Source organism: Vicugna pacos, chromosome 22, assembly GCF_048564905.1.
Source record: "Vicugna pacos chromosome 22, VicPac4, whole genome shotgun sequence".
Lineage (NCBI taxonomy): Eukaryota > Metazoa > Chordata > Mammalia > Artiodactyla > Camelidae > Vicugna > Vicugna pacos.
Genome location: NC_133008.1, coordinates 22,907,943 through 22,977,477, shown reverse-complemented (window position 1 = coordinate 22,977,477; position 69,535 = coordinate 22,907,943). Strand labels below are relative to the sequence as shown.

Sequence of the window (69,535 nt, the reverse complement as noted above, 5' to 3'; positions counted from 1 at the left end):
AAAGTTCACTAGACACCTCAGAACGAAATGTGCTTTCCTTTCTCTCCCAAAGGAACCCATCCCAGGATGCCCTAAAGAAGTAAGCCCACCCCAGGATGCTCTGCCCCCTGCAAACAAAGCAGGGGTCTCCCCAGCTCAGGGATGTGCGGTATAATCACACAGCTCATCTCCCTTCATGGGTCTCTTCACTCTCGATTCCTGGCTCTAAATCTCATGCCCTATGAGTTGGTTGAGGGCAAAGGAGCACTTCATCGGTATCTTTGGAAACAATTTTAACTGATCATGTTCAACTGCTGTTCAGATGGAACTTTTTATTACTTTGACCTTCAAAGTTGTTGGAGTGTTTCCTACTACCACCAAGATCTGCCCCAGCCACGGCATGACAGCATTCAGGGCACACTGAGGACACTGTGCCTCCTTCACAGGTGCAGGCTGACCTCTCCCAAGGGTAGGCAAGCCTAGTGCCAAATACCTGAAACTGGCAAATACCCTTTAGCATCTATGGCAATAAAATTGTTGGGTTTCCTTTGGAGATCTTTTTATCTTGACTGGTTTCAGAGAAGAGAAAGAGGCTGTAACCATCCCAGGAGTTTGTCACATCTCCATTGCATTTATCTTGCAGTAGCTGAATGACTTATGCACTTACCAGTCTCACCACGTTGTCCAGGAACTCTTAGAAACAGAATGTGAGCCCCAGTAATCTTTCTTCTCTAGCAAAAACTAATGATACCATAAATATTTATAGGGTAAAATGTCCATTAAGAATTGGACAGTTAAGTCAAGTTGAAGGGTTTGTCAAATCCTTGGTCAACGTTCTGCTCTCCTCTTTTCTGAGATAAGTAGCTGTCTGATGGTAAATAAAGACGTGAAAACTTATGCTGGATCTGGTCTCTGATGACTGGAAAAAGTCCGAGCTGGCCACACTGGCTGGCTAGTTTGATAAGATGACCAGTCTTGGCACCTAAAGGCTGTGCATGAGACAATTCTTATCTCCAGCTCAGAGGAAGTCCAGCCCCAGCAACTATATGTTCAACAGATGTGTCTGGAACATCTGAGCCCATTGCTAAGCCCCTCGCTGGGAAGATCACACTGACCTGTACATGCACACCTGCTCTCATGGACATTACAGTGGGAGGAGGGGAGAAGGCAGATGATGAATAACTGAATATAATTTGGGAGTGGGGGTAATTAGGTTTTACTTATTTGTTTTATTTTTCAAGATGAATAACTGAATTTAGACGAGAATGTGGTAAGTGTGAGGAAGGGAAGGCAAAGGGTTATTAAGAGCCCAAAAATCTAAGGCATAGAGAAGAGGGCAGACTGAGGGGAATTTTCAGCTGAGATATTTACTCCAGAGGTTGAGGGAGAGGAAAGGGTGCATCGGGCAGGGGATCAGCATGTGGAAAGGACCTGGGGTGGGAAGATGATTGCCCATTCAAGGAACAGAAGAAGACCAATATAACTGGGTACTTGGGCAGCGAGGAGTGAGAGAGTGATTCAAGATGGCCTAAAATGACAGACAGAGGCCCAATGACAAAGGACTTGGCTCCACATTCCCAACAGCCACAAGATGACATTCACCTACAACAGGGATATGATCTATAACACGATGTAGGGTGGGTGAGTTCTGGTGATGATCATCAAACCTGAAAAGTGTATTTCAGATAAACTAGAGAATAGCCACTTACATTTCAGAAGGATTTAGCGGCTCACAGACTTGCCAGAGGATTATAATGAGAGACTCTTTTGTTTGTTTTCTCACCAGGTATTTATTGAGCACATATTACGAGGTGCCAGGCTGTAGGAATACAATGGTAAGCAAGTCCAGAGTGGTCCTACCCTGCCAGGGCTGCAGGTCTAATGGGAGAGACGGGGAGGTGTTGGACAGTAATGTACGTAACACGGCACAGTGAGCATTACGACGGAAGTAGAAGCATCAGCCACTCTTCAGTCTCTGGAGACCCTCACCTCTGTCTGTACCTGGCAGCCTGGAGCACTCACAGCAGCCACATTTGGCACCAGCTGTTTTTCATGCTATGGTTCTGCTGTCCAGGGCGCCATGTTGCATGCTGTAGCATTTGGCTCTGGGAAACTGGTGCATGGGCCAAGAAAAGGCCACCTATTTTTGCATGTGTGTGCTAATCAAACACCCAAGTTTGAGCTTGAGACTAAGCAGGAAAGCTATCTGGGGACCATTTCTCCAGAGCCTGGTGAACCTGTGGCTCTGTCTCCACCTTAGCCCTGAGGTGTGCATCAGACCTCGTCCGCCTGAAGCTCTATGCCTGATCCTTAGGGATTCTTTAATTTGCACAAATATCATGGAGATGGGAATTGTGGGTCAACTTTTAATGAAACCCCAGTTGTCACTGAAAATTCTGTGGCTTGTTCAGCAATGAAACGTGAAATGTGCTTCCAAGGATTGTTCTGCCAACGGAGTCTGGCAGGTTGTACGAGGCATGTGTCCTACATGCCTTTAATATCAGTAAAGAGTCTAAAAGACTGAAGAGCTTGCTATTTAGTTCTTTAAACAAAGAACCTAGCTACCAGTGTGAATTGTCCACTTCTTTCCAGGTTCTTAAACATAGATTAATAGGCAAGGGGAGACATGTAAATAACCTGGATGGCTTTGCACCCTGGGGCACTGACATCAGACTTGGGTTTATATCCTGGCCCAGCAACTTCCTGGTTGTGTGACCTTGATGAAATGAGCTGATCTCCCTGAGTCTCTGAAAACAGGGAGGCTGATAGTAACAGCATCTGCCTAACACCAGTGTGTGTGAACTTACTGGCACTTATTAAATGTTCAGTATACGCTAGATAGTGTTATTTTATCACTCAGTAGAGTTCTGTTGGAGTCTGGATACAGTTGACTGACTCAGCTCACTTACCCCCACCCCTGCCCATGCCTTTAGAACTCATTCATTCATGAAACATTTATTGAACACTTTCGGGTCTCAAGCTGCAGTAACAAGTAGTGACCTCAAAATCTTAGAGGCTAACAGCCCCAAAGCTTCATCTCTTGGTCATGTCAATGTTCATCATGAATCAGCAGAAACTCTGCCCGAAGGGGTCTGCTTCGTTGCAGGACCAAGACTGAAGGAGTGACCTCTCTCTAGGAAATGCTGGTCCTGGGGCAAGAGCAAAACAAAATTGGGAAAACCCCAAGAGACTATTTAAGATTCCCTCTTAGCAGTGGCACAAAGAAATTCCCATCACATTTTGATGGCCCAAGCAAGAGCATGGCCAAATCTGGTTTTATTAAGGGTCATAATTATAATTCTCCTACAGGGATAGGCCTGAGACCACTCCTGGACCGTTTCTTACACTCAGCGGAAACTGGGAGAAGAGATAAAGGGTGAGCAAGCCTTGTACCAAGAAAAGGACCCTGAGCTTTGGCAAAACATTCTTTATTGTTGCCTCTGGGAACATAGAACCAGAGAAAGGCAGGAAAGGGGGACTGAGGATGCATATAGCAAGGGGTCTACATCAGTCCTGGGGAGTGTGGAGGCCTGGGTCAGCAGCTCTGCCACTTCTCACAGATGAAAACAGGGGACTCTGATTCACAAAAGAAGTCGCTCCAGTGCCCGTGGTAGACCATCATCACACAGGCTGGGGCAGTGCCATTTTCGTGCAGATCCTTGGAGACCCAGTTGCTGTAAAGAGACGCCCACCAACCCCCTCTGCAGACAGGCCAGAGCCTGGAGGCCCCAGCCCTGTCCTCTGTGAGTGAGGGTCTGGCCCTGAGGCTCTGGTAGCCCTTCAAGTAGAAGTAATTTATTGAGCCACCTTACAGTAGCCATCTGGTCAACCCCTTCCCATATTTTTTTTTTCTCCCTTCAAGGGGAGAAACTAAGTTCAAATAGAAGTGGTAACAGACAATGGTCTTCAGAGAAGCTGAGGGTCTCCAAGCTTCTTGGCCACCGTCTCTAACTGTCCCATCCCACTAGCCTCTCCCTTTTTCTGAGGTCCATTTACCCTGAAGCCAGATAGACTCTGTCCAAATTCCTGCTCTGCTACTTGCTATCTTTGTGACCAGGGCAACTGTCTTAATGTCTCTGAGCCTCAGTTTTCCTCTTTTGCAAAATGGGAGTATTTCTGAGGGTGTGATGACTGATGCATGTATAGTATACAGCAGGTATTCAGACAACAGATGAGTTTACCAAGGAGATGACTTCTGCTCTGGGCCTGGACTCATACAGAGCCATTTGCCAGACAAGAAAAGGTGAGACAGCAGAGAGAAACATCACAAACAAAGGCAAAGAATGTGAGGATGCAGGAAAATGCCAGGAAGGTAGAGTGGGCTCATTGTTGCCCCCAAGAAAGATATATGCCCACATCCTAACCCTTGGTACCTGTGAATGTGGCCTCATTTGGGAAAAGGATCTTTGCAGTTGTAATTAAATGAAGGACCTTGAGATCAGATCATTTTGGATTAACTGAGCCCTAAATCCAATCTCAAGTGCCATTGTAAGGACAGAAAGGAGACACAGACACACAAGGGAGAAAGCCATGTGAAGATGGAGGCAGAGATTGGAGTGATGTGACCACAAGCAAAGGACGCCTGGAGCCCCCAGAAGCTGGAAGAGGCAAGAAAGGATCCTCCCTAGAGTCTTTGGAGGGAATGTGGCCCTGATCTGGGGCTTCTGGCCACTAGAACTGTGAAAGAATATTTCTGTTGTTTTAAACCACCCAGTTTGTGGTCCTTTGTTACAGCAGTCACAGAAAGCTCCTATAGTTGGAAAGTGCTACATTGTTATACTCCTAAAAAGGCCCAAGTTGCATATGAGAATATTCAAGATTCTGAGAAGCCCTGAAACAAAGAAATCAGTTGGCATTTAACTCATTGTTTCTCAAGCATTTAAGCTGGGAAAATTCTTCTCAAGTAACAGAATAGCAATAGCTGGTATAATAGAAAGGAAGCCATGTGGTTTGGGAGCTGCTGTAGGTAAATAATTATGAATGAATGAAAGAGAATAACGTGCGTAGTGGTAAACTCACTCCTTGAATGCCCTACCAGTCTTGGGGGGAGATTGTTTTGGGTGGCAAGGAGCATCTGCATCCCAGACAGGGAGACTCATGTGTAGGTGGGGGCTGAGCCATCAGTCCACCTGTGGGCACCTCCTTGGCCCTCTTGGAAGAGGCCTATCCAGGATGTCACCTGCCCAGTTGATGTCAGGAAGTCCTGGATGAGATAAGGCACACTTGCGAAGTCGAGTTCCATCAGAGCTGAAAGGATGAAGGTTCAAGGAGCTGGAGGAGGGCTAAGGTGCAGAGGAACCCTCAGGTGGGCAGGCAGACAGATGCAGCCACACAGAGTTCTCATTTTATATCCTGACTATGAATTCCAGATCCACTATGTGCATGTTGTATGGCCTCAGACAAGTCATCCACCCTTTGTTTTCCCCACCCATACAAAGGAAAGAATAGAGTCTCCACCTCCCAGCATATTCCCAAGATCAAAAGAGTCAATTGCGCGAGGCATGTGCACCTAGAAAGAAGCACTGGGCAAATATTGCTTGAGAGTCCCCTTTAAGGATGTCAGTGTATGTCAGGGCAGGGGGTTTGATCTGTAGGCTACAGGAACATTTCTGGCTAAAAACCCAAATCAAAGGACATTCCTGATGCCCTACTTTGGGCCATTCCTTGTTCCTGGCCCAGGAGACCCATAGATTTAGATCCAGCACCAGACTGATGGCCTGGCAACCACAATGCAGCCTGAAGGGCTGTGATGAATGCCATGAGAGGATATGAAGGAAGGGGTATTTGTACTGGGGTTTTAACAGGTGCCTAAGAGTTCCCCATAGAGACAGCAAAGGGAAGGGAACTCCAAGCAGAGGAATCCATGTGAATCAGAGCTTGGAGGCAAGAGCACGGTACACAGAGTCCATTCCCTGCATGTCAGAGCAGTGAGGTTGGGTTGAGGCAGGTCTTAAAGACCACACTAGGAGTATTGTGCTGGATTCCAAAGAGGACATGGGTATGAACCCCCAAATTATTGTAGAATTCCTCTTCCACCCTGCTAAGGTCCTGTCTCTCTCTTTCCCACCTGTTCTGCTTGGCTGTTGATGATAACCAGGTGAGCTCGCTTCTGGGCACAGGAAGCATTAGCCTGGGTCCAGGTGAGGTTGCCCGAGGAGAAGTAGCAGGAGCCCTGAAAGGCGATCCAGTCCAGGGCGCAGAAGTGGCAGGAGGACTCTGTGAGCAAAAATCATCCGCAGAGTCAGCATCCCCGGCTTTCTATCCAGTGAAGGGACACGTCACCCACCACCCCCATTCATACCCCTGATCGCCACCACTTAAATACACCCAACAACTGGAGACTCACTACCTAGTAAATGGGTGCTTCCCATTACTGGACCATATTAGAGAGGAAAGAGTAAAATACTATTGACATGCTATTGTGGAGGGGGGCAAAGTGACTCAAAAAATAGTGTGAACAATATACACTAAATGTGAACACTTTATATATTTTATATTAAATAGAGGGACATACACTTGATGTTCTCTACTTGTCGAGAGTAAGTGGGTCTCCACCAGGGACAATTGGCAGCATCTGGAGACATTTTTTGTTTGTCACAACTAGTGGAGGGTTGTCACAACGGGTGGGTCAAGGCCAAGGATGCTGCCAAGCACCCTACAAGGCGCAGGACAATCCCCCACTACACAGAATGATCCAGTCTCAAATGTCAATAATACAGAGGTTGACAAACTCTCCCCTTAAATAATAACAAAAAATTACTAATTACAGTGGTTCTTGAGGGTTAGGTGGGAATTTGGCAATGAGGGCTCAGCAGATGGAGGGAGAATTCTCACTAAATTCATCTGTATTCATTTGGTGAATCCACACACACAGAGTTAATCCTCATTGTCTGCAGACTCCATATCTGTGAATTCACCTACTGGCTGAAATGTATTGGTAATCCAAAATCAATTCTTGTGAAGTTTTCACAGTCATTTGAAGACATGTGTGGGATGGCAAAAAGTTTTGAGTCTGAGATAAGATAAGGCAAAGCTCTGCCTTCTTTTTCCTACTCTCATGTTGTAAACAAACGTGTTTTTCTCATTTTTCTGCTTTTTCTTGGTGCCTTCGCTGCTTTAAAAGGCCCTCAGCATAGTGCTGAAGCTCTATCTAATGTTCCTAAGCACAAAAAGGCTGCCATGTGCCTTGCAAAGAAAATGCATGTGTGTTCGCTAAGTTTCAATCAGTTATAGTGCTATTGGCCGTGAGTTTAATGTTAATGAAATGATATATATTAAACATATTTAAACAGAAACACACAGAAATAAGGTTATGTATTGATCAGTTGACAAAGTGTTATGACCAAAGGCTCAAAGGAACCTAACCCTGGATTTCCCCCAGGAGCAGTGATTCAATATTCGCTAATTCAGTATTTGTGGCAACTTTGTAAAAGGTCGCTACAGTGAATAATGAGAATCAACTTTATACGTAGTGCATCTCCTTCACTCATGCAAAAGTTCTGTTTTAAAAATATACAACACTAAGGGTACCCCCTCCAATAGAATCCAATAGAGTTATTTGGAACTCAAGAATCTGCATTTTAGCATACTCTCCAGGTACTTCTAAAATGCAGATAAAGAGCAACATTTTGCAGCGCACTGCTGTGGTGATTGAAAGTGGAGGCTTTGGATCCCGACAGCCAGTCTGGAAGAAGATACTATTAATTTCTCCCATTTTACAGTTGATTAAACTGAGGCTCAGAGAGGCTCACAAGGCTGCAGGTGACCATGAACCCAGACCTCATCTGGCTGTCTCAAAAGTCTTGCTTTTCTGGGAGCCCTCCACTACAGACATGTTCTAACCATGTCACTCTAACCTTCTAAAAAGATCTGAGAAACCTTTATCCCCGGGTGCCCCTTGAGACCCACTCCTGCACAGCCCCTCCCCCTCCCCACCACTCCTGCCCCACCCTTTACCATTGCCAGCCAGCACAGCCTGCATTTGACGGAACATTTCACCCTGAATGAAGTCCCGGTCATGTCTGGCGTCTGCCAGTCCCTGTATCACAAGGGAGACCCGAAGTGTAAGGGCTGGTGAAGGTCTTGGCAGAGGGAGGGGATGTGGCTGGGGGGAGGGGGCCAACCCATATGACCTGCACTCACCTTTTTCATTCAGTTGTGTGACTCCCTCCTGCAACTGCTGTGTCATCTTCACAACTGGGGAGAGGCATAAGCAGAAGGCTGTGGACCCCCCAGAACCTCCCTGAGATTTCTCTCTGTTCTTCAGACCCAAGGGACCAAGGTTTTCTCCCAGCCCTGGGGCAAGGCACACTGGGGTTCTAAAATGCCCCCACCCATTTTTTTAAGATGAGGAAAACCCTGGACCCAGAAAGGTAAAGGCCCTTGTCTAAGGCAACCAGCTAGTGAACAGTAAGGCAAGACTTGCAATTCATGTGTATCTGACTGCAGAGTCAATTCTCTGTCCTGTTTCGCAGGGAACCTAGGGTTCTAGCCCCAGCTCAGAGACGAGCTTTGGGAAGACACTCACCCATGACTCAGACCAACTTGTGCTCCTCCTTCGGCCCATGCAGATTCCCCAATGCCTCTGAGGCTGGTGGGGAGGTCAACTCCTTTCTGTCACTATTGTCGTCCCCCCAGGGACACAGAGCAGCCACTGCGGTGCCAGCTCTGCAGACCCACTTCTGCAAGTTGGAAGCTGTGTGTCTGCTTCCCAGTGGCCACCCGGTCCCCGCTGGCCCAGCTGCCTTGCCTTTGGGCAGAACCACACTGAGGATAATGACCATGAGAAGCAGGATCAGGGACACGACGAGGCAGAGATACTTCCAGGTCTTGTTCTGGGACTTCTGTCCCCATTGCCCTGGGGGAAACCAGGTCAGCCTCCTTCTCCCCAGGGACGTACACTCTCTCCCGCTCAGATGGCTAAGTGTACTCTCAGACCAGCTGGGGGAACCTGCCATATCCCCCATGGTATTCCAGGTTCCCTACTGGAAACACCTGATGCTGAAGACTCAGAAAAGGCTGGAAAAAGAAGCCCATCCTTCAAGGATGAGGGGGTCACAAGGGTGAAGACTGAGGGGATGAAGTAGGGCCTCGAGTTTGAACTCTGAGCTTTCTCTTCCTCTGATCTTCGGTTAGGGTGTTGGCGCAACCCAGCACCCAGCCCTTGTCAGCAAGGAAAAGGGCCCCTGGTCCCCGCTCCTGACTCACCAGTGTCCCCTGGCTTCGGGGAAAGTTTGGCCCTCAGTGTTGTGCACCCCCTGGCTTTGTAGTCCCTGGCTTCAACCATGGCCGCAGAGCACTCAGCTCCGTGATGGCACCCTGCAGAGTTACTCCAGGCGACTCCACTCAGCCCTTGGAAGGAAACAGCTCCCACCGCGCTTCCTCGGCCTTCTAACATTTCTCTTCCTTTCTGGAGATCGTGTGGGGCCCCAGATCTCTAGATGATCGATTAATAAGTTGGGAGAAGGAACCTGGGCACAAAGACAGTGGACATCGAGCGTCCTCTGCAGACTTGGTTTTAGCCCAATGGGGTGAAATCCTGAAAAGACCCAGAAGCAACCCAATGGGAACTTTTCCAAGGTGATGGAAACGTTCTGTATCTTGATTGTGGTGGAAGTTCCACGCCAAACTCATCAAAATATATAATTAAAATGAGGGCCAATGTAGAGATTTGTCCTGTTTTAGCAATTTGGACTTTGGATGTTATCAGGAAATTTCTAATAGTGTCTGCAATTTGCTTTAAAGTTATTAATTAATTAAGAGCATTTTATGTATATTATACTTCAATAGAGTTTTTAACAGCAAAAATAAGCTACGTTGTTTACGGACGTATACAGGGTCGAAAACAGTAAAGAAAATCAGTGAATGATTATCAGAATTTGAAAGTAATAGGTAACTCTGAAGAATTAACCCATGGGATGGGAGAGGCGCATGTGGGGCTTCTGGGTCTGACAAGCATGCTCTGCTGTGCCTGGGTTACAGATAAGTGAACGTTCATTATGTAACTATCCACTGAGTGTACGTATATATTAATCTATTTTTATTTGCACTATATTTCACAATAAATGGTAAAATAATGTTGTGATAAGGGGTACAAAAATACTTTGCAAAGTTAAACTGCTATATAATTGCTAAGCATCAGAGAGATAGATAGACAGAGAGAGAGATAATAGATATACTTTGGTATATATACTAATAAGCTAAGGGGCTCCTATAAACCTCTCTTGCTTTTTGTGGTCAAATTTTTTTAAATGTTGAATGATGAATTTTTCGATTTGGATGATCTGCTTAAGATTCATCCATCAAATGGCGTTTTCTGAGCACCTATTTTTGAGGCCAGGATAATAATAATGTCACCTGTGTTTAACAACACAGTTGGCTTCTGTGTAACTACCAATTCGGAATCTTTTTCTGTCTGATGTTGTCTCAGTAATTCCCATAAATCTTATTCCCATTTTCCCGATGAGAAATGATTCAAGGAAGGTGGAAGGTAAGGACACAGCCTCTATGTAACCAGATTCACTGCCTGGCAGCTTGGAAGTCTTGGGGAAGCAAAAATCAAGATCCAAATTCACAAGTCACATATTATTCTTGCCAAGTTCTTTATTTTTGATAGTCTAAGTTTCCTTAAAAATCATTTGTTTGTTTACTCATTTTCAAATCTGCTATTTTCTTTTCTCTGGGCTGGGGAAGCAGGTAATGATAACCATCATGATAATGCTATTATTTATTGTCTTTTATGTGTGCTGTGCAGTGTTGGGGACTGTTACATCTTATCTCTAACTTCGGAGCTTTTATACAAATATATTTATTTTACAAACTTGGAGACTGAAGCTCCGGGAACAGCAATAGATCGTTTAAGAGAACTATGATCGTTAGAATCATAATTAAAATAAGAATTGATGCCCTGAGGAATCTTGGGAATCCTGGCTGTAAAAATTTGCATGATTTTCATTGCAAAGACCTTGCAGCATCTACCTCAATGACTTATGGCACTTTTATACTTTTTCACTCTTGTTCTGTGGGATTGGTACCCTTTGATGAGAGTACTCAGACGAGGTACTCTTGGTCTAGATTTATCTCTGTGAATACACGTGTGCAGCATGCACGTATATACAGCGTGCATTTTTCTTTGTGTTCAGAGAACTCCCTTTAGACATTCTTTTAGAATAGGGCGTGACTTTGGAAATTAAAACAAAAACAAAAACAACCCTGGTATCAGAATCTATTGAGTCTCTGTGTCTTGGATAAGAAGAATAATGTCCCCCACCCAAGATGTCCACATTATAATCCCCAGAGCCTGTGAATACGTTCAGTTACATGACAAAGAGGAATTAAGGTTGCAGATGGAATTAAGTTTGATAACCAGCTGATGTTAAAATAAGGAAATTATCCTGAATTATCCAGATGGACCCAAGTGTAATCAAAATATTGAGATCTGTTGAATTTGGGTGATGATAGGCATATTAAGGCTCATTGTAAAACTCTCTTAATGTTTATATCCACTAGCAGGTTTTATAATAATAAATTAAACATATTTTTTAAATGTTCAATGTCATGAAAGACCAAGAAAAGCTGAGAAATTGGTTCAGATGAAAGGAGACAAAAGAAACATAACAACTCTATGCCCCTGGTCCTGGACTAGATCTTGGATCAGAGAAAAGAATATTGCTGTAAATTATAGACATTTAGGGGTCAATTGAGAGACAATGGAATCTGAATATCTATTAGACAATAAAATTGTGTCAGTGGTTAATTGTTTGGACTTGATCGATTTACCACTGTTTTAAAGAGAACCTTGTTCTTAGGAAATACACAGTAAAAGTAGGTAGGGGTGAAGGGGCATCATGTCTGAAACTTACCCTCATGTGGTTCAGGGAGAAAAAATATATATATACATATATATATATGTATGTATGTGTGTGTATATATATATACCTAAAAAGAGATGGAGCAATTTTAAAATGTGGGGGAAGAAAGGTTAACAATTGGTGAAACTGGGAAAAGGATGCAGAGGAGTTCTGTGTAACATTCTTGCAACTCTTCTGTAAATTTGCAATTACTTCAATTTTATATTTTATATACTTAAAATTATTCTTTTAAGTAATTATTATTTAAAAAGTGATCATTTCATGGATGTATATGTATGTCAAAACTTATCTCTAACTCCCAATTTATCCCTTCCCACCCTCTTCCCCTCCTGGTAATCATAAGTTTGTTTTCTATGTCTGAGAGTCTGTTTCTGTTTTGTAAATAAGTTCATTTGTTTTTGGTTTTATTTCTTTAGATTACACATGTAAGTGATAACACGATATTTTTCTTTCTCTTTCTGGCTTACTTCACTTAGAATAACAATCTCAAATTGACACAATATTGTAAACTGACTATAGTTCAATAAAAATATTTTTAAAGTTATCTATCTGTAGATTCTAAATTTGTGTTGTGTATTGTATACTGATGATACTTCAATCAAACTAATTTAGAAATAAAATTTTTAAATGAATAAAAGATTGGAAAGGAAACTTCAGGTGCAAGAGCAGAGGCGCATGAAAGGAATGCTGTGTCAGAGGAGAAAGACACTTCCTCCCAGTTAGAGTCTGGGTTTCGTGAAGATGGGACAACTCTGAGAGAAGAGTCAGGGGAGTTGGGCGGCTGTGGGTTAATTTTTCTGCATCCCCACGTGAGATGATCTACACCCTCGCAGGGTGTGTTTCCCAGCCAGGACACTGGGGGGCGCCAGTACATACATTGTCACGCCTGTAGATTTTCCAGAAGTCTCGGAGAATGTTCCAAGGCCTGGAAGAAAAAATTTTAAACCGCACAGTTTGATGATTAAACTAACAGGATGTCAACTTCACTCATTGTTGTCTCTCACATTCCCGCAAAACGTCATTACGTTGGAAAGTGATTTGTGCGTTAGGAGTTTGTTTGCAAGAATTCCTGCGGATGCAAGATACGTAAACGGTGCAGTAATTTTCATGGCACCTAAATAATTTCAAAAACAAAAATGTAAGGATTCTTTCTACTTTTTTTTTTAAAGGAAGAAATACACTGAATGTGAGCGCCTTTGACTGTGTTTACTGTGAGGCAGGGCAGGACCCCCACCAAGAGTACAGTGCCCAGGGATGCCTTTCCCAGCCTCCTGCCTTCACATGTGCTGTTCCTTTGGCCTGAGTCACTGTTCCTTCTTCACTTTGGCCAGCTCACCTCTCATTCATCCTTCATAGCTCAAGTCACTGTCACCCCCTAAGTGAAGCTTTCTCTGACCCCAAATCAGACACACATTATTGTCTCTCTTAGCATCAAGTTCTTATTGCTCGTGTCACAAATGATCATAAATTTATTATTTATGCAATTGTTGGATTTCTGTCTTCTCCGCTCAACTGTGAGCTGGAGCAGGGGCAAGATGCTGTCTTTCTTCAGCTGGTCCAGGGCCTGGCACATAGTAGGTGCTCAGTAACAATGGAAGACATAGAAAGCAAAACTTTGTGGTTACCGGGGTGGGGGTGTGGAGGGATAAATTGGGAATTCCAGATTTGCAGATACAAACTACTATACATAAAATAGATAAACAACAGGGTACTGTATAGCACAGAGAACTATATTCAATACCTTGTAATAGCCTGTAATGGAAAAGAATATGAAAAGGAATATATATTTATGTATAACAGAATCATTACGCTGTACACCAGAAATTAACACAACATTGTAAACTGATTATATTTCAATTAAAAAAAAGAAAATATTAAGAACATGAAAAGATACTCATCCTGATTATTCATTAGGGAAATGCAAGTCAAAACCACAATGAGATAACACTTCACACCCATTAGGGTGGCTGTAATAAAAAAAAGACAGACAACAAGCATTAGTGAGGATATGGAGAAATTAGAACCCTTGTGCACTGTCAGTGGGAATGGAAATTGGTACAACCACTGCGGAAAACAGAATTAAAAATAAAATTACCATACGACCCAGCAATTCCACTTCTGGGTATGTGCCCAAAAGAAATGAAAGCAGTGTCTGAAAGAGATATTTTTATGCCCATGTTCATAGCAGCATTATTTACAATAGCTAAAATGTGGAGGCAACCCAAGAGCTTATGAATAGATAAGCAAAATGTGTTATATACATGCAATGGAATATTATTCAGCCTTAAAAAGGGGATAAATTCTGACCCGTACTACACATGTATGAACCTTGAAGATATTCTACCAAGTGAAATATACCAGTCACAAAAAGACAAATAATGTGTATTTCCACGTATACGAAGTACTTAGAGTTGTCAAAATTATAGAGACATAAAGTAGAATGGTGAGTGTCAGGGACTGGGGGAGTGGGGACTCGGGAGTTGGTGTTTAAGAAGTGTACACTTTCACCACAACAATGTGCAAAACTCTTTCTGGTGGGGTGGAGCCAAGGTGGCAGAATGGAGAGACTCACAGCTCACCTTCTCCCACAAATACACCAAGAATTACATCTACAAACCCATCGAATAGCACAGAACACCTACTGAAATCTGGCAGAGTGTCTCCCATTTTGAAATATAGGAGGATTCTCACAAAACCCAATAAACAACAAGTTTATATTGTATAACACAGGGAACCATATCCAGTATCTTGTAGTAACCTATGGTGAAGAAGAATATGAGAACGAACGTATGTTCCCATGTGACTGAAGTACTGTGCTGCACACCAGAAATTGACACAACATTGTAAAGTGACCGTACTTCAATAAAATATGTAAAAAACTCTTTTTGATAATAAAAAATTGTTATTTCCCTCTATGCAAAAACAAATGAGGTATAGACTTTCTGTTTTACAAGATGAATGAAATATGCAGGTAGATGGTGTTGATGGCTGAACAGCAATGTGAATGTATTTAACTCCACTGATCTGTACACTTAGAAATGGTTTAGATGGTAAATTTTATGTATATTTATGTGTATTTTATGTATTTTTATGTATAAAATATTATGTATGTTTTAACAAAATAAAGATATTTTTAAAAACACAATGGGATACCACTTCACCCCCATTAAGGAGGCAATAATTTAAAAAAAGATAAACAACAGGTATCTGTGAGGGTGAGTAGAAATTGAAACACTTGTGCATTGCTAGTGGGAATGTGAAATGGTGCAGCCACTGTAGAAAACAGTTTGGCAGTTTCTCAAAAAGTTTAGCATAGAACTGCTACATGACCCAGCAATTCTGATCCTAGGGTTGTACCCAAAAGAACTGAAAACAGGGACTCGAACAAATACCTGTAAGCCAATGTTCAGAGCAGCACAATTCATGGTAGCCCAAAGGTGGAAACAACCCAAATGTCCATCAATGGGTGAGTGGATAAGCAAAGTGCGGTCCATTCATACAATGGAATATTACTCGGCCATAAAAAAGGGTTGGAGCATTGGCATGTGCTGCAAAACCTCAAAAATTTTACGTTGAGTGAAAGAAGTCAGTCGCGAAAGGTCACACACTGCATGATTCCATTTACACGAAGTGTCCAGGATAGGTAGGTCCACAGAGAGGGATTAGAGGCTGGTGGAAAGGAAATGGGGAGTGACCCCTAAGGGCTAGGAAGTGTGCTTTCGGGAAGATGAAAATGTTTTGGAGCAAGAGAGAGGTGGGGGGTGCACACACTGTGAATGTGCTAAATGCCACTGGATTGCTCACTTTTAACCCGTTAATTTTGTGTCATGTGAATCTCACCTCAATGAAGACGTTATGTTCACAGGCCATTGCTCCAGCAGTGGGGAGCCCCAGACATGCCCCTCTGTGGTCAGCCAGGTCCCCTAGAGCTGGGGGAATTCCCCTGGGATCAGGCCCCCAAGGAAGTTCCCCCAAAGAGGCCCTGAGTCCCCACGACTCCGAGCTCAGAAAAGCCCAGAACGAGCTGTGGTAGCCTTCCTCCCCAAAGAGACAGGCCAGCAGGGGCGGAGTGTGGTGTGGACAATTAGCAGGTGCCCTAACAAGACACGAGGGACTGAGCCCAAGTTTTGAGGATGGAGGGGTAAATTGGGCTCTGCCGGGTCCTCGTGCTCCCTTCTGTGGGGCCAGAGACCTGCCTCCACGTTGCATGCAGCCCAGGAATCTCTCCCAGCAAAAGCTGTCTCACCTCCTGCCAGACACCGCCAAAGCCAGAGGGGACCCCTTCCATAGGTGAGTGGGGAGAGAGGGAAGCAGACAGAGAGAGAAAACAACAAGCAGGGCAGGGCAGGGGCAGTGGCCTGAGAGTCACCAGCCAGGCCTGCTGTGAGACCTTGGGGAAGTGCTTTTGTTTCCTGAGCCTCAGTTCATTAGTCTGTATACTGAGTACAACTAAAATGGGCAGCGTCCTGTGTGTGTAAACCCTGCTAAGAGGTTCCAGCTTCTGGGTCCTGCATCGCAGAGTTCTGAGAGCTTTGGAACAAGAAAGACTGTGAGATACGGGGGAGTGTTTCTCTCCAATCTCCCTCATCCTACAAATGGAGGTAAGAGTGCCTGTCTCAGGGGACTGAGTAGGAGGGAGCCTGTATAACTCCTCATCATGGTGTCACAGGAAGCATTAAGAAATGTTGGCTATTAGTAGCAGGGCAATAAGGAGCTACTGCAGGATTTTAAGCAAGGGAAAGGTAGGTCGTTTCACCATGGTGGTGGCCATTGTGGAGACTGGACCAAACGAGTAAGACTGGAGCCAGAAAGACCAGAGAAGGGACAGGTTTGAAATCTAAGAGACAAGATTAAGATCTAGTAGGGTGCTGGGAAGGAGAAGAGCGGTAAAGAAGAAGTGAAGGGGTCATGTAAAACTGTCAGGATGCAGCGAGCGGGGCTGAAGGAGACTGCATTGCTGCCCAAATCTCTGGCCAGAGTGACCGAGCAATCATCAGGGTCCCTGCTAAGCTCAGGTACCGAGGAAGAACAAGACTGGGGGTAGATGATTGTTTTTCCGAACCTCCTTGAATGTGCCTCATAGGGCACCTTCAAGATAATTCCCCTGTGGTGAAATGACTGGGGACCCTGTCTTTGTTATCATCTCAGAATTTCTGTCCACACCTTGAGGGATGCCTCGGTGAAGATGTTCAAGAAGTGGTCAACGAATCAACAAGGAAATGAAACAGGGTGGGTGGACTTCCTGGGCAGGGGTAGGAGAGAAACAGAGCACCAGGCAGAGGGATCTGGGGAGAAGGTTGCTCTCCAGGTCCAGAGAACACAAGTCATTAGAGAACAGAGGACTGAGTCGCCACTAGAAGCTGAGCTATAGGAGAGGGTAGGATTTGAGATGGGTCTCGACAGCTGGAGCAAAGTCCTGAGGAAGAGCATTTGAGGCAACAAAAACAGCAAGTCCAAAGGCCCTGAGGTAGAACCAATCTTGGGCTAAGATACCTGGACGGCTGGGGGACAGTCACATGAGTGGAGATGGAGGAGTTCAACAGGAGCTAGACTTTGGAGAATTTGGATTTTTTTTACCTTTTTTTTTTAAGATTCCACATATAAGTGATATCATGCAGTATTTTTCTTTTGCTGTCTGGCTTATTTCACTTAACAATAACACCCTCAAGATCTATCTATTCATGTTGTTGCAAATGGCAGGATTTCCTTCTTTCCCATGGTTGAATAATATTCCCATTATGTGTGTGTGTGTGTGTATATATATATTTATATATATATAAAATGATATATATATAATGTATCAAAGCTCACTGCAACATTCAACAACAATTAACTTGAAATTTGTATTGTTAATTAATTTTACTATTCTTTGGAAGTTCTATAAGGGTATTGTCTGGTTCCTGCCAAATCTTTCTAGATTTTAGCAATGAGACATGTGTACTGCTGCATACTGACTGTATCCTAGCCTTGAATTAGCAATAGGAGGTCGTGGTACTCTTGACATGCAAGAACAGGAAATGTTTTTGAGGACTACTAAGATCTAATGGAGCAGAGAAAGGGGCAGAGTGAGAGGGGTATTTGGGACAAAGAAGGGATTCTTTCAGAGATGGAATAACTTTTGGAATCCTTGCATCTTAGTTTGGATTCTCCCCAGAGCAGGTTCTGAGTCAAGGATCCGAGTACAAATAGTTTATTTGGGAAATAATTTCAGAAGACCCAATGAGTGTTTGAGGAAAGAAGGTGTGGACGAGTAGCTTCCCACTCTCGGCTACTGAGGGGTCATCCTTCTAGGGATCCTTGAGAGAACACACCCCAGAACTGCATTACTCAAGAGTGATGAAGCCAGGGGATTCACCCAACAAGCCTCGTCCCTCGCTGGTCAAAGATCACCCCGAGGTGTCAGTCAGCAGCGCTTCCACATCACTCTGTGTGCAGACTGAGCCTGCTCCTATGACCTGATGAAGCCCTAGGGCATAGAGGTGGAGGTGGTGGAGGTGACAAATGATCAGTGTGCTTGGGAGCTGTCCACCAAGCTGCAGGTGACATCCTGCAAGTGGACTATGGGGAATGAGTGGTGTATTCACTGATGGAAATGATGTAACAAATGGATCGGGGAGGGTATCCTGTTGCAGGAGGGAGTGAGAAGAATTAGTGAATGGCTGAACTAATGAGACGGGATGGGAGCCAGGGTGCAATGGAGGGACTGGTGTTGGCCAGGACCCTGGACAGCTCCCCATTCCCTTTCTGATTGATTCAGGATGGCCTGGGAAGGGGCAAATCTCACCCTGGTCTCAGAGTTCCTGCTCCTGGGCCTCTCAGAGGACCCCAAGCAACAGCAGCTCCTGTTCATACTCTTCCTGAGCATGTACCTGATCACAGGACTGGGGAACCTGCTCATTATACTGGCCATTGCCACCGACGTCCGGCTCCACACACCCATGTACTTCTTCCTGGCCAACCTGGCCTTTGTGGACATTTGCTTCACTTCCACCACCATCCCCAAAATGCTGGCCAACCACATGGCAGGACATAAAGGGATTCCTTATGCCAGCTGCCTGACCCAGATGTTCTTCTTCATCTGGTTCGCCGGCATCGACAGCTTTCTGCTGACTGCTATGGCCTACGACCGCTATGTGGCAATCTGTCACCCTCTGCACTATACCACGTCTGTGACACCTCAGCTCTGTGGCCTCCTGGTGGTGGCATCCTTGACTGCAGGCTTCGGGAATGCCCTGACCCACACGGTATTACTGACCCGCCTCTCATTCTGCACCCACAACCGGGTCCCCCATTTCTTCTGTGACCTCAGCCCTCTGCTGAAGCTGGCTTGTTCTGACACCTTTCTCAACAATGCAATGGTGTACACTGTGGGTGCCCTGACCGTCATCACTCCCTTTGTGGGCATCCTGGCCTCCTACACGCGCATCTTTGCTGCTGTGTTGAGGATCCCGTCCATGAGAGGCAAGCGGAAGGCTTTCTCCACCTGCGGTTCTCATCTCTCTGTGGTGTCCCTGTTCTATGGCACACTCATCGGGGTTTATTTCAGCCCCATGTCCTCCCATACAGCCCAGAAGGACACAGCTGCTGCAGTGATGTACACGGTGGTCACTCCCATGCTGAACCCCTTCATCTACAGTCTGAGGAACAGAGATATGAAGGGCGCCTTGGGGGCCCTTGTCAGCAGAAGGCCAGCTTTTATTTGGTGACCACAGCATTGGAACACCCGAGGGTCCGAATACAGTGCCCACCTGTCCTGGACTTCCCTGGCTAGTCCCCATCTTAGATATTTCCTCCATATCACTCTTGGTTCATTTGTTTATTACTTCATCCTTCCAACAGATAATTATTGAATATCTAATACATTTCACCCTATACTGTTTGCTATTTACTATTTAAACCCTTTTAAGGGTCAGCAGGGAACAGGCAAAACCCCTGACCCTATGGTGTTTATACTACAGCCTGAAGAACACATCATGTGTGAAGGAAGTGCTCTGGAAGCCAGAGAGGCCAGGATTTAAGCCGCACTTTGGGTTAAGGGTCAAGTTAAGCTGCTATAACAAAGAAACCCAAACACAAAAGCTCAAAGGTTATAAGATTTTGCAGACTGAACTCTTGGTTTTTTTCAGTAACGTAGTTTCTTCAAAAAACTTAGCAGACATCTGGTCTAGTTGCTTCTAGTTTGATCCATTGTTAGGAACCACATTCTGTGTTCTTCTCTAGCCAGAGTTTCTGTGTCTATTTACTTGCAGTATTTGCTGCCTTGAACTACCTACATCTTTGTCATTCCCCATTAATGGTCATTTGAAGCAACAGCCTTGGGCAGGAGGCAAGATCCCTATTTATACTGTTTGGGGGGACAGGAAGCTGTTGGCTCTTCCAATCTTCTGATGTGCATGTCTCTGAAAAGTGACCAGTTCTTATGTAAGAGCATCACTTTCTGCAAGGAGCAGCCAACTCACAACGACATCCTAACCTTTCCAATCACTTCTAGGAATGTAGGCTCAGCAGACATATAGTCTACCTTCCAGGTTATCACACGTGGTGATATTGCCTACTGCTGTTCTTTGGCACAACAAGGGTCACCAGCTTTCCAGTCTGCAATATTTGTGTCCTTGCCATCAGGTCCCTAAGTTAAGGCAACTAATTTTTCATTTAAAAAAAATAATTGAGGGGGAAGGCAATTAGGTTTATTTTTATTTATTTATTTAATGGAGGTACTGGGGATCGAACCCAGGACCTCATGCATGCTGAGCATGCACTCTACCACTGAGTTATAGCCTCCCCCTGAATTTTTCATTTTTCTGATGGCAACACCCCACTTCTGACACCAATTTTTGTGTCAGTCAGGATGAAAATCATGCTTGCTTTATCAGTTTCCTAGGGCTTCTGTAACAAAATACCACAAGCCCCATTCTGCACCAGGTCAGAAAGGCAGCAGCAGAGGTGGGACCTAAACAGGCTAAATCCAGGGTCCCTGATGAGACATCTTGGTGACAGGTGGCATCACAGAAAGAGCAAATAGGTACCTAGAACTGCGAAGAGTCTGGGACTTTACTCGCAAGCTGACAAGTTAATCTGCCAGTTTCGTGGATGCTGGCAGGAGACGCCAGACTCTAGGGTCAGAGACAAAGAACTTTATTACACGGCGGGCAGCATGACTTCCATGTGTTTGCTGGTTCCTCCCAAGTCCTACAGGGAAGACGCAGGCGAACCCAGACAGGCGCTGGGAGCACACTGGGTTTGCACCATAGCCGAGTAACTCTGAGAACAAACCTGCTCTAGCTTGGTCTCAGAGGGAAGCATTATCTTTATCATGTGGACAGCAAACAAACCTGCCCTCTGCTCCACAGCAAGAAATTCTATCTATCTTCCAAGGCTGTTTGCTATACAAACATCCTTGAAAAGATAGCCAAAATGAAAACTAGCCACATTCCTGCTTGTGGGTTGTACAGAAATACCTAGGACTCACCGAGAATCATCTCCCAGTAGTAGTAGCTCTCACACCCAATGGGCAATGGCTGCCAACTGGGAAGGTAATTTGGACTAGAAGTCAAGCATATGACCCTGTTCAGAGTATCATACGGCAGTTCAGTGTGTAAACTCTGGAGTCAGACAGCCTGGGTTCAAATCTTGGTTCTGCCATTTTCTGCTGTGTGGCCTTGAGCAAGTTTCTTGACCTTTCTGCGCTCTAGTTTCTCCTGCTGTAAAGTGGGAATAATCACAGCCTCTATCTCATTGGGCTATTGTGAAAATTAATATATGAGCTTAGACATGTGAGCCACTTAGAACAGCACAGGCAGATTGAGGGCCAGGTCAATGTTAATTATAATTATCATGAATCATTATGACAATGCCACAAAGTTTGTGGTCATGCCTGTTTTTCAGCATTTGTGGGAGAGCTCTGTAGCCCACACAGTTCCCCTGGAGTCTGTCTCAGGGAATTTGGGAAGGACACAGAGCCCTTTGCTCCCTCCTCCTGACACTGATGACACTGACTTGCCCCTCCCCCAGTGATTCTTAGGGCAGCAGGGCTGGAACGATGGTGATTTCAGGGTTCCAGGAAATCAGAGACTCCAGTTCAAATCCTGACTTTGGCACGTGCCAGCTGTGCAACTTTGCTGAGCAACTTCCCTGCTGGGGGGACCCCAAGTACACACTGCACAAGGTTCTCAGTAAAGGGTCAATGATTCCCCATCCCCGCTCACCCCCACCCCCAACATGCTGCACATAACCTGCCCAGCACATGCTCTGGGTCATCTTGAGCCAGTGACATTTCAATTATCATTGTTCAATATTCATTTTGATCATCATATTATTATTCAACGAGCAAGATTCCATAGATGCAAGCTGAAAACACCTTGGCTCTTTTCCTCCAGTACTCACTCTAGTCCCTCGGCCCCTCTGCATGCCTCAAACTCCAGGAGAGGTGTTGGGGGGAGGGGCGCCCTCATACCCTCCTCTGTCCTCAGGTCCTTGCAGGCTCATCACCCACCACACTCCCTCCTCCTGTCTCTCAGCACTCAAGCCACGCCCATCTCCTCTCAGCCCCTCCCACCTGTGATTTTCGCATAAGCAACACCTGTTTCTACCACCCCCACCCGCCTTTCAGTTCTCTTTCAGACCTCACCTCGGCTGCCACTTCCTCAGGGAAGACTTCACTGACCCACCCGAAACTAACCAGGTCCCCACACCAAAGGCTTCCTTCTTCCAGCAATTACGTGTGGCGGGGAGGAGGAGGAGGGTCTTTGTCCGGCTGCTGAAGCCGGCAGTGGCCCAAGCAAAGCCGGGCCAAAAGTGCTGACATATCAAAACCCGCAGGAGCCGCCTTCAACCGACGAGGATGGGGATTGGTGGGTAAATATCCCAGCTCCTTCACCCTCAGGTCTTCAAACTCTGAAGGGCGTGCTCTCTGCTGCTCCCTAGAGGTCCCCGGCGGGACTGTGCCCCAGCTGTCCCGAGTGGTAATGGGCTTCACCACGCAGGCTTTACTGGCTTCCTCCCTGTCTCACTTCCCCGTCGCCTACCCGTGTTTCTTTGGATAACCTCCCAAAGAAATTATTTGCTCTCAAATTTTTGTCTTAGTGTCTGCTTCTGGGGGAGCCCAACCGAAGACAGCAGTTTGCCCTATCCTAATAAATCCTGCAATTGTTTGCAGATATTGGTGGTCTCTCTCCACTGGGCTGTCATGTCCAGCACCGGGTCCCCAAAGCCTGCACAGTGCCTGGCATGTCATAGGTGCTCCTTAAGTGACCCTGAGCCTCAGGGCTGTGAAGTGGCCAGATAGCAACGTGGACTCCGCCCCCACCCCCATCCTTGGAAGCCCCCAGTTGGAGAATTACGTTGCAAGAGGGGAGCTCACTTCTTCTGAGCTACATATAGCATCCTTCACCCACCTTACGCCCCAGGCCACACAGCCTGGACAGCTAGGTTAGGGCCCCCAGGGGTCAGGAACCCCAGATGACCCTTCCAGCCCTGGCCGGGACTCCTGGGGTGTTCTTGGGGCAGATACACAGAGAGAACATAATTCCAGTCCTAAGGCTGCAAGGCAGGGGGTACAGCTGGGTTCTAACACCATTCCTAACCCTCTTCTCCTTTCTCTGGCAACAAATTGCACCTCTGGGAGCTCCTCGAGCAAGAGGCCATTCCAGGGACAAGCGTCTACCCTACAAGGCTATGGAGCAAGCCAGCATCTCCTGGGGGAGGGGTCCCTTTCTGGAGCCAGTAGTGTCAGGCCTGGAATTAGCCACAACACCTGTGATGAGGGTGGTCCCAGGGTCTCCCAACGGGAAGTCATGGGTGGAGAGAGCTGACCTCTAATGACTCAGCCTAAGACAATCAGGGGATGGGAGCTGGGGGGCAGGAAGGCATGGTGAGCGTGGTCTTAGGACTTCTATCCAGCTCTGTCCCAGAGTCAGCTGGGCCAGGTGCCAGCTCTATCACTCATAAGCTGGGTGGCCCTGTGTGGGCCACTCTGGGCCTCAGCTTCCTCTTTGATAAAATGAGAATAGAAACATCCCCTACCTCTTAGGCTTCAAAGAGGCTTAAGTGAGATGCTGCAAGTCCGGGGCTCAGCACGGCTTCCCGGGTGTGGTGAGCGCTCAGTGAGCAGTATTCCATGCTCTCTCTAGTGCCCTGTAATCACCACTGACATCCTTGGCAATTACGACAGTCTGCTTTTATCATAAGAGGAACCAGTCTGCATAGCCAGGACGTGGGGTAGGTGTGAGATAAGGGAGGTGGATGGAGAATGGAGTTGTGGAGGGGTCTGGGATGGGACCCCTTGGCTCCTGAACACAAGGAGAAACCAATGTCCTTGGAGCCTGAGAAAGTTTCCAGATTATTCTGTTTGCTGCCATATGGGGACCTCTTTGCCAGTGGTGGTGGGGGAGGGTGTTCTCACCATGATCCCACCGTGATCAAGAAAAGGAAGCTGGCTTAGGGGGCAGTGAAGGAATCAGGAGGTGGCAGAGAGGTGCTGGGAACTCTAAACCTTAGCCTGACCCCCCTACTCCTGCACTCCCCAGCGGCGCTGGCCTCTCCCTCTGCGGCCTTGGGCAGGAAACACAGAAGCCTCACTACCTCTTCTCCATCCCACATAGACGTCTTGATGCTGGGCTGGGAGTCCACAGCTCTATCTAGGAGTCCAGGAAGGCTTCCTGGAGGTGGAGTTGGCAGGGAGGGCATCTGATCTGGGCTTTGAAGAATGAATAGAAGTTTCCGAGTTAGAGATATGTGTTTGTGTGTGAACATGTGTGAGAGAGTGTGCGAGTGTATAGATGGGAATTGTTCATTTTAATTAACAAGGACTTTCTGATCTTCTGGGGGCCACAAATGAGACTGAGGCACAGGCCTGCCCCAAAGCTGCTCGCAGTCGAAAACAGATGATCAAACAATAACAATTGTAATAACGGCTCCCACATTCTGAGCACGTGCAGCTGGGGCTCAGCAGGGGAAAGGCATTCTGTGTTCCTCAGGTGATGGAATGAGTGAATATCTCTTTCTGAAAGCAGCAAGTCCTGCTCCAGGTTGCTGGAGGGAAGGAGTAACCAGCAGAAGGGATGAAACAGGCAAAGGCCCAGAGGAGAGGAGATGGCGGCCCTGCCAGCGCAGCAGTGTTAGGAGCTCTGAGCTGAGTGTGGGGAGAACCTGGGGAGGGCATGGGCAGGGGTCTTGAGTGAGAAGCTGAGTTGCCAAGCTGCCTCCTGTTTTTGTGGGTGCTGGGGAGCTGCAGCCAGAACCTGAGCGGAGCAGGGAGGGTACGAGATCTAAAGAAGGCAGCCAGGGTCTGGTCTGTGCCTGCCTTGGCCTCCCGGAGTTTTCCCGGAGGAGTTTCCAACGCCTGGGTCAACCCCACCCTGGTGAGCCGGATCAACGGGGGCAGGTGAGATGATGGAGAAAGATGGAGACACAGAGGCGGAGGAGGAAACAGAGAGAGGGAAATGGAGAGAGACACAGAGACAGAGAGATGGAGAGACACAGAGACAAAAAAGCAACAGAGAGAATAAAACAGATAAACAAGGACCTATTACATACCACAGGGAACTATACTTAAAATCTTGTAATAATCTGTAATGGAAAAGAATCTGAAAAAGAACATATATAATCTGTGTAACTGAATCACTTTGCTGTAAACCTGAAACATTATAAACCAACTACAGTTCAATAAAAATTTTAAAATAAAATACAAAAACCTAAAAAAAGAGAGAGAGATGGAGAGAGACACAGAGACAGTTACCAAAAGAGAGACGGGGAGAAGGTGATGGGACAGAGACTCATCAGTAAAAGGTGGGCGTAATCCAGGGAGGCCCCCAGGGGTGGGAGCAGGAGACAGGATGGGGTCCTGACCCCCAAAACTTGGAGGGACCCAGAAGTGGGGAAGTGGGAGGACAGGAGCCCCCTCATCCCACCTCACCCCTACTTGGCACCCACCCACCAGCCCTCTTCAGCCCACTCCATGGATGGGGAAACTGAGACCAGCCAGCAGGCCACCGGCATCCTCCGGGGCCAGCGCTGTGCCCACAAGCCCACACGGGACCTGTGTCACCAGGTTAAAAATGGAACCGGGTCGGGCCTTTTTTTTTTTCCCTTTGAGAAAAATCCTAGGCCCAAATAAGGCGACGGCTGCAGGGAGGTTGGTGAGCTGGCCAAGTCCTCCCAAACAAGCAAGCGAGTGGTGGCTGGCCCGGCCGGCCTGGGCTTGGGCCTCCTCCAAGACTCGCCCGGCAGCAGGGCGGCGCACCCTGGGAGCCTATAAGGGCCTCTCCTCTGCCCTCCCGGCTCACTCGCCCCTGCAGCCCCTCCAGCCCCTGCCGCAGCCCGCTCTGCCCCTGCACCCACCACGGCCCAGCCATGGAGGCCATCAAGAAGAAGATGCAGATGCTGAAACTGGACAAGGAGAACGCCATTGACCGCGCCGAACAGGCAGAGTCAGATAAGAAAGCCGCTGAGGAGAGGTGCAAACAGGTGAGGAGCCTTCTTCGCTGGGCTGCGTCAGGCTGCCCAGCACCCTCTCTGAGCTGGAGAGGGTGGGAGTCTCGGACACCTTGGTACTTGGAGGTTAGGGCAGAGACTGGGGGCGGCGGAGGGTGATGCGCTGGCTGAGAAGGAGGGAAGGGACCATTGTCTTCCCGGGAGGGGTCCCTGGGCTGAGAGAGATGGGGCCAGCTGGACCCACTCCCAGCAGGACCAGTGGGAGCAAAGTGACAGAGACAGTGGAAAGCGGATGAGAAAGGGAGGGGCGATGTGTGGGCCACTTGTGTGCACACAAATGTGAGAGCGTGTGGAGGTGCACTGGGGTGAGAGTGGCAGCATGGGGGTGTCCTAGATGGGGTGGTTGAGGGATGCTGTGTTTGTGAAAGGTATTTGTGTGTGTTTGCCCATCTGTGCTTGCACACGTGTTGTGTGCCTGTGTTTCAGCTGCTCAGAGGGCTGAAGGTGACAGTCTACGGAGAGGGGCATGAGCATGTGGTTGTTTGAAAGTGGGTGTGAGTGTGGTTGTGTTTGTGAGTTTGTGTGTATGTTGATGGTGGAATGAGCATGGGTTTGTGTGTACAGGGCAGAGGCTGGCTGTGCATGTGCTTGTGCAAAAGTTGACATGACATTCATGGAATGTACGTGTGTCAGGGTGAGTGTGTGTGTGTTGAGGTAACTGTGTGTTTGTACTGGCGTGTGGGTATTTCAGGGTGTGTGTGTGCCTGTTGGGGTGACTGTTTCTGTTGGGGCCTGTGTCTGTGTGTGTGGGTGACCTGGTGCCCACGTCAGGGCACACTCAGGTGTGACTGTGAGTGACTGCCCAGGGAGGGTGGCTGAGTGTGGATGTGGGGTAGGGCCCGCTGTGACCAGCTGTAGGGGCAGCTGGGTGAGAGTCTGGGGACCGGGTTGGGGAGAGATTTGAGGGTGAATCTGAGAATCTCAATGTGCCTCTGTGTATCTGGGGTGCCCCTACTGCCCCTGCTGTGAGACTGGCAGGGGAAGGCAAGGGGTGCTGGTGGCAGGCAGAAGCACTGGACCCAGAGCTTTGGGGACAAGATTCCCAGGAGGCCCTGGCAATAGGGACACATCAGGGAGCTAGTGGAGGGGCAGCAGGCAGAGGCCTGGGCTGGGCAGTCCCATGGCTGTGGCTTGGGGCAGAACAGGAGTCAGTTGTCTGGGTCTGGGTGGCCAGAGCAGCCAATGAGAGGAGGGAAGGGGGTCCTGCCCCCTCCCATAATGCCCACAAGCTCATCCACACCCCTGGGGTCAACCACCAAGCCCTCAAGAGCATCAAGGTCTCAGATAAGCCCCAGCAGACACCCTGGGCAGTGACACCAAGTGCCCAGCCCTGCCTGGCCCAGGCGCCAGGCCAGCTTGGCAGGTAAAAGTGCAGGCTGTGAGCTCAGACCGGCCCAGTTCATAGCTCAGTCACTGAGCATCCTGGAATGAACACCTTCACCTCTCTGTGACTCAGTGGCCACATGTGTGAAATGGGGAGGAGACAGTGGTGCCTCCCTCCCCACCATAGGAAGACTGGGGGTGACTGTCCAGGTGGAGCCCTTGGTCTGCTACCTGGCACAGAGTAAGCACTCAGTAAGCTCAGGATTCTTTCCTGCCCCGCCCTACTTCCTCTTTGGGCTTCCCCACCCCCCAGTGTCCCAGGGCTGCCTTAAGGGCCTGTGACACATCTGCACAGGACAGCCCCACCCCAGTGCTCCCTGCCACAAACCCTCCTCCTCCTTCCCTGGCAAACACAGACGCCCATCCTGTGCTGGCACTGAGCTGCCAGCTTCCACCCGTCCCTTCCAGCCCTCACCATAGGCAGCTTAGCTAGGGATTCAGAGAAAAGCAACTTTCTGCCTCTAATTTTCACTAAGGTGTGAGTGACTGATACAGCATAACCTACCAAGGCAGACACAAGTTCAAAAGGGAAGGCTCCTCAAAGCATCCAGCCAGCTGGGTGGCCAAGGCCAGGATGAGTTCTCTAGCCTCCAGCTGGATTTTCATTCTGGCTTTTTTTTTTTTTTTTTTGCCACAAAGCTGCCCACTGGGGTGGACTTGTGCTAAAAGTCGTACCAGATCATCTTCTAGCTCTGTGACTCAGAGCACATTGCTGCCCCTCTCTGAGCCCTCAGTGTTCCCATCTGAGAAATGGGGGCAAACAATGCTTTCTTATGGTAGGGCACTGAAGCCAAAATTCCAGAGGTCCAAAGCAGAAGCCTGAGCTCTGTAGGGCAGATGGCCAGTTCTGCCTGGAACAAAGGCAGGAGGCCATGAAAGACAATTTACCCAGAGTGCCTTATGCTTCAGGAGCCCAGAGAACATGGTTCTCGGGCCAGCCTGACCCTCATGGACCCTGCAGCAAAGTCTCGATTCCAAGCCCTCTCTGTCCAGAAGAAGACTAGGAGGCCAAGCCTGCCTACTTCCTGCCTGCTCTCCTCCCAGGGCAGTGACATCCGCCACAAATGGCCTTTGACCCCACATCCTGCTTCAGCCCTGCCCAAAGGCCCCATTTGCAGGGATGCAATCCATGACCCTCCTGGCCATTTTACAAGCAGGGAAACTGAGGTCCCAAGAAGGAAATGACTTGAGGGAGACCTCGCAGAGCCAGGGCAAGGCTCAGCCCCCCAGCAAGGCCCTGTGCACCCATACACGCTTTGTGGGGGCGGAATTCACACAGAGGGAAAGGAACCCAGTCTGTGTCCATCTTACTTATTTCTCAGACTCGGCTCCAACCAGTGAAGGGTTTGGGATTGTGTCGTTGATTCATTCTGCAAACCTCCCCCCCACCCGGGGTTCTGTGGTGAGCATCAGGCCCAGCTCCACGCTGGGTGATGCTGGAGCCCGTAGCAACCTCAGGCCCAGGCTGGGGTGGGGGGGACAGAGCCACACACGGAGGGACAACCCTGCCTTAGGGGTCAGGGTTGGGCCAGAGGGTCAGATAGCGACTGGGAGGTCCCAAGGGGTTGGTGAGGGCTCTGCCTAGGGGAGGGGGCACTGGCGCTGGGTGTGGAGGGTCAGTGGAAGAAAGTGTGCTGGGCGGTGGGCACAGCTCACCCAGCAGAGGAGCAAACCAGCTGGGAGTCAGTCTGACAAGGGTTCAAATGAGCTCTCTGTGTGGCCTTGGGCAGGTCCTTTTCTTATTTAGGGACTCAGTTTACTTTTCTGTGCCATAAGGCTCCAGGAAGACGGTGGAACATTCTAACTGATTCGTGGTCTCCTGCCCTGCTTATGACAGACTCATTCCTGGTTGTGCAAACACTGCAAGAAAAAGTCATCAGAAACTTCCTTTACACCCAAATGAACCCAATGCTGCAGAACTTGCTCTTATACTTTCATGTTATAAGAGCACTGTGCCCGGCACACAGCTGGCCCCTGGGGAATGCTGTCACCCAGAGGAAGTCAAATGGACACTGGGTCAGGCTGACCTGTCTTTAAGGAAATTGGCTCATTTTCTCAGTCAAGGCGGAAGCTCAAAAGCAGCTGCCAGGACACTCAGAGACCACCAAGTCAAGGCTTCCATTCTGCAGATGAGGAGACTGAGGCCCAAAAAAGGGGACAGGGGTCATACAGCTGGGATTTGGCGTCAGGCTTCCGGCTCCTTACCTAGAGGTCAAGGTCAGAGCCTGTGGACCCTGACTTAGGCCCAAGTTGCTGCCACCCTTCTCCTTTGATCTTCCACCCGGCTTCCATTCCCCAGCTCAGCGAGCAGTAGGACACTCAGTAGCCCGGGAGATGGGAGGCTGCGATGGGACCCTTTGAAGAACGTGCACACCTGCGAGTGTGCGCTCACACACATACATACACAGCACCTGATATTATGCATATTGTCTTAGGAGTGTACATGTCAGGGAGGGGTGCAGAAAAGCAGGTCTGGCATGAGGGCCTGTTCAGAAGTGGGTTCAAATCCTGTGTTGTGTGACCCTCAGAGAGCCACTCCCCTTCTCTGGGCTTCCTGTTGTGAGGAAGAAGCAGGAGGATGCATGGTCCTTTGGGGCTACCTGCCCACCCTGAAAGTATGGACAAAACCAGGGGTCAAACCACCTGAGACGTAATGAGATCAAAGCATGAGCTGGTCTGATCATCCCAGCTCAGAGTTAGAGGAAGGTGAGGGAGGTGAGAGAGGTGACTGGTGTGGTAGGGGGTGGTGGAAACAGAGAGGTGAAGGGGTCTGTGGTTTGCATCCCATAGACCTGAGCTTCTTAAACTGTGGGTGCCAGGAGTGGGGCAAGACTCTCAGGATAAACAAAGAGGACTGAAAATTTGGGGAATGTAAGGAACATTTTTATTAAAACGAACACAAGCCAAATATGCAAGAATGTAAAAGATTTAACCTGAGCCTTCCAAGAAAATGATCTTTGAGTACCTCTCTTTTAGCCTAAGCCCCCAAAGTCCAGGAGTTGGGGAGGCTGAGCACGTCAACTCTTCAGGGTATTTTGTGGGACGGTCTGAGAACCCCTCTCTTAAGCAATGGGGAGCCACGGCAGGTTCTAGGCAGAAGGCCGGTAAACATATGTAGGAAGCTTCTCTGGCTGCCAGAGTTGGGGTGGCTGCGGGTAAGGGGATGGTCTAGGCCCAGAACATGAGACTCCTCAGAGGAGCCTGCAAAAACTGAACACGTGTTTCTAGGAAACGCGTCGGGGCTTGTTTCCCAATAGCTGTGATGGATTCCGCAAGAGGACAGAGGGGACCCCAAAAAAGATAAGCACAAGGAAAGGATGCTAAAGGCGTATTAACCCATTTACTGAGTGGTGCATAACACTGTTACCCCTGTTTTACAGATTAGAAAACTTGGGCCCAGAGACACAGGCAGAGGACTCTTGTGAATGTGGGGGCACACCCCTGCCCCGCGGGGTCGTGGTCCCAGGCTGACGCGTCCCCCGATCTGTCCCCAGGTGGAGGAGGAGCTGACGCACCTCCAGAAGAAGCTGAAGGAGACGGAGGATGAACTGGACAAACATTCCGAGAGCCTAAAGGACGCGCATGAGAAGCTGGAGCTGACGGAGAAGAAAGCCTCCGACGTACGTGGCCAGTAATGGGGGCCCGCGGCAGAGCCAGGCAGGAGCCCCGGGGCCGGGCGGGTGGGAAGCGCCAGAGGAAGAGGAGGAGGAGGAAGAGGAGAAGGCGGTGCCTCCCGGCGCTTTCTCCAAATAAGTCCCGAAAAGGGGCACTTTCCAGCAGCTGTGGCCAGCGGTGCCGACGTCAGGCCCTCCCCCAGCGGTGCTGACGTCGGCGGCCGGGCCGGGTGACCTCATCGCCCCGACGGCGGCCGGTCCGGGGGCGGGGAGAGGCGGGGGCGGCCCCGGCGCAGGCAAAGGCTCGGGGGCCGGGGCGCGGCTGCTGCAGCTCTTGCCGGAGCCGAGCCGAGCCGAGCCGAGCCGAGCGCCCGCCGCTGCCCGCACCCGCTGCGTGCGCCTCCGCGCCATGGCTGGCCTCAACTCCCTGGAGGCGGTGAAACGCAAAATCCAGGCCCTGCAGCAGCAGGCGGACGAGGCGGAGGACCGCGCGCAGGGCCTGCAGCGGGAGCTGGACGGCGAGCGCGAGCGGCGCGAGAAAGTGAGAGCCCGCACCCCGGCCCCGCGCGCTCGGGCTTCCGCACCCCGGCCCGGGCGACCCCTCCTTTCTTCCCTTCTCCCGGCGCCGCCCGCTTCCCGCGCTCCCCGCCCGCCGCTGCCCCCCCCATTAGCCCACCTTCGCACACTCGCGCCCCAGGGCTCCGAATCGCGGACCCGCACCCCGGGACCCGCTGCTGAAACCCCTTCCTTCACCGCCATCCTCCTTTCCTGGCCTGGGACGCGGGAGGGGGTGCCGCATCCGGGTCGGGCGGGGCCGGCCGAGCGAGAAACGGGGGGATGGGACGGAGGAGGGGGTGCGCGATCCTGGAATGGGGAGAGGGGCTCGGGGACACCCTGCTGCCTTCTGACTGGCGGCTGGCGCCGGGGTCCGGGCGCGGCGGGCGGGGCGGGGGAGGGGGGCCTGCGACTCGACCTGGGAGCGGGAAGTGAGAGTGGAAACGTAGCGCTTCCATTGTCTGGGGTTGGACAGGGCGAGACCGGGAGTGGGGGTGGGGGCGTCGCACTTTCTCGCCTCTTCCGAGGCTTCCCGGTTCCTGCTGAACTTTCCCAGCTGTTCCCAGGGGCGCGGCGGCGACGTGTCTGCTCCAGGCGGGGGACGGAAGTTCAGTCCCGAGCCGCCGGCCTTTCCTCCCCAGCTGGTCCCGGCGGGAACAAGGGCCGCGGGACCCTGCCTTCCTTTTAAGGGACCCTTGGAACCTTAGCACGGGGCCCTTGACCCACGATCATTTTGTGTGCCTCTGCTGCAAGTCGCAGGGCTTGAGGCAGATAATGGGGCTGAATGAGGAGGGGGCTTGACCTCTCTTCGTCGCCTGACTGCCCCTTGGGATCAGACAGGTGGTGGCAACCCGTGGGGCCAGAGAGAGGTCTGTATTCCAATCCTATCTCATACCACTTCGTACTTCACTCCCAGGAGCGTGTCTCCATCAGTAAAGTATGGGCGACAATAATGCTGACCCCAGGATAGCCGGGGGCGTCTCAGGAATAAAACCTCCCTGCATGGCATCTGGCATATAGTAGAAAAAAGACTATTCCTAGTCTTTTTTCTCCCTTCTCTACCCCAGACGAGCTCACAGCCTAGTGTGTGCATGGGGGTGGGGGTGGGGGAGGGAGTTAGGGGTACAAATAAGACTGATTAGTGTTCCTGAGGGGTTCTGTATTCTGTTACGGGATCCTAACAAAAGCAGCCAGCCGGTAGGGTAGGTTCAAAATGGAGGTTGAACAGGGTCTTACAGAAGAACTAAGAGTTTGCTGGAACGAGAGATCATGTGCAAAGACGCAGAGGCAAGAAATTTCGTTAGGGTAGAGGGTGGAAGCCCAGGATCCCTGAAAGCTGGAGCATTGAGACTCAGGGTGGGGACCCCCAGAAATGGAAAGGATGCCCAGGCGGGTGGAATTGCCATGTGTATTGACAGGTCTAGGGAAGAGCTCCGGGCTGCCTTGCGCCTGGCTGGAGTCAAAGTGTTTAATCCTGTAAGGTCTGCTCTGGCGTGAAGAGGCCTCAGAAACCTGGTGTAAGCCTCCAACAGTAGCTGGTTTGGCCTCTTTCACACACGTAACCGGCCTAACCCTCCCTCTGATCTCATCCCAAGTCATCTCGCTGGAGGACAATTACTTCTGCTTAAAAATGGCCCTTAGCCACCAGCCAAGACTTAAGAGTGGGACTGTCCAGTTGGGAGGAAAGATGTTTTTGGAAAGTCGCAAACTTCTTTAAAAAGTTCACTTTTCAAAGCGTGCTTCTCTTGGTCAGGAGAGGGGAAAAGCCTTGAGAAGGTTTCCTGGGTAAAAGGAATTGAGCCCAGAGGAGGCGAAAAAAAAAAACCTTTTTCAGTCTCTGGTAGAGAAAGCCAAGAGCCGGCGTGTGGCAGACTTCTGAGTCTGCCTCCCGACAGCTGGTTTCGTTTAGATTTTTGTGTGATTAACGGACATCTTCCTGTTCCTTTGCCACATGTATCTAGCAAGCCTCTTTTACCTTATAAGGGAAATCCTTTGTAGAGTGTGGAAGCTTTGATTGCAGGAAGGGGAGGAGCCCAAAATGACTAGCAGTGACTAGCAGTTTTTCAAAAAAATATACATATGTATATACATACATATATGAATGCATCTCAGAGCTCTTTCGATGCCAGATAATTGAAAACATGCCAAAAGCATGTTGTCGGGATTCAAAATCCCTCACATAAGGAGTGGCTTTTTTTTTTAAGGCTACTCATGAATCATGCACCTCTGCATGATCTAAAACGTCAATTTCTTGACTGCTAATGAGTATGAGGTCTCTTTTAGGAGTGACAAAACTATTTTTTGGAATCAGTGGTGTGGGTTGCACAATTTTGTGAATGTACTAAAAACTATTGGGGGGAAAGAATTGATTCCTGCCCCCGTAGTGGAAAGAGCTAAGATTCATGTAATTGAAAGAGAATGAAAGGCACCTACTCACTGGAAGGTGTGGGTGATATTTCTGCAACTAGTTCATCGGTGGTTGAAATGGATTCTCCACATTGGTGTTTCAGAGGAAGTTGCGATCCGAAACACCTGTGCGTATTTCCTCTCCCTCTGCCACTCGGACTCTGGAGCTGTGAAAAGTTCCCTGACTCTGTTTCTCAGCAACTCTGGCCTCATTTTTTTTTCACTCTACTAATTTTTACATCCTCCTCCAATTTGGAGAGTCTTTATTTGTCTTGTCAGGAAGAAGCCAGGGTGGGTTTATACTTCACCCGTCGGTAGATCTCTATTTTACCAACTCTCCATATTCCTAAGTGGCCTCCAAGCCCCCACAGGACCCAGAGTGCTGGTTCAGCAAGGCAGGAACCCTGGGTTGGGGCTCCAGAGGACATTCCCTCTGTGACACTGAACAAAACTGCATCGCCTTGCTGGATCTCAGTTTCTCCAACTGTAAAATGGGTGAGATACTCGAGGATTAAAAGAGGTGAAGTCACAGCAGTAAGAGCTGTTCTTTGTGGGACATCCCACATGCCAGGTATAATGCCACACCCTTCCGTTGCTGTCCCTGCAGAGGTGTGAAGTAACCAGGTGCTGGGATAGGGAGGCTCAGAGCCAGCAGTGAAGCAACCCACCCGATGCCACGTGGCTACAGCCCGGCAGAGCGGGGGATTGTGACTCAGCACATTTTTGATCCTGGAGTTCCTGCTTTTATGCGCACCACTTGTAGGTAAAAACACCTTGAAAAGCCAGCAACACCATCCAGACATCTCTCGTTTATCAGCAACCAAGTTTTCTTTCCTTTCCGACACCTTTTTGTCCCAGCAACTCTCAGCCAGCCTTAGTTGAGGCTGGAGTTCTGACCAGGTGACCCCCGCCCCTCCTCCCAACTGGATGGCCCACGTGTCCCAAGGCGTCCATATTCTTGTATTTATCTTGCCATTCAGCTGGCTGGGAGGAAGCAGACCTTATATAACAGGGTGAGCCAGGTCACTGGAGGCCTTGCTGCCTAGAAACCCCATGGAGGGACCAGCAAGTCTGAAGAGGCCAGCAGGTCCTCTTAGAACAGCGTACTCGTCGATTTCTCCTGGGTTGACTTGACCGTCCATCCTGTTGTGGGACGCTTGCCTTTGTAGTTGAGCGGTGGATGCTCACTGACATTTGGGGGAAAGACTGTATGAAAAATTCACATTTTCCAGATGAGATAGAGCATGAAATCTACCGTCCAGATTCGTGGATGGGCTTTGACAGGGGAAGCGTGTTACCTGGGGGAGAGGATACTGTGTGATGGAACAGCTCCCGCTGCTGGTTGGTCTGTTTCCCTTTTACCTGACCGCCCCTCTGACCTCCCCAGGCTGAAGGCGATGTGGCCGCTCTCAATCGACGCATCCAGCTCGTCGAGGAGGAGTTGGACAGGGCTCAGGAACGACTGGCTACTGCCCTGCAGAAGCTGGAGGAGGCAGAAAAGGCTGCAGATGAGAGTGAGAGGTAAGAATGCTGTGAACTGGGTGGCCTTGGCGTTCACTTATGGGAAATGGGGATCGTGCCCAATAGCTGGCCTCCCAGAGCTGAAATAAGCATAAACGTGATCACACAGACATGCACACGTGCACCTACGTTCAGTGCACGACCATGCCTTGGGAACCATCATGCTGTGTGTCGAGGTGTTGATGCTGTGGTGGTTACTAAGGAAAACTCCCAACAGGCAGAGGAAGGCCAAAAACAGGCAGAGGTAAGACTGCAGCTGTGACCGTCATTGGCGGTCAGTTTACAGGGCCCTGGTTCACATATTCTCTCTGAAAGCCACTGTGCGTCTTGTCGGTGTTCTCCAGAGCAATTTCCAGGGTGATGTGATAAGGTGGGGGATGACATTTAGAATGGGCCAGCTTCATAGATGATTGTGAACAGTGCTCCAGGCAGGCTTTGGGCTACTGCACAGCCATATGGCCGGGACGTGCGCAAACCAGTCCCATTAATGAACTTTTAACTGATAGTGCTGCTCACCTCCAGGGCATGCGTGCTGCCTCCGGCAGGGTCCTACAGTGTCCTCCTCCTCCGGAGCGGGCCAGTTCTCTGGCACGCCTTGGCGCAGGCTCTGGAGGACTGAAGGCAGATTGTGTAATTCACAGAAGCAGCCGTCTCTGTGTGGTGGTCAATGGGTTCCTTGTGTGCGGTGATGGTGTGGGCTGGGCCGCTGATCATCGCGGGGCTGCCACACGATCGCACCAGAATTCTTCGTTGACCAATCCACCATGGTTTCCCGGTAGAAGCTCCTCCCAAGGCTTCATTCCTGATTGTCTTATGGTGACCAGCCACTAGTGATGCCGAAACCCACTGGGGAATCTTGGCGATTGACTTTTTTCGAGTTGCCCAAGTGGGAAATTGTCTTCCCGTGCAGTGAAATAGCTCCTACTGAGGGCACCGATCCCAGTGCAGGCTCTGTCTCAGCCACTGGAGAGAGGGAGTGGGTGGCAGCTCAGGGCACCACCGAGAAGTGTGAAGGATGCAGTCACAGGTGCTCATGGCTGTGTCTAGGCCTGAGATGAGCTGCTAAGCTGGTTCACAGTCAGACCAGCCTGATCAGATGTCTCACTTCTGGGACCTCCCCTAGGCAAATCAAGGGAGACTGGAAAGGCCCCTCACTTGTTGGTATTGATGCCACCCTTGTTAGAAACTGCTGTTTTGATAGAAAGAATTCTATACTGAGGAGCTGGTGGATCTCGATTCAAGTCTTTGCACTGTCACCTCCTGTGTGGCCTTGGGCAAGTCATTGCGATCTGTTATTAAAGAGGAGTTTCCGAGCTGGCTGATCTGGAGGTACAGGTGTGGAGAGTGTTTTGGTCGTCACCTGAAAATGGTAGTAGTGATGGTCCGAATGGAGGTATTGATAAGACAGCAGGAAGTATGTGATCCCCTGCTGTGGGCAGGCACACGGTGATACGTTAGCCTGGGTTGGTCTCTTTGGAGGTCTCTGATGCCTCGTCCACTCCAAGCAGGGTGGGCCAGAGTCAGTTCATTTCATGGTCAGAAGTTGTAGGTACCCTTATCTGTCACCTTGTGGAGCTGCCTGCCTCTTCCCTGGTCTTCTCACTCCATCCATCATTCTGGTTTCCACTCACTTCTATTTTTGAAACCCCTCTGTGGTTCCCTGTCACCTGGGCATAAAATCCTTAGCATGTCATTCAAGCGTGCAGCCTGGGATCCAGCCCCCCTGACCTCCCTGCCATATTCTTTCATTTTTCTGGAGCTTTTTTGTACAGTTCCGACTCACTGAAGAATAACTTTCCGCTCGTTGTTCACTTGTGGACTCTTCTGGAAGGCCTCTCGTGAAACACACACACATATACACACATCCTCCCTCACTGCAGCGGAATTCTTCACTCCCACAGCCAAGCTGGCCCAGACCTCTGATCCCTCGGTGCTAACTGTTGGTGTACAAGTCCACCTGGTTATTGGTTAGTGAGACTCTAGGATGGGAGCATGGATTCTGGAGCAAGTCACTGAGCCTCCCTATGCCTCAGTTTCTTCCTCTGTAAAATGGGAATAATGTGTCTATTTCTGTGGGGGGTGAGTTGTGAATTTTAAGGCTCTTAGAATAGTGCCTGGTGCTCACTAAAAATGAATTGAGTAAAAGCAGCTGTAGTTTCTTGGAATATGGTTCTTTTGGGGGGTAATTAGATTTATTTATATATTCTAATTTCTTTTGGCTGGGGGGTAATTAGGTTTATTTATTTCTTTTCTCTTTTTTTTTTTAATGGAGGTACTGGGGGTTGAACCCAGAACCTTGCACACACTAAGCACACACTCTACAGGTGAGCTACACCCTCCCCCCTGGAGTATGGTTTTTAGTGGCTGTCAGAGAAGCGTTGAGATGCGCAGGTGTGGGGAAGTGTGTGATGAGGCTGTGATGCGTGTGGAGGGAATGACGAGGTTTGCTCCTTGCAGAGGAATGAAGGTGATAGAAAATCGGGCCATGAAAGATGAGGAGAAGATGGAGATTCAGGAGATGCAGCTCAAAGAGGCCAAGCACATTGCTGAGGAGGCCGACCGCAAATACGAGGAGGTGAGTGGGGGAGGGAGCGGGGCTGGCCGAGAGCAGCGGCAGGAAGCAGGGAGGAAATGGATCTGTGATAGGGAGAAGCCTGGTGCCGCCTCAAGGAAGCCCTTGGTTAGCTCAGCTGTCCTCCTGTGTCCACATCTGCTTTGCCTGAGACAGCCACTCAGGCTGGGAAACTCTATCTTCCACGATACCACAAGCCCAGGGAAATTCTGTGACACTTGTCTAACTTAGTGGGGAAACCAAGTGATCAGATCCCTTTTGGCCCTGCTGCTGGGCTCCGATGGGGACTTGTGGTCCCCAGTGCTGGGTCTTTAGACCACGAAAGTGCATAGTTGCTCTTCTGTCTGCCCCCGTGGTCTCATCTCTTCCTGCCCTTCCTGTCTGCCTCACTCCTGGGGCCTGAGGGAGAGACTTTGGATTTTCTCCAGGATGGTCAGAGTCGAAGCAGCAGCAGAGAGCCCTCGGCTGCAGATGGTCTGGGCGCAGCCTGGCTGTCTGCAGGGGCAGGGCATCCTACTAGGTGGGGCAATGGAGGGTCAGTCTGGGTTGATCCTTTCTGTCTCCGCAGGTAGCTCGTAAGTTGGTCATCCTGGAGGGCGAGCTGGAGAGGGCGGAGGAGCGTGCCGAGGTGTCTGAACTGTGAGTGACTGCTGGACTGAGTGGCACCCAGCTCCACTCCGTGGGGCAGAGCCGGTGGGGAGGTGGTTGTGCGGGGATTGGACACCGACCAGGGCCTCTGGTCAAGTGGACGAGCATCTGGGACTCATTGCTCTGTCCCTCCTCTTGGCCTCCACGGCAGACAAAGAGTGATGGCCACTGTTTGTTCTTCCTGCCCGGGGAAGTGCTGCCCACGTGATGACTCTTCCCACAAGGTATTGAGAAATGTGAGTGAGCCAGGCAGTGGCAGAGAAGCCCAGAAGTCCCATTTTCCTAGAAGACATCTCAGGAGGCTGTGCCTTTTTATGAGAACACGGACCTACGGAAGGCAGCGTTTAAATTCCTTGTGCTTTGATGTCACTGTTTAGCTGCGACACATTCCTGGGGGGTAAAGTGAGAAGCTTGACCACCAGAATCCCCACAAGCTCCAGCAAAGAAACAAAAAGCCTCTCCCCTTGGACTTGGGTGAGGAATCCAGCCCCCTGGAGCATCCCACAGTGCTGAGAAAGATCTGGTTTCGAAAATCCATTCCAAGCTTACTTCCTGGAGTATCCGGTGTAAACTCCAATTGCTGTCTGCCAGCCTCCGGCACTCCATCTCACACTGAAACAGCCTTCCTAGTCAGCCTCATCAATCAGAGATTTCACAAGTCCCTGTTGCCTCAGACTTGGCAGGAGCCCAGGAGAGCTTTACAAACCTTCCAGATACTCCTTGGCCGGCCGCGCCTTTGCCCAGCATGATGGGGTTTTGATAAGTACGCAGCACCATGTCTCAGAGAAAGCCATTAACATTTTTTCCCCACATTCCTTCTGGGGGCCCCTGGCAGCGTGGATTCCTCCTTTTGAAAACTTCTTTTAGGGGAATTGCCTGCCGCCGGGGAAGATAAGACCCAAAAATCCTTTTGTCTTTGTGCAGAAAATGTGGGGACCTGGAAGAAGAACTCAAGAATGTCACTAACAACCTGAAGTCACTAGAGGCTGCTTCTGAAAAGGTTGGTGGTTGGCCTGAGCTGGAGGGTGATTTGCCGGACTTTTTTCTTTTCTTCCCCACAGGGACACACAGGAGCATGCCGGGGTCTCAGGGGTCTGACGTGTATTTGCTAATGGTAGCTTTGGTGCCCAGTGGCTAGGTTTTTTTCCCTCCAGAAAGAGGTGTCCGGAGGCTGGATTTCCCTCTTTCATGGGGTCTTCGCACCATCTTTTCTCTCCACCTCCTATGAAGGTGAGATGGAAAATGAGATTGGTACCAAGTCAGACTCCTCTTAAGGAAATCTGAGCATAATCGTGTAACTACAGAGCCTCACGCTCAATTGAATCCCTGGTTCCTCCAGAAACACTTTCTAGAAAGTCGGGCAGCAATCAGAGGTGCACTTGAGCTTGTTGGGTTGAAACAGTCATTCCCAAACCCAAAGCAGTCATTCCATGGACTGACACCCCCCACCGCTGCTGAGTTTCCATCCTCACGCTTCTTCCTGCTCCCCTCCAGTTGCATTGAACTTTCACGCGCAGAAACATTCTGTGTTCTCTCATCGCCTCTGGTGCTTTGAACCTGCCGTCCACTCCACCTGCGGTGGCCCTCCCTTTGCTTGGTAACCCCCATCCATTCTTTAGGTCTCCGTGTAGGAGGCCCTCCCCAGTGGCTCATCTAGGTTAGGTGTTTCTCAGCTGCATACCCCCAGCTACATCTTATCTTAACATGCTGGTTGATCACATGTATCCTAATGAGTTGCATGATTGGAAGTTTTAAGAACAGAAACTGTATCTGTCTTGTTTAGAGCTGGGTCATTAGTACCAGTCTGGTCCTGGCATATATTTCATGGTGGGAGAGTTGAATAAATGCAGTCCACGTGTGTATGCCATAGATGCTGCCCTGGTCCTGAGGTTAGATGCTACGGTCATGGCTTCTGCTCTGAAGAGCTCACAGTCTGATTGAGCAGAGGGATTGACAGAGTAACCACAGGCTCTGAGACTTCAATAGGGACTTTGGGAAGTTAGGAAAGGTGTCACAAGGAGGTGATGTTGACTAGAGAGAGTGATGCTGCCCAGAGCTCAAGTTCCAGAGTCTGGTTCCAGTCCTGGCTTAGTCATTTCATAGCCTTGTGACCTTAGACAAATCACATAACCTCTTTGTGACGCTTTACTTATCTGTAAAATGGGATTGATGATTATAGCAGTGTAGCAAGCAGTTACTGAAGGTTAGCCAAGGCTCGTGGGAGTTGAGCCTTGAAAGACAAATAGAATTTGTGACAAGTAGTAAGGGGAAATGGAAGATGGAGGCGGGCCGGGGGAGCAGTCATAGTCAAAGGCTGGGAGACTGGAGAGTACACAGAATGGGTTCAGGAAGCAAGTGGCAGCTTGGGGAAGCTGGTGGGAAGTGGGATTGGAAACACAGGTTACGCCAGCCACTGCGGGGGGCTGTAGTAGCATGTTTCCATTCAGTTACCTGCTCCATCTTCATCACACTTGTATCTCCGATTATCAGCTCAGGCCTTGAGATCTCAGTACCATCTCAGGGAACTCACTCCTAGAGTCTCTGAGTTTCCCACACATTTCTTCTGCCTGGAAAGGTGCCCGTCTCTACTTTGCTTCTAAGGAGTGTTCACAGCTTTGGGCACACCCTTTTCTCCAAGGAACAGGAAACATGCATTCTTTTATGCTTTGCCCCACCCTCCCTCCTTTTTATTTAATTTGTTTAACGGAGTTACCAGGAATTGAACTCAGGACCTCATGCATGCTAAGCATGTGCTCTACTGCTGAACTGTATCCATCCCCATTGTTTGTTTGGGTGGTTTTTCTGTTGGTTTGTTTGGGGGGGAGGAGGATAATTAGGTTTATTTATTTTGATGGCGGTCCTAGGGATTGAGCCCAGGACATTGTGCATGCTAAGCATACACTCTACCGCTGAGCTATACCCTGCCCCCACCCCTCCTTTTTTAAAAGCAATGTTTTGGTTTCTCCCACAGTATTCTGAAAAGGAGGATAAATATGAAGAAGAAATTAAACTTCTGTCTGACAAACTGAAAGAGGTGAGTGTGGTCACACCCAGCCAGTTGAGGTTTCTCCTGGGGGCTGGTCTGGAAGCAGTCACAGTGACTCCTTGCCTCTGCCCTAGGCTGAGACCCGTGCGGAATTTGCAGAGAGAACAGTTGCAAAACTGGAAAAGACAATTGATGACCTGGAAGGTAGGAAATGGCCTTCTAATTATGTTTGCTCTGCCTCCCCCTACGTGACACATCCACAGAGAGCTGGGGCAGTTTGCGGAAGGGCTGAGCTGGGCTTCGTTCGCCTTAGGATAATAAACGTGCAGAGGGATGTCACATCTGGAAGTCTGGAGCCCTGAATGGGACAGTGCAAAACAAATTCAGACTAAGGTTGCCATACTTCAGGAACCAAAGTATTTCTGTGTAATTAGCTCCACGTGTGAGCACACAGACCCCAAAATAGGGCTGCTTTTTTCCTTTTTTTGAGTCTTTAGAATTTCCTTCAATTTGCTCATTTCTAAGATGCCTTGCATTTTTTTAATGCCTTGCATTTTTTACAGCTCTCTCCCAGAGAGTGAAAAGCTTATCACAGTATGAGAAAATGGAAATAGAGATACCGATGAGACCTGAACAAGGACTCTGGTCTGAGAGTCTGGGGCCTGCGTAGCCCAGAACTCCTTGAAGAGTTCCATCTTTCCAAAAAATTCTGTCCCGTGTTCTTCATGAAATAACTCAGAAATTCCAGAATCTTGGGATTCAAAGGAAATCTCCCATACTGCCTGTCCCACCCAGAAAGGGTACAAAACTCAGTCCTCAAACCATGTGTCCCAGTGTTTGGTTTGGGAAGTGAGGTTTCCATATAAGGGAAAATGCCACATTCCAAAGCGTAACCTTTGGACAGGATGACATCACTGAAAGTCAGAAATAACCTGGGGCAGGAGGTTGGTATAGGGAGAAGCTCTGTCCGTTTCTAGTCACCACTTTCTAGAGGTTCATTGTGGCTAATTCCCCACAGAACTTCACGCCACTTAGAAATCACTCCATAGGTCTTTGGTTTTCTCATTTGTTTTCCATAGGACACAGCTTTCTCCTAGTTCATGATTTGTTTGCTCATTTTTCTTTTTCTTCCTCTCATTGCTCATGTGTGGTCGCTCCATTTGTGTTCTGTCCCCTATACCTGTTCCGAACTGTCTCCCTGGGGACCTCCACCCTCTAGACGAGCTATACGCTCAGAAGCTCAAGTGCAAAGCCATCAGCGAGGAGCTGGACCATGCGCTCAACGACATGACCTCTCTCTAAGAGGCAGCTGGGGTGCCACCCCTCTGTCCTAGCAATACTGGGGGTCCACCTTCTCACTGTGGTACTAGCATTCTCTTGGGCTTCTAGAAGCTCCAGTTTCCTGCCTCCTAATTGGATCTTTCAAGCCTTCTCCTGCTGTATCTGTGATGGGTGACCGAAATAAAGACAGGCGGTCCTCTTCAAGCCCTCTCATTTTCATTTTCACCATTTGCCGCTTTTGAGCCATCACTGTGATGCCCTTGACCGTGGCTGCAACCGAGAGTGAGTGGTTTCAACGAAGAGCACATTTCAAAACAGAAAAATTTTGCCCACAGGATTCTTTTCTGACAATGTGAAAACAAAAGCCAGTTTGGCATGAGCTCTCGAATGTATTCACGAACTGCTTCTGCATGCTAATAGCAGTTTTTCCTTAAATAGAAATTGTTTTGAATGGCAACTCATCCAACCTCTTAAAGCAGCTTAATAGAGTCAGCATAACTTGTAAAAACTAGCAGGCTTCTCTAAAAAGATGCTACCCTTAAGTGGGGCTTCATCTCCAGACTCAAACAGCAGCAGTGGTGTTTCGGTCTCCTTAGCCATCCTCTTCTCGTTTCTCTGTGTTACGCTCGGAATGGTGCCTGGGGTTCCCTATGTCTTCACTGTTCGTGGAGCATCTCTCCAGTTCCCAGTCCTGGGAGGAAGTTCACCAGTGAAGTTCACCTCTGTACCCTGCCCTTCGACAACAACTATGCAAGGAATCAAAGGGCATCCCCATTAGCAGGGAGAGGGAATGGAAGCTGCCGGAAAGCCAAAGGAAGGGAGGTGAATTTTTTTCAAGTTCGAGACTGAGCTGCCTGAGATGCTAATATCTGTCTCCCCTCATACTTGAGTTAACCAGAACCAGAAACTCTGGTTTAATAAGAGCTCATAAAGTTCACGTGTGGGTGTTAAAAGGTCACACCTGTAGTGACCGAAAGTTCATCCGTTTTCCCGAGAGAATCCAAATTTCAAACGGTCTATCTGGATCTCCCCTGCACCCCACCTCCACCACCTCAGACTGTCCCAGTAACACACATTTTGAAGTCCAAGCCGTCTTCCAGACCGCCCCTTGAACCTGAAAATGGCATGAAAACCTCCACTTAGATCATTAATTGTTGGTCACTACAGCTTGGTATTCCTCATTGGGTAATTTTTTATTCAGGTGGGGACCTGTGTCACAGTTCTTTATAGTCATTCCTCCAAAATATGTCTTCCCTAAACTAGCCACGCCCTTCCACCCCCAACCTTTCTCTCTTCCTGCCATCCACCCTGAACTCTGCATAAACCCCTCCCCTCCCATACTGCCATACATATGCCCCTGGAAAGATTACACTGTGTAGGGATGGGTGGTTTTTGTTTGCTCTCTCTGCATATTTGTTTCTGGGGTTTTTCCAGACACTGGCAGCCTCCACCCTTTGAAATATCTGCAGCCCTGCCTATCCAGTCATTCTGCCTAACTAAGCACCGAAGTGGGACTTACCTATTGACAGTGTGTGGGCCTATCACACTTCTCAAGGGCAATTAACACTTCAGGGGAAATTTATTTTATCTCGGACCTAATAACAAAGTAGATGCCCGGGAACCCAAGTGGCAAGGTGAAGTGAGGTCAGGATGTGTAGTTGGGAGACCTGGGTTTGAATCCCAGCTCTACCATTTCGGCTGTGCCACCTTGAACAAGCTGCTTAGCTTTTTTGCAAAATGAAAGTGGTAGCTCAGTTGTAGAGGAAGAAATGAGATCATGGAGAAACTGGTTTGCATGTAGTAGGCTCTCAGTTACTCTGTTAATCCAGACTGGACAGGCCCGTGTCACTGTTCCCTGACGGAATCCTCCCAGATTGTAGTTGCTAGATTTTTTTTTTTTAAGTGCCACATCAAATGAAAGTTTCAGTAGTTGTGGTTGAAAGGCTGCCATCTTTTGCAGTTTTTTTTTCTTGCTGAAAATTTCCAAGCTGATCGTATCACATTTTATGAGGCATTTTGCTTTTCCTCCGGTATTTTAATGAGTCTTGGCCTAGTCCCCTATCAGTCATCACTCGTTGCAAACCAGTTCTCCCTCGTGCTCTGTCATGCATAGATCTAAATGACATCTTGGGTTTTCGTGTTTTTTTTTTTTTTTTCCCATTTGTTTCATCAGTTTAGTCATTTAAGAACATACCTGTAATCTGGCTTAAATTTCAATCACATTGCGTTTACCTCGTGTTTTACTACCTTCCTGTGGACACACAGACACAATAACACAATTCTGCCTGAAATTAAACAGCTGTTCCCAGAAGCTCCAAAGGAAAGATGAGTTACGGGATGGTATTTTCCTATTATAAGCTCAAGGACTAATTAGCCGGCCCTGTGGAGAAAATGTATTAGGTCATCCATGTCTCAGACTAAAATCTTATGTCTTTGTAGCATTTCATAGGTTCTGAACCATTTCTCATTGGTTGGTTCTTCATCATGACCCCTGTACCACATATTGGTATTATCCCCATTTGGCAGACAGGGAAACTGAGACCTAGCAAGTTTAAATGGCTTATTTCACTGACACAACGGGGGCTTCAATCCAGGTGTTCTAACTCAAGGATTGCCAGATTCAGCATATTAAAATACAGAACACCCAGTTACATTGGATTTCCAGATGGGCAAGGAATAAATTTTTGATATATCTCTAGCAACATTTGGGATACACTTATGCTAAAAAAATGTATTTGTTGTTTATTGGCAATTTGATATGGCTGTATTTTATTTTGCAATCCTGACTCCCATATTTGGTACTTAGTCTATGTTAGTCCATGGTGTTCTGCTATAATTAAAATGCAGAGTATTTTCTCTGCTCTTCCACTGTGGCAGTGTGGATTTTAGAAATCTTGTTTTTTCTCCTTTAACAAAGATGCTTATTAACTAACTTTTCCCCCATTCTTAACTCTCACCAGAAAAACTTGCCCAGGCCAAAGAAGAGAACGTGGGCTTACATCAGACACTGGATCAGACACTAAACGAACTAAACTGTATATAACCAAAACAGAAGAGTCTCGTTCCAACAGAAACTCCAGAGCTCCGTGTCTTCCTCTTCTCTTGTAGAAGTTTCTTTTGTTATTGCCTCTTCGCTTTGCTGGAAATGAATACGTTGACCAAATATTTTGTATCAGAGACGCTTTGTGCACCAGTTAAATCTATCCCTTCCCTTTTTTTCCCCCCCAAAGGGCACCAGCTTTTTCAGCTCTATTTTTATCCTTAAACTGCATTTATTCCTAAGGTAGGCAGGGTATTTCATATTGAGCATACTCTCTTAAGACTGCGGGCATTCGATTCCCAGGAGAATAGATAACCCCACGCTTTCAAAACACAGATTCCAATGTCTAGTCTTGGGTCAATTTGAAAAATTGAAGAATATCCACTGTTGGTCACACTACAGGAGGCCAGGGACCATCACATTGAAATGGGCGGGGATTTTCCATGCAAAGCAAAAGAAGGCGGGGGCTGGGGTATACTGTGGGAAGTCGTAGACCACACAGATTCACCTAGTCGTCCCAGCTCTTTCCACACTCCCTTGTGCAGAACAAACGTCCTCTGAGCAGTTGGCATGAGAATGCTTGGGAAAGAGTCAAAATGATTGCCCAGCTATTTTCCGGGTGGATCCTTAATACTATGCTCCCTGTGTGTTTCTTTTGTTCTAAAGTGGTTCTCTGAGGAGCTAATGTCCTGCTCCAGTAACGACCCCTGTTTATCTGCTCTGATATGAGACCATCCACTCAGCAGGAATGCATATTGTAGAATTCAGTCCTATTCTGAGGAGCCATATCAAAAAGACTGCTAGCCGGCAATAATTGAGTGAGGCTGTTTTCTATCAACAAAAACTGGGTGGAGTGGGCCTCTCTCACAGCAAAGTAGAGATTGAAAAATAATTGGCCTAACTTCATCTCCTCTATACTCCAGGGAATGGCAAATTGGAAATTACTTACCTAGAATTTTAACACCTTCTTCAGGACCCAAGTTCATAAAAGACCAAGAAACTCCTGATTAAACTGGATATGGAGTATGTTGTGGTCAAGGCTGCACATTTTGGCTTTGTTATATTTCTGCTTTCTCAGTTAACATCTCAGAGCTGAAACATTCCACATTCCCCAGCAGTGTGGGGGGCCAACTCAAGTTTACAATTCTGACTAAAAATCACCCTGCTTCCAGCTTATCCAAATCCTCTGCCCCTCACTCCTATTTATTAAGCATCACACTACCCGGGAGATACACTAGCAAATTGTGCAATTGAATAAAACCCACACTTTTCATTTAAATTCTTGCAACTGTATCATATGTAATAGTATCACTTTTTCTACATTTTGGTCAAATAAATTTTTACAGAAACTACGATCGGTGTGAATTTCAGAATGTGTGGGGACACAGCATTTTGGTTCAACAAATGTGAACGGGATAGAAAGGAGAGAGAACTGTGCCAAGAACTTAGCACATTTACGTATTTGCTGTATCCTGTGACTCACGGTATAAGGATTGTGATCTCTGTGTTACAGGTGAGAGCTATTTCCCTTGGTTACTCAAACCTCCTGTCCTTTGTTATCCCGTCTTGCCTGAGCTAGATTGTGAAAGAATGAGTAAGATTTTAATAGAGAAGGTAGCAGGGAAGATGGTCCCTGTTGCTTGAGTCAGGAAAGCACAAGGCCTGCCTGGGTAGTTTTCTCTGTGTTGCTTTTATAAAGGAAAGAAGTAGGAAAGCTGGAAGGTCGGCTGGGTTCACACTGATTAGAACCTGAACTTGATTTGGTCAAGGGTGGAGAGCCATTGATCAACAAATAGAAGAAATAAATTAGGAAAATCCACTTGGCATTCATTTTTAGGAAGGACTAGAGTGGAGGTAGACCAGAGGCAGGCAGCTCAGCCAGGAAGATACTTCAGTTAACCCAGGATAGTGATTGCCATACTGGAATGAGAAGGAAGAAGTGAACTGAAGGAAGTAATCCCAAGACTTAGTTTATTGGATGGCAGGAATTTAAAGAAACGGTCGAAGATGACTGCAGTTTCATTACCCAAACTGCTTTGATATTTGCCTTAAGATCTGCTCTTGGGGAAGGAGGTTAGGGAATCAAAGAGAAATGAAAGCCTGTAAAACATGAACGTAATAGGCAATAATTTTGTTACCAAGTATAATTTAAAACATTTCTTTCATTTTAATTCAACATTTAGCTGACACAGCTTGTTTATATGGTAGATGCAGGGAATGTCAATGGATAAAGTCTATCCCCTCCTCTTAAGGGCCCTACCACTGCTAGATTGAAATTCCTCCCCTCCCTCCTTCCCACCTCCTTCGGCTGTAATCTAAACTCAGTATACTGTTTTAGGCATCCTTGTGCCTCAGCACTTAAGTATTTAATGTTTGTTAGACTGACCTGTCTCAGCTCTTGGGGAGTTCCCAATCCCATGAAGTGTGGGTAGGACATGGGATGAGGACTTTATCCTGCCAATAGACCATGGGTGGATACTGGATAAATATTTTAGACTGAGCACACTGCAGGGTGGAATCCAGATTAGAGAATGATCAGGGAGACCAGTGGAGAGATGTGATGATCTAACGTGCAACAGAAACAGAACAGCAAGATTCAAGAGCTATTTAGAACCTACTTAAATACCAGGATGCGAAGGATGAAAGAAAACTGTCAAAGATGACTTAGGTTTCACCCAGAAGGTGGTTCAAGACAAGCTAGTGCGAGTGGAAGATGACGGTTCAGTTGTGGACATAACGAAGTGTCTGACAGATCGAAAGGCAGATGCCCGGAAAGCAGTTGGGGCATGGAGTGGTGGGTGGGCAATGGGGTCTCTTGAGAATTGAGACTCACCAACATGGAGATAGTAGAAGCCATAGGAGTGAATATAATCACCCCAAAAGCAAGAACAAAGAGAAAGATCCATAAGGAACACCAATATGTAAGGGACAACCCCGCCCCCCCCCCACTCAATGCAGTGGAATCTGAGCAGTGCCCAGAGAAGGGAAGGCATAGGTAATATAACAGGCAAATAAGATGGGAAGAGTACCAAGAAAGAATTGACAGAGAAGGTGGTCAATAGTATCAAATCCCACAGAGGATGAGGGCAACCAAGTGGTCAGTGGCTCTGGATGGAGCTTTTCCTAACCAGAGCCAGATGAGCAGAAGAATGTGCATCAGTGTTGTTTTTTCAAACCATATCATTTCATTGTGCGGGTTCCTTCTACCAGAAAATCTACTAAAAAATATAAAATCTCTAATAAGTTTCTACTCAGAATCACTCTGTAATAGTCTCCTTCCCCCAAACTGGGGCCAGTTCATCCACATTTGTGAACACAAATGTGGAGAGACAGGAGCCATCTTTTGTAAGATCTTTGGGCTAAGCCTGGAGGCCTGATACCCCAGAGTGATATATAGCAATGAAGCCACACGGTGTGGCTCATCACTGCGATGCAGGAAACCATAGTGGTCAAGACCTTAGCCTCTGAAGCTGGTCGCTTTGAGATCGAAAACCAAATTACCTGGTTAAGAGCCTAGGAAAGTCGCTTAACCTCTCTGGCCTCGCTTTTCTCACCATAAAACGGTGGGGCGGGTGGAACACAGTAATACCTACCTCTGTGGGTTGGGGTGGGGGTAATGTATTTTATATACTTTTTGTAAGTGCTGGCAACACTGGCAGGCACAGAACCAACACCCAAATTATTCCCTGTAATTCTTACTACCCTAACTCCCTCGGCGGGTTCCGAGGTCCCCCGAGAGCGCCTTAATGGAGCGAGGCTCTAGAGGAAAAGAACTGGACAACTTCTAAGTAGGGTCCAAGGGCGCGTCCTGACAAGTCCTGCGGGCCTCAGGGCGTAAACTGGTGGCAGAGGCCTGGGTATCTCTAGGTGGGTCCCCTGGCCAGCGCTGAGGGTCCGAAATACGTCTCGAGGGGTCCTCGCTTGGACTATGACGCCGTCCCTACTCGTTTTCTCTTGGGTTCCCCCTGGCCTGACGGAAAGGCGTCCAAACCACACCACCACGGGCACACAGCCTTCCCGCGCTAGTCTCAGCGTCAACTGAGGCTCCGCGGACCTTGGAAGGCGGGCGCCTGAGACCCCACGCGCGTGCGCCCTCCGCTAGTGCCAACGGTCTTCCTGGCGCGCCTGCGCGTGGTTCCCAGACCCCGCCCCCAAGTTGAGGGCGCGCGGAGCCGTTGGCAAGTTCCTCGCCCTCCCCCTCCCGTCGGGGGCGGGGCCACCCCAGAGTCGGGGAAGGAAAAGGCGGGGACACGGGATGCCACGCCCCCGCTCTATCCCCTTTTGAAGCCCCTCGATTCCTCCCGGATGGCCAATGGCAGTCCGCCCTATCCTAAGCGCCGACCAATGAGCGACGCGCTCGGGCCTCTTCCGGCTCCGTGCCCGGCTCACCTCTTCCCCACGTCTCCCCGAGGCGGGCGGGGCGCAGGGGCGGGCGTCGGCCGCGGTGACGCGCGTTGGGCCGGGAGCCAATGGGGGGCTGGATCGGCGCTGATGGACGTGGCCAGCGGCCAGTGGCGAGGCGCTGGGCGCACTTCCCGTCGGGGAGAGAGTGTAATATGGCGAAGACCTACGATTACCTGTTCAAGCTGCTGCTGATCGGGGACTCGGGGGTGGGGAAGACCTGTGTCCTGTTCCGCTTCTCCGAGGACGCCTTCAACTCCACTTTCATCTCCACCATAGGTACTGGGGCCGGGGAACGGCCCGGGGCGCGGGAGGCCCGGGCCGGGCGCGCCCCTGAGGGGCTGGGGCTGAGGGAGCGGCTGGGCCGGATGGACTAGGGATCTGAGAGGGTCAAGGGGCCCAGAAGGAAAAAGAGAAGTCGCCTCTACCGCCGTTCGGGTTTCCTGGGCCATGGTGGCGGGACCAGGCGCCCATTTTGCAGATGGGGAGAGTGAGGCCCCAACCCTTAGCCTGCTCGTTAGAGTATATGTCCTGTATAGAGTCTTGGCACCCATCATCTAGCTCTGTCCTCGCAGCAGCTCTCCAAGCAATTGCTTGGCGTCCTTGTCTCACAGAAGTGGAAACTGAGGCATGAGGAGTTGGCCATGGGGAAGGACAGTGACAAGTGACATCTGACGTTATTGAGCATTTACTGTGTGCCAGGCGCCTTATGTGGTTTATCACACTTGCCAGTTCTCTGTGTTAGGTGCTGTTACAAGTTCATGCCACAGATGAGGAATTTGAGGCTCAGGGAGGACACTGAACTTTCCCAAGGTCACCCGGTCTACAGGTGGCAAGGATGCCATTTGTACCTGGGTGTGTCTGACCCTAGAACTCAGGGTTCAACCATCCCAGAGAGATGTGCGCACTCACCCCCAGGACAAGCACAGCTGATCCACCTCAGAGCTAGGAATCCAACCTAGACCTCTCCTGCTCTTTCCTCTCGAATATTCAGGGGTTGCACTCCTCTCTCTGACCCTTTATCCCCCATTGAGGAATTATTGCTAGAAGGAATGGTGAGAGGGAGTCTAAAGACTTTCTCTGTCCGGCCTTCCATCCCAACCCAAGGGTGACAGCAATGACAAGTGACAGCTGCCTGCCCTGGGACCTGTCATCCTGAGGAGATGTCAGATAAAAGCTTCAGTGAGAAACCAAAATCAGCCACTGCCACAGACAGCCCTGACTTCCCTATCGCTAGGCCCAGGACACCAGCTGTCACTTTGCAGCACAGCGTTTTCTGCAGGGCCAGCCCACATTGTGGTTGAGCAGAATTGACCTGTTGCTTCTCAGTTCTGCCATCCACAAAAGTGGGGCTGACTTCTTCCCCAGCGCCACCACTACAAAAACAGCCATTGACCACATGAAAAGGCTTGACCTGGAAGGAACATCCATCAAATGGAGTAGCCTGTGGGCTGTGCAGCCTTGCTCTGGAGTAGGGAAGCAAGAAAATGGTCACCAAGCCCAGGAGCTGGAAAAGACCAAGGGCCTGGGCTTTGCTTTACCCCTGTGTACCTTGGCTCCCTGAACCCCACAATGAGCTGCTGAGTCCATTCTTGCCTCCTCCAGGAGCTGCACTTTGCAAAACACTTCAGTGCCAGATGTAAAGTAAAGAGAATTGCACTGGAAATCATCATGCCTGGTTTCCTGTTCTCTGTGCCCTTGAATGAGCACTTCACCTCTCTGAGCCCTGTTTCTTCAGTTGAGGAGTGGTTCTCTCTTCCTTGGCCAGTGCCCTGGATGGTGGAGGATCAGAACTGTACAATGACCAGGGGGTTGTCACCACAACCAGAGGCTGTCTAGAGGAAGCAGACTGTCCCCTGGAGTGATAGCAGCCTTCCCCTGGGCCCAGGTGTTTCTGAGTCCTCCCTTCCCCTAGCTCCAGGGTCAAACTTCGGGATAACCCTTGCATCCCCACCAATCAGGAAGAGATGTTAACTCCTCGTAGACTGTGGCTCGCTCTCAACCCAGACCTCAGTTTTCCAGGGGCAGAAACTTCCCAGTGAGATCAATTGGGGCATTGAGTCTTGTTTGGTTTTTAATTCTTGACCAGAAAACCCAGTCCAGCCCTTGAGGGCTCTGAGGTGGCCGACCTCCACTTGCAGATAAGGATGCGACTTGGGCAGGGTCACCTAAGGAGGTGGACGTGGCATTTGAACCCAGGATTCCTCCCTCCCCACCCCCTCCGGTATTCTCATTACATTTGTAGCCTTCCTGCAGACCTCTGTCTTCTAGGAAAGTTTAGTTCCCTGTGACCTTGAAGTTATGGCCTCGTTAACTCTTAGGCCTCATAAAGTTTACACTTCTAATTAAACTTGGTGTGTTAATAAAACCCAGGAGGAGGATAGGACACCGTGATGCTGTGGGCTCTGTCGACTGAACAATGCCTTTTGAATCCGTAAGTCCCTATGCATCTGTGACAAGAGTCGGGGGCTGTTTTAGGAAGAGATGACACTGCGAGGCTTAGTGCTGAAACGCAACCGAATGCATAAAGGCAGTTCTGTATTAGCACGGCAGGTATCTCTGGATTTTCTTTATAGATAAGGGATTAAGTGGCTGTTGATTTTCTGCCCAGGTTACGTTTTGCCAAAGCCTGTTCTCTTAAGCTCCATCGATCATTTTGTGGTGTAAGCTTGGCCCTATGGCTCGTGGAGTTGGCTCTCCCTAGCCAGGCTCAGCCCCCATCTCGTCAGGGCCCTATTCATTCATTCCTGCAGGGAGATGGATGACACACGAAAGTGCTTGGTAAACTGTGGGGCACCACATGGATCTCATTGCTCTTGACTCTTTGGTTCATCCATCTTTCTCTAGTGCCTGCTGCGTGCCAGGCATCTGCCTCAGTGCAGGGGCTGCAGAGATGACTTGGATGAATCAGAGGGGCCAGGACTGTCCCAGGGCCTGTAGTCAGGGTGTGTGTGCAGGACTGGGTGATGGGCTTCTGGCAAATACAAGCAGCCCCTGCCATGCTTTGTCACTGGAGATGCAGCTGTGAGGAAGGCATATGAGCCCCTGACCTCCTGGAGCTTATGTCCTAGGGGACAAAATAAGCTCCAGGAGGCGAAATTCAAGTGCAGGCTTTTACTCCCCATGGTCCCTAGGACAGCTGAGGTGGGCAAGGATGGAATTAGCATCCCCATCCCGGATTCTGAGGGGTCAGGCCAGGCCTCAGTCTCCAGGCTTCAGAGGCAGAGATGTAGAACAAACACCTTGGGGCGAAAGCTGGGCTTGGCCACTCCCCCTCCACGCAGGCCATTCCAGTTAGCAAGTTTGGTTCCTTGGTTCACAGAGCAAATCAACACATATCCAGTGTCAGGGATTGTTCATGAAGAAGAAGGGGAGAGAGGAGGCTTAGGAAGACTCCCTCAAGGAGGTGACCTGAGCAGAGACCAGAGTGAAGGGAAGGGGGGCCAGGTGGCTGTGGAATGAAGCAATATTCCAGGGGAGGACAGAAAAAGCCCCAAGGCCAGGACAAGCTTGGGCAGTGTGGCCAGAGAGGAGGGCAGGAGGCATGTGTTCTGAGAGGTGACCAGGTTAGGCAGAGCCTTGGAGCACGCTGGCCACTGTTTGCACTTAATTCTTGGGCCGGGGAAGCAGTGGGAAGCCGCTGGAAGGTGTTTTGGGTTTTGGGTTTGTTTGTCTTTTTTTTACGAGTTTTGTTGAGTTATAATTCAGCTCATCCATTTAAAGTGTACAAGTCAGTGGCCTCAAGTATATTCACAGAGCTCTGTGACCATCACCAATGTCAATTCCAGAACATTTTAACTGTGACAAAAAGACCCCAGAGTCCCCTGAGTCAGTCCCACCAATCTCCTCGTTCCCCCACACCCTCTGGCAACCACTGGTCTCCTTTCTGTCTCTCCTGATTTGCCTATTCTGGAAATTTCATATGAATAGAATTATATATGGTGTGACCTTCCATGTCTGGCTTCTCTCACTCAGTGTTATATTTTCAAGGTTCATCCATGTTGTAGCGTGTGTCGGAGCTTCCTCCTTCTTTATGACTGGGTAGTATTCCATTGTAGGGGTGGACCACATTTTGTTTATCCATTCATCCATTGGACACACCAGAAGGTCTGGAGCAGAGGTTAGCTTGGTGACATGGTTAAGGTTGCATTTTGGAAGCTGGAAAGGAGATTGAGGGGACAACAGTGGGAGCCTGGAGAATAGGCAATGAGGCTGAGAGGTCGCCCTGGTCCTGGGGAGAGGGGACTAAAGCAAGAGCGTGGAGCGGAGGAGGGCAGGGTCCAGATGGCTTTTGGGGAGGTGACCTTCTGGCAGGTCTCAAAGGAGGAGAAGTTCACCAGGCCGACAGGCAGGCAGGGTAGGGACCACCTCCGGAGAGAGAACAACACTTGCAGATGCTAGAGGCCTGCCTGCATCAGGTGCCTCTCCGGGCCCCATGCCCAGTGCGCTTGGAGGGTCAGGTGTGGCTTGCGGGACAAGAACAAGGTTTTGGCGTCTGCACTCTCTGGGTTTGCCCAGCCTCCCCTTCAGTGAGAGGAGAAAGTTCTCAGGTGCCTCCAGACCTATGTGAGGGATTCAGAGATCCCACATGCCCAGCACCCCACAGGTACTCAGTAAACCGTGGCAGCTGTCACCCGCCCGGGTTGGCAGCACCAGCCAAGACACAGCTTGAGAAGTGGGCTGACCGTGATACCCCTTTTTTCCTTTTATTCCTTGTCTTTCAGGAATTGACTTTAAAATTCGGACCATAGAGCTCGATGGCAAGAGAATTAAACTACAGATATGGTAAGAGCTGTTGCCTTTGGCAGCCCCTCCCCCAGCAGGTACTTTGAGCCTGAAGCCCCTAGTGACCCCTCCCCTCTCCCTGTGACCACAGCCTCCGTCCCTTGGTGGCCAGCCCAGGCGCATCGGGCTTTCTTCAGAAGCCCCAGGAACTGTGCCCTGCTGGCTGCTGGGGATGAGAGTCTGTCAGCCCCTTCAGGGACAGGACTCCCGGTCCCAGTTAACTCAGCATGCGGGCTTCAGAGCGGCCTGCTCCCACTGATCGTGGAGCGAGCCCTCTGCCTGGCCACGGTGAGGGCTGCCGAGGTAGCAAGATGCCCCAGCCCGGCAGTTCCCCCCTGAGCCCCCCTGAGCCCCCCTGAGCCTATCAGCTTGCCGAAGGCCTGGCATCACTTCCTCTTTCCTCCCCTGGGGCAGCCCAGGCCTCACTTCCTAACACACAGACCTGAAACCCCAGAACCGAAAATAAGCCAAGGCTAGGCCCAATGGCAAGACCCGTTTCCATTCCACTCACCTAGGGCTGACTTCTTACGCCACATAAAATAAGAGAGTTTGTGAGTCCCCGTCCTGGACATAGGCTCTGGTCTGCAGCCCACTGTGCTCAGATGTGGGAGGGTCCTGCCCTGCAGCCACGTCACCTGCAGGGACACACAAGCCCCGAGCAGAAGTAAGAGAAGTCATATTTGGAAGGGTAGCCAGTCCCTCTGGTCCAGGGGAGCACCCAAGAGTGGGAGGGGAGGCCTCCCTCCCTGCAGCTCACCTCTCCAACTCAAGCCTCAAAGTGTGTGCCTTGGCCTGCCTGCCTGGGGTGGGGGGGCCCTCAACTTCAGTGGTATCCACCTCTGAACCTGACTTCAAATCGAAATCTGGGTGTGGCCAACCGATCCTACCGAGCTCCGGAGGCAGCCAGTCTCTGGCCACCTTGTAAGTTCCAAGCCATAGCGGTTCCTCTCTTTCCAACACGTTGGCTCCCTGGCAGCCTCGGTGCCCAAGTCCAAAGTGACACTGTACCAGCAGGCAGAAGTTTTGCTTTCCTATCCTCCTGTCTCCCTGCTTCTGCTCTCAGCACTCGCAGTGGGGTCAATGACTCTCTTAAAACTCTTCTAAAACAGCTGTAAAATAACTTCATAACCACTGACTTCACCTGCTCTTGGCGGCAGAAAGTCAACTGAGCCCCAAACGAGGGGCTTCTGTATAGTCCAGATATGCAGAGCCCAGCACAGAGGGTGATGCAGGGTCACAGGAGGAACCTTGGGCCCAGAGACAAAAGACATGTTCTTACCCTGGCTCCACCATCAATCAGTTAAGTCACCTTTAAACCAAACTGAACACACTCCCTTCCAAGAGCTGGGCATGTCTTACCAGGTGTCGCCTCCTTACTGAGGTAGAAGGACTCTCCCCTTGGCCCCCACCCAGATGGCGAGTGTGGAAGTGCTTCCCAAGCCCCACCGATCTCACCCGGCTCAGCCCACCGGTGAGGGCTGTGTTTCCATGTCACTTGACCAGCCCCTCCCACACCGGAGGACCCAGATTTTCACAAATAATAACATCCACCCTTGGCTCTTACGGGGCCCAGAGACTCCGGGGAGATTCCCAGGGAGCCAAGGTGTGGAAGAGACCTCGTGGTTCTGCCGCATCCCCAGCCAGGAGACATCAGACACGCGCCCAAGCCTCAGTTTCCGTCTCTGTAATAATGCAGGGATTGGGGTGCCCCACAGCAGGACAGTGAATCAGGAGGTGACCCATGAGAAAGCTGGGTGTCCATCATGGGTAAAGGCCCCTCGTTCTCACTGTGACGACTGTTCTCATTCTGTATCACTAACACCCCTTCTTGTCATCTTTAGGGACACAGCTGGTCAGGAACGGTTTCGGACGATCACAACGGCTTACTACAGGGGCGCGATGGTATGGATTGGCTTTGGGGGGGTTGTCTTTTTTTTTTTTAAAGTCAAAATGAACATCACTGACTTGGATACCAAAATCTGAGTGTTTCTAAGGAGCCCGTGCTCTGGCTCTTCAGGGGTCCTTGGTTCTGAGTTAGTTTTGGGAAAAGGCTGTGTGCCCCACCTCCACCTCTTCATCCATACATCCCCTTCTGGCGTCAGGGACAATGCAGGGTTTAAGGAAACCTAATTCTCTAGGAATGAAGGAAGACACAGGAAGCCGGTTCTTCTGGGTGAGGTCAGTGAAATCGGAGCCGACATGCCCCGACACTTAAGAGCACTCAGGTGGCCCCCGTCGGTCTCTGGAATTTGCTACCAAAAACTTGGAAGATCGTCCAGGAGCTGACTTGCTCTGGGCTGGTTGGCCATTAACATTTGTTGCCTGGGCCTGAGGCGGGTGATGTGATAGGAAGACTCGTCTGTCATCTCTCAGACATTTTTACTGAGCCCCTTCTCCAGGCCAGGCCTGAATAATACACACAGGGTCCCCAGAATGGGCCAGGGCCCTGCCCCCAAGGTCCCCGAACAGGTCATGCACCTGTGAGGTGTGAATGGAGTAGGGTGCCCAGGGACTGCCAAGAATGGGAGGTAGGTTCCCAGGACCTGGCTCAGCCCCTGGGTCACCCTCTGAAAGCGGAACAGAGAACAGGGGTACATCCAGGCAGCTAGGAGGGTGGATGGCCGTCTCCCCAATTTCAGCTCCCAGCATGCCCCATCCCTTACGTGCCACGCCCCCTCGATCAACTGCATAGACACCTGTTTCCTCCACTAGGCATAAGCTCCAGGAGAGCTGTGTCCCTGCTACACACCTGATGCCTGGGACCACGCTGAGTATGCAGTAGGAACTGCTGGTGAACGGCAGAAATGAATAGAGGCATTAAGTATTTAGAGCATCCCACATGGTGTCTGAACATAATAGAAACTCAATCGTGTGGGTTGCAACCTTAGTTCTCCTCATTAAAATTAATTTGCTAATTTTTCCCTCACCTTGCTGTGCTCTGGTGGGGCAGGGGCTCTGGGGTCCTGGGGGAGCTTCTGCTGTGTGGCTTCAGGTAGACCCCATCCCTCTCTGGGCTGAAAAATCACCCCCAACCCCCTTCACCCAGCCGTTCCCTGCTGAAGGCACTGGGCCCAGGTCTTGGCCATAAACTCCTGAGAGTGGATTCCATGGTTATCCCCATTTTACAGATGAGGAAACTGAGGGTCAGTGCCATTCCAGCCCCTGCTTCAGTTCACACAGAGGGTCGATGTCTCGGCCAGTAGTGGCTGTGTCTCTCTAGTGCCCACATCCTCAGCCAGCCCCAGCAAGTCTGGACTGAGCCATACGTAAGACCCTATCCAGCCCCAAGATGATTGCATCCTCCTAGACCTGGCCTAATGCATAAGGAAGCCGCTAGCCATGTATGGTTGTTGGAATTTAAATCAGTTAAGGTAGGAACCCCCAGCCCCGAGGTCACATCCCCTCACAACCTTGTGTGGGTGGTGGCAACTGTGCAGAACAGTGCAAAGATTGCCATTAGTTCAGCCCTGTCATCATCTTTGTCCTTGTGGTACTAGACCCTTGGCGTCTAGTTCCCCAAATTTGGGGAACATCGAATGTCCAGGGTCCTGTTTTGAGTTTGCAGGTAGATATGGGGAGCTGTGCCCAGACGGGTAAGAAAATGGTCACTTGGAGCCCAGGGGGAGCTTCAGGGAGGGCCGAGAATGGAGTGACACTATGTTTTCCAGGGACTTCTGCTCTTTCCTGATAGCTCTACCCACTGCCCCCAGCCCCCCATAGGTAATAATCCGGGACCTTGGAATCTTGCATACGTGGTGTCAACCTGGTGGTGGTGGCGGCAGAATCCTGGGCCATCAGAGGGGCCAGTCCCTGGATAAAGGGGCAGAAAAGCCTCACAGCCCTGTGGCCTTTCTTGCCCCTGACAAGGGGCACTAGGCAGAGGCCCCAGTGATGCTCAACTCACAGAGTCTGCCCACCAGCATCTGTACCTCGGCTGACCTTGGCTGGGCGTGGCAGACATCACAGCCAGTGAAAGCTCTTCCGAGTTCTCTCGTCAGCTATCTCTATTCAGTCTCCCTAGGAGACCACTGAATGAGGGATCCCAGGTGGCATTTGTGACAGGCTGTAAGGCCACCATGTATATCCTCAAGGGCACAGTGTGGGTTTGGAATTGCAGTGGCCCGCTTGCCCTGCCTGTGGGTTGGTCACTCCCCTGCCCTGGTGGTTATCTCCCATCACACACAGCCTAAGCTCTTACTCTGCGAATTCAGGTGGCCTCGGAGACGCCTTGGCTATCACTAGAGCTTGTGGACGGAGGACTCGGCCCTGGGAGCAGGTAGAGGGAGGGAAGGGAGTAAGCTGGGCCCCGGGCCAGACAGCTGGAACCACGTGCCTCGGAGCCCAGGGGCTGAGCTGCATGGGGACCTGCGAGAATGCTGCATGCTGGCTTGCCATGGGGATGTCCAGGGACCACTGAAGGGTGGCCCTGAGCATTGCTTGATCCTGAGGAGGACCCAGGAAGGTTCCTAACGGGAACCGGTGTCATCTGTTCCTTCAGAGCTGGGCTTAAATCTTAAAGGTCACTTCTCTGCATCTCGGTTTCCCCTTGAATCAAATGGGGATATTTGCCTTTCTCTTGGGTGTTAGCAAGATCGTGGGCTCATGCAGAGGCGGATTTACTCTGCAGCTATTTCAGGACCTGTGGACCGTCTCCCAGGTGCTCACACATGGGATATGGAACCCCGGAAGCCTCAGCATTGCCTGCCCTGGTGTTTGAAGCCAGCCCCCACTCTGATGGGGTCTCTGGAAGGCATGTGGGTCTTCCCCCATGGGATCTGTCCCCCCTGGCCTCAGACCCAGTTGTGTCCTTTACTGTCTCGGGTGACTGGACACAGGGACCTAGCCCCCGACCCCCCAGCCTCAGGTTCCCCATTCTCACAGTGGGACCACCCGACCCAGCCTGTGAGGCTTCAGGGAGAAGTACATGGTAGGCACCAGACGAGGGGTGACAATGGGGCTACCAGAGAAGGCGGCGCTGGCCGAGCCCAGGAGGGAACTCAGGCCAGGGGCCGGGGGTGGGCGGTGAGTGAGGGTGTGGAAGAGGCCGAGCCCAGGAAAGGGTTGGTGCGAGGGGGAGCGCAGTGGGTGTCAGAGCTGTGGAACGCCGCCTGTGGAACAGGGAGCTGCAGGATGTGAGGCTGGGAGGTCGGCCGCCGGGGCCTCGCTGGCTGCGGGTGCGTGGGCCGCGCTCTTCCTGCCGGCAGCAGGGAGCCAGCAAGCCTCCTCTGTAAGCGCCGGTGGGGTGGGGTCTGTTCACCAGGGAGGAGGGTCACATTGGTGGCCAAGGAGCAGAGCTAGAGCCTGGGACCCAAGGGAGAGGCAAGCGCTGGAGCCCAGCAGGAGGAAGGGCCCGGGGGAGGGTTGTCCTGTCGGGGTCCCTGCCGCCCCACCTTGCTGGGGCCTCCCTGCCAGAGAGCTGGCAGCTCCTCCAGAGTGCACGTCTCTGTCTCCCCCTGCTCAGGGCATCATGCTGGTCTACGACATCACCAACGAGAAGTCCTTCGACAACATCCGGAACTGGATTCGGAACATTGAGGAGGTAAGACTTGCAGGCCCCTGCCACCTGCAGGAACGCCCCACTCATCCTCTCCCCAGTCCTCACCCCGGAGCCCGCTGGTTTACATGTGAGATCACTGAGCACAGAGACACCTATGGGTAACTTGCCAAGAGCCCTGTAGCCGGGAGCACTGTCAGAGGGGGCCGGGAACCCTCGCTGCCTGCCAAGGCAGGTGGCCATACTTAGCCTACTGGCCGCAGGGAGCCAGCGAGGCTCCTCTGTGAGCACGGGTGTGGTGGGGTCTGGCCTGAGGGTGAAAGGTCACATCGGTGACCTGGCCTTGTCACAGAGAAGCCCTGAGAGCCCATTTCCCCAGCTGGGTTGTTGGGTTTGGGTGACATTGAGGTCACGAATGGAGGATATCTATCTGGGCTCTTCGTCACTGTGAGCATTTGGTGCTTTCTAGAGAAGGAAGGTTCTAGAATTGGTGTTGACCTTTGTATTTGCTGGGTGTGGCGAGAGGTGTCAGTTGTACTTTGAGCTACAGGAGAGCAGGGTGTGAGGTGGAGTGAGCTCCCCATGCTCAAACTGCAGTTGCCTGTGAAAGGAGACCTTGAACCAGGAGGGAAGAGAAGGCAGCCAGCCTGGCCTCCCCATCCAGGGGCCAGTGCCGTCCCCTTCCCACTCTCCAGAGAGCGTCCCCTTGCCCCTAGGGCCTCCCTGGACGATGCACCTGTGGCTTTGGATGACTCACCAGGTGGGGCTTCGGGTCTGAGAACTTCACCCACCTGTGAAGCCAGGGCCAAAGGTCAGGTCGCAGCCAGCATCTGTGAGCAGCTGCACTGGGCCGCCTCCCGGTGACCCCGCATTTGCTGACAGGAGGCTGGGCCCGGGCTGAGGAGGGGAGCTGCTCACCTCACGCTAGGCTCTGTGGAAGCTCTGTTCTGGCCAGTAGGCAAGAGGGCCTGCTGGTCAGTAGGAAATTAGGGAGGAGTGGGACATGTTTCCCAGAGAGCAGATCTGAGCTACAGTGAGAAGGGCCTTTCCGATGAGCCAGTCCTTCGGGAAGCAAGGCCCACTGTGGTGGAGTGCAGGGGAGGTTTGGAGGAGGGAGCCATTTTCAGGCAGAGGGCAGATTTCAGGAAATGCCAGGGGATGGCAAAGCACCCAAGGCTGGTGGTGACCAGTGACCAAAGGCTGTGACTACCCCAGGCACAGCCTGTTTCCAGAGCCCAGAGAGAGTGAGATAGAGCTGGATGGAAGGTCCCGGGACCGCAGCTGGGGCCTCCAGCAGAGGAGCCCGGGAGGACGGGAGGTGAGCAGAGACGGGAATCCCAGCCTCGCTTGCCTCCCATAAGCCAGAGCCCGCCAGGAGCCCAGGGACGGGCATGGAGGCCGTCCTTGGCAGTCAGAGAGCATGCACTTGGTCAGAGTAGCAGCCAGAACCCTGAACTCTGCCCTGACATCAGTTGTGTGACATAGGACGGGCCACTCAGCCTCTCTGAACTTCAGCTTGTCGCCTGTAAGGGCGTGCCTAGCAGCCCTGACCCGCCGCTCTGATCTTGGGGGACGGTCTACAAGTTGTCCGGTCTGACCTCACCTCTCACCTGCCCCGTCTGCTCCTCTCCTTGCAGCACGCCTCCGCAGATGTCGAAAAGATGATACTCGGGAACAAGTGCGACGTGAACGACAAGAGACAAGTTTCCAGGGAACGGGGAGAGAAGGTGGGCATGGTGGCCGCTGGGTGCCACGGGGCAGGTCAGCCCTGCCCTGCCCCAGAGGACCCCCAGATTGCTCACGGATGGAGAGGCTGGGCTTTAGGGAGACTCCCTCATAATCTTTATGAGCGTAAGGAGACCTGCCATCCTGTCTCATCCAAGTCTGAGGGAGTCCCGGGACACAGGACTTTGCTGGGCAAATTGGTTGCCCCAGTGGGGCGTGTGCCATGAGAAGAGAAGGTGGAAAGCCCTCGCCCAGCCAGGCTTCAGGCTAAAGACTGAAAGCAGTGAAGTCTCCTCGGATGTGCTCTGCTCCCACTCAGTGTTTCGTGGGACCCGTTGAGGCCACAGAGGGCAGAGAACAGAGCCTGGCCCCCTCCACCCTCCTGCCAGGAACACTCACCACCTGCTCTCCACTGGTTGCTAGAGGGTGCAGGCCCCACCCCTCATTGTTCCCAACTCTGGGTGCTGCATAGGAGTCAGGGACACCTGGTGGCTGATGTTCATGTGTGTCTCCCTCCCTCGCAGCTGGCCCTGGACTATGGAATCAAGTTCATGGAAACCAGCGCAAAGGCCAACATCAACGTGGAGAACGTGAGTCCCAAGCCCACAGTTCGGGGCCAGGGGGTTCAGAGAAGCTCCGCCTCAGGGACTGGTGCAGGCTCCAGCTGCCCTCCTGGACGGCCTGCCGAGAGGCACTTCCTGGGCAGTGCCACGCGCCAGGCCCAGGCAGCATGGGAGAGTCGCCCCCATGTTCTGACCTAGGACTTCATCTTGCTAGCTCTCGAACAGCCCTGGGAGCAGGCACAGTTTTGCATGAGGGGAAACTGAGGCTCAGAGAGTCCCAGCTGGCTAGTGCCCAGGCCTGGCTCCAGGTTGGTGTTTTCATTCTCACCATGCACACAGACGGGCCCCAGTCACAGCCCAGGCAGAGTAGGGGGCCCTGACTGAGCCTCGGCCCAGGCTTCCTCTCCTCTCTAGCCACACCAGCCCGGCAGCTGACCTGCCTTCTCCTCCATTCCCCCCACCTCCCGCCCAGCAATCTTTCCAAAACAGATCTTCCACACCACTCCCGACCTCAGGCCCCTACGCATGGCACAGAGGGCCCTCCCCAGCTGGCCCCAAGCAGCGTGTGCCTCGGGCCTCACCCACCGCTCGCCATTCCTGGCCACCTTTGCCACCCTCCTCTAAGCCTTTTCCATTGTCCTGTTCCCTCCCACACACACGCTCCCTTTCCCATCAGGGCCCAGCCTGTGTCACTCCTCCCCCCAAAAGCCCCTGCCATCCTCCAGACCCTTAGGCCCACCACTTTGGGCATCCCCAGCATCCTGAGCCACCCTCTATGGCCAGACTTCACAGGGCTGTTTGCTGACTACCTCTCACCAGACCAGGAAGAAATGCTGAGGACGATTCATCTCTCTGGGGCCCAGGGCAGGGTTGTGTCAGAGTCGGGTTTCTAAGTACTGTCCAGTTGAGGGAAGGGAGGAAATGGCCAGGAGACTGGGACAGAGGCAACAGCCCGGGGTCAGGCCCGCTTGATCCTTTGCCGACCTGGGGAAGATGAACCTTCCACCCCACCTGCCAGGCCTTTGAGGCCTTCCTACTGGACAAGGACCCAAAATGAAGCTTGCTTAGCCAAAGAGCCGCTTATGTTTCTGCCCTGCCCCTGACTCTCAGAAGAGGGGCAAAGTGGGCCGGCAGAGCACAGGGGTCAGGGACAGAGATAGCCACTGGGTGCCTTGGAACAAGTCAGTTGGCCCCTCCAAGCCTCAGTTTCCTCTCTGACCAGTTGAGGGTGATCCCACCTCCCAGTGTCATTGGCTCAGGGGAAGTGGTGGTCTGGGTGGGTGAGGGTACCCCAGTAGGGGCGGGAGATGGGGCTGGACAGGTGAGACCTGTGCCAGGTCTCTGTCCTAAAACTTTCCCCGACTGGCCCCGCTGTTGAGCCATGCCCACTGCACAGCGGGGAACAGGAACCAGCAGGCCCCCATCTGCTTCCCACTCCAGGGATACTGACTGTGTGCTTATTCTGCAGGCATTTTTCACTCTCGCCAGAGACATCAAAGCAAAAATGGATAAAAAATTGGTGAGTGTGTGTCCTTCCCAGATCCCTGCGTGCACCCCTGTTGGACCCGGCTGGCATCACCCTCAGTGATGTAATGCATCCCTGGGCAAGTACTGCTTCTCAGGGCCTGGCTGGACCTCGCATGGCCTGGCTGGGAAGGGGGCCAAGATTCCATGCTCTGAGGCCCCCAGCAAGGCCTCTGACAGCCACTGGCTTCCCGTCCTGACGAATCTGGCAGGTTGATCGCCTTTTTTTTCCTTCCAGCCCCAAATTCTGCAGGTTGTGACAAGCTTTGGTGGGTCCTGGGGCTCTGAGGCCTGAAACCCTTCCCACCCGCCCTGTCATTCATTTCCGGCTGTTTTGTTTACCACGTGAGCAGTTTCACAGTCCCCAGCATGCGGCGGGGCTAGTGCTTTCTTGGTGGAGTCTGAATGCTTGGCTATATTTTGGGCGTGTTTAGCACCTAAATGTTGGTGTGAGTCTTGCTCCAGAGCCTCTGCTCCATCAACCACTCTTTTCCCACCCAGCAATGCTCCCTGTTTTCTGATGTGAGAGCGTGAAGCACTACATTTGTGACTTGTTCTGCATCTGGTCATACAAGGCTGCGCATATAATACAAAACGCCGTTCAAGTAGTTGACGTCTGATTTAAAACAAGCATTATTTTCATAGTTCTAAGATGCTGTGAATTGAATTGCAAGGCATGTGATCGACTGATTTAATAGCAGTTCTTTAGCCAAAATGGAAAATAGCCCACATAAGCTGACATTTTACAAAACTTTTTCTTAAAATTGTAGTTTTCTTAGAATTCTTTCCTCTTCAGTATAATAGTAGAATTTTAATTCTTAACAATCCTTCTGACTCAGTTTCACCCACTGGGAGTTACCCTGAGCATCACGGCGACACTGTGCCTGGGCTTTTGATGGAGGCCTGTTGGTCACCTCCAGAATGCGCTGTATCCTTCCCAGGCTTGGATGGTGAAGCGCTGACTCAGCTATAATCCTCACAATTTCTCTTTCTCTGTTGCCTCAGTGGCAAATCACCAACAGTTAAATTCCATCCATTTCCTCCCACCTTTGTTTATGTTCAGAGTTTCAGCCCCATACATTTTATATGGGTCTTCTTTTTTTTTAGTATAGTCGACACGCGGTATTGTGGAAGTTTGAGGCGTACAGCATGTTGGTTTGGTATTTGTGTGTTGCAGTGCAGTTACCGCCATGGCGTTAGCTAAGACCTCTGTCACGTCCCATAAACATCACTTTTGTACTCGTGTTGAGAACAATTAAGGTCTAGTCTCTCAGCGGCTTTGACGTTTATACGAGCCTACCTCGGAGATACTGTGGGTTCGGTTCCAGACCACCACAATAAAGTGAATATCATAGTAAGGCAAGTCACACGCATTTTCTGGTTTCCCAGTGCCTGGCCTATAAAAGTTGTCTACACTGTACTGTGGTCTATTAAACCCACAACAGCATTATATCTAAAAAAAAAAAAGAAAAAGAAAAAGTGCATACCTTAATTTAAAGATACTCTATTGTCCCCCCCCCAAATGCTAACCATCATCTAAGCAAGTCATAATCTCTTTGCAATGGTAACACCAAAGATCACTGATCACAGATTACTATAACACATACAATGGGAAAGTTTGAAATAGTGTGTGAATTACCAAAATGTGACACAGAGACACGAAGTAAGCAGATGCAGTTGGAAAAATGGCATCAGTAAATAGACTTGCTCAACACGGGGCTGCCACACACCTTCAGGTTGTGGAAGACACAGTACCTATGAAGCGCAGTAAGTGCCACAGTCCATGTCACCGACTAGAATCACCACACAGTGCATTAGCTCTCCAGAACTTTCGTTTCTGCTGGCTGCGAGTTTGTATCCATCCTACATCACTGATGTGCCTGGCTCTGCCTTCCCCACCTCCCTGTATTCTGTCTCCTCTCTTAAGAGCCTCACAGAAAGCCAGGCTCCCCCAGGGCCCACCCCACTTGTGCTCTGCCTGCTGCCACTTGCTCCATCTTGTCACCTGCTGCTTCTCTGTCCTCCCCTTTGCCCCGCCATGCTGGCCTTTGCTTGTTCCCTGAACACCCCAGGTTCGTTTGGATTTTTCTTTCCCCTCTACCTGGGCTGCTCTCCACTTGCATTTGTTTCCTCTGGCCGCCATAACAAACTCCCAGAACACACTTAGCCATTTAAACAATACACATTTCTTATCTTAATGTGGAGGTCAGAAGTCGGAAGTGGGTCTCACCAGGCCAAGAGCAGGGTGTCAGCAGGGCTGCCATCCTTGCTGGAGGTTCCAGGGCAGGACCGTTTCCTTGCCTGGTTAAGCTTCTAGAGGCCACAGCATTCCTTGCCTCATGACCCCTTCCTACATCTTCCCAGCCAGCCTCTCAGCATCTCTCTGAGCCTGCTTCCATCCTCCCCGCTCCTTCCTGACCCACCTGAATGATCCAGGACACTCTCCCCCCTCATCTTGATCACATCTGCACAGTCCCTCCTGCCATGTCAGAGATTCAATTCACAGGTGCCAGGGATGAAGGCATGGACATCCTTGGGGGCAGTTACTCTGCTGACCACAGCCCCTGGACCGTCCCTGGCCTCACTCCCTTGCTCCACGAGGCCTCTGCTCAGATATCACCATCAGAACACCCCTCCACCACTCGCCCCACCTCTTCCCTCTCATTACTCACCACTACAGGGACTCATGCTGATCTGTGTCCCTGTGTGATTTCCATCTCCCACATACCATGTGAGCTCCCTAAGGCAGGGGAGCTGGTCTTGTCCGCCACTGCATACGCTGCCCATGGCAGCGCCCAACAGTCGACAGTTGCTGTTGAATAAAGTCAGGTCTGACCTGAGAGCTAGAAGATGAAAAGGAATTAGTCCAAGAAACAGGGCCGAGCCTTTCCAAGCATGGTGCCGTGGGCGAAGATAGGATCTCAGTTCCCAGGGTCAGCGGGGGCCAGATCAGAGACTTCAAATGCTGGGCGGCAGCAGTGATGGGTTTTCAACAGATCTTGAGTTTAGGGCTTACGTCACCTGCAGCAGGGTGGAAGGCAGACTGTGGGGAGAGATGGTGAGCAGAGCCTTGGCACAGGGGCATGGAGACCAGCTAGGTGTGGGTGGCACTGGGACCTTTCAACCCAGCCCCTCCAATCCCGAGAGAGCCTTTCTGCTGCCCCTCAGCTGCCTCACTGATAACATGCTCAACATAGATGGGTAGGTAGATGAATGGAAAGGAGAAAGGGTGGCTCAATACAGAGAAGGAAGTAGGGAAAGAGGAGAGTGAGATAGGTGAATCCGTGGTTGCAAAGATGCTGAGAAGGTGCATGGAAAGGGGGTGGATGGGTAGGTGAATAAGTGATTGAGAGAATGGATGGTTAGAAGGAGTGGTGGGTGGGGTAGCAGATGAAAAAACAGATCTCTGGGTTTGTGAAAGATGAGTTGTCTGTTGGAGGGGACAGTTGGATAGATGGATGGGTGAAGGAAGCGGGTGGTTAGATGCAAGGGAATGGACAGGTGGACTGCTGGTTGGAAGAGCCGGGATGGATGGATGGGAGGGGGTGGATGGGCAGCTGGTTGGGACGGAATGGATAGGTGGTTGGCTGGTTGGAAGGAAGGGAGCGAGGGAGGGGATGGATGGATGATGGATGGTTGGTTGGTTCATTAGTTGGCAGGCTGGTTGGTTAAGAGACTTGGTACTCATGATGCTCAGCCATAATCTCGGAAAACCTCTTACAATTTCAGGAAGGCAACAGCCCCCAGGGGAGCAACCAGGGAGTCAAAATCACACCAGACCAGCAGAAGAGGAGCAGCTTTTTCCGATGTGTTCTTCTGTGAGGAAGGCCGCCTTACTCTGAGCCTCGCTCAGCCGAGCTGACTGTGCCTGTCCTGAGTGAGCCCCTCACTCGGCCAGGGCCCTCCCCCACAACACCCCCCGCCGCGCCTCGGCTCCCGGGCCCGTGGCCACCAGAACACAATCGAGAAATTGTTTATTTTAGTAACTGATCTTTTTCAACTGCGGAGATGGAATGATTTCAGAATCTGCTATTTTTCCTGCGACATCCGGCAAATGGGTCCACGCCTCGAATAACTTGACAGAGAGAGGGAGTGGAGGCGCAGCCGTCAGTAGCAGCCAGCAATGGCAGGCCTCCATCTCTGGGCCTCGACACGGCTAAAGCCCCGCTGGAAAACCCGTCCACGCCCCCTGCGGCAGGAGGGAGGCTCCCAAAGGCCACTGACGGCTCCAGGAGTGCCGGCTCCACTTCCTGAGTGAGGTGACTCACAGCAGGCCCGGGAGGCGCCTGCCCAGCGCCTCCAACACCCGCTTTCACCTCTTCTCTGAGCTTTTGGACACGTGACAGAAACCGTTATCCCCCGCCGCCTGTCATTTTAACAGTCAAACCAAAGGGAAGCACAAATTAAGGAAATCCTGAGGAAAGAAGCATGGAGTGGCCTTTCCTGTTTACAGCCAGGTTTTGGTCCCATGGTCCAGCTGGGCCTCAGACATGGCCAGCAGATTGCTCCGCGCTCCACCTGAGCACCGAGGGGTCACCATGCATGTCATGCGGGTGACCCCAAAACGCAGTCAACACGCAGCCCGCCTGCAGTCGGGGAGCCTCCCCCTCTTTGCCATCCCACCATCTCCAAATCAGATGTTCTTTCTAGCAGAGATTTTTACTTCGCCAGGTTGTCATGCCAGCAGGCGATTCCGTC

General features: G+C 50.5%; 3 protein-coding genes across 6 annotated transcripts; all 3 read left to right on the top strand.

Moving 5' to 3' along the window:
• The first annotated feature begins 18,607 nt into the window (after window positions 1-18,607).
• Window positions 18,608-23,574, top strand: LOC102527008 (olfactory receptor 1f45-like). Its single transcript, XM_031689252.2, has 2 exons — window positions 18,608-19,536; window positions 23,520-23,574. Exons 1-2 carry the CDS (start codon window positions 18,608-18,610, stop codon window positions 23,572-23,574), a joined length of 984 nt encoding a protein of 327 aa, XP_031545112.2.
• A 2,440-nt stretch (window positions 23,575-26,014) lies between these two features.
• Window positions 26,015-47,697, top strand: TPM4 (tropomyosin 4). 4 transcript variants are annotated; one of them, XM_006199109.4, is made up of 9 exons: window positions 26,015-26,312; window positions 31,217-31,342; window positions 35,685-35,818; window positions 38,276-38,393; window positions 38,959-39,029; window positions 39,963-40,038; window positions 42,010-42,072; window positions 42,159-42,228; window positions 46,266-47,697. In XM_006199109.4, exons 1-9 carry the CDS (start codon window positions 26,199-26,201, stop codon window positions 46,346-46,348), a joined length of 855 nt encoding a protein of 284 aa, XP_006199171.1. In that variant the 5' UTR covers window positions 26,015-26,198; the 3' UTR covers window positions 46,349-47,697. The 4 variants fall into 4 exon arrangements, with proteins under 4 accessions (XP_006199171.1, XP_006199170.2, XP_072803568.1 ...); XM_006199108.4 differs by lacking the exon at window positions 46,266-47,697 and adding an exon at window positions 43,244-43,341 and having other exon boundaries at window positions 26,089-26,312; XM_072947467.1 differs by lacking the exons at window positions 26,015-26,312; window positions 31,217-31,342 and adding an exon at window positions 31,463-31,877 and having other exon boundaries at window positions 46,266-46,796.
• A 3,122-nt stretch (window positions 47,698-50,819) lies between these two features.
• On the top strand, window positions 50,820-68,855 carry RAB8A (RAB8A, member RAS oncogene family). Its single transcript, XM_006199107.4, has 8 exons — window positions 50,820-51,025; window positions 55,471-55,531; window positions 57,373-57,433; window positions 60,993-61,070; window positions 62,663-62,752; window positions 63,275-63,340; window positions 64,782-64,832; window positions 68,567-68,855. The coding sequence occupies exons 1-8, from the start codon at window positions 50,902-50,904 to the stop codon at window positions 68,657-68,659; spliced, it is 624 nt and encodes a 207-aa protein (XP_006199169.1). The 5' UTR covers window positions 50,820-50,901; the 3' UTR covers window positions 68,660-68,855.
• The last annotated feature ends 680 nt before the right edge of the window (window positions 68,856-69,535 follow it).

What these genes read in the sequence shown, in the direction of transcription:
- LOC102527008 (XM_031689252.2), top strand. Translation starts at nt 18,608, where the DNA reads ATGGCCTGGGAAGGGGCAAATCTCACCCTGGTCTCAGAGTTCCTGCTC. An exon ending in GGGGCCCTTGTCAGCAGAAG is followed by an intron (nt 19,537 to 23,519) that starts GCCAGCTTTTAT and finishes CTACCCTACAAG; the next exon opens with GCTATGGAGCAAGCCAGCAT.
- TPM4 (XM_006199109.4), top strand. Translation starts at nt 26,199, where the DNA reads ATGGAGGCCATCAAGAAGAAGATGCAGATGCTGAAACTGGACAAGGAG. An exon ending in CCGACCGCAAATACGAGGAG is followed by an intron (nt 38,394 to 38,958) that starts GTGAGTGGGGGA and finishes CTGTCTCCGCAG; the next exon opens with GTAGCTCGTAAGTTGGTCAT. An exon ending in GACAATTGATGACCTGGAAG is followed by an intron (nt 42,229 to 46,265) that starts GTAGGAAATGGC and finishes AACTCTCACCAG; the next exon opens with AAAAACTTGCCCAGGCCAAA.
- RAB8A (XM_006199107.4), top strand. Translation starts at nt 50,902, where the DNA reads ATGGCGAAGACCTACGATTACCTGTTCAAGCTGCTGCTGATCGGGGAC. An exon ending in CCAGGGAACGGGGAGAGAAG is followed by an intron (nt 62,753 to 63,274) that starts GTGGGCATGGTG and finishes CCTCCCTCGCAG; the next exon opens with CTGGCCCTGGACTATGGAAT. An exon ending in CCAACATCAACGTGGAGAAC is followed by an intron (nt 63,341 to 64,781) that starts GTGAGTCCCAAG and finishes CTTATTCTGCAG; the next exon opens with GCATTTTTCACTCTCGCCAG.